Source organism: Phoca vitulina, unplaced genomic scaffold (genome assembly GCF_004348235.1).
Source record: "Phoca vitulina isolate PV1807 unplaced genomic scaffold, GSC_HSeal_1.0 scaffold7, whole genome shotgun sequence".
Lineage (NCBI taxonomy): Eukaryota > Metazoa > Chordata > Mammalia > Carnivora > Phocidae > Phoca > Phoca vitulina.
Window position 1 is genome coordinate 13,699,092 of NW_022589710.1, and position 72,089 is coordinate 13,771,180.

At 37.5% G+C, this 72,089-nt stretch overlaps 1 protein-coding gene across 1 annotated transcript; it reads left to right on the forward strand.

The window, feature by feature from the left end:
• Positions 1-3,286: 3,286 nt before the first annotated feature.
• On the forward strand, positions 3,287-43,308 carry LOC116632626 (tetratricopeptide repeat protein 6-like). Its single transcript, XM_032404573.1, has 11 exons — positions 3,287-3,347; positions 3,785-3,945; positions 7,631-7,765; positions 11,468-11,581; positions 14,416-14,535; positions 19,825-19,898; positions 30,188-30,398; positions 33,193-33,345; positions 34,400-34,570; positions 42,502-42,727; positions 43,172-43,308. The coding sequence occupies exons 1-11, from the start codon at positions 3,287-3,289 to the stop codon at positions 43,306-43,308; spliced, it is 1,563 nt and encodes a 520-aa protein (XP_032260464.1).
• Positions 43,309-72,089: the final 28,781 nt, after the last annotated feature.

Genomic DNA, 72,089 nt, shown 5'->3' on the forward strand with positions numbered 1-72,089 from the left:
GTTTATCACTCAACAGTTGCATAAACTGAAAAAGGCAGTAAGAGAGTTATCTTGTGCTATCCACCTTCAGCCAGATGGAATCCAATTATATATAATAAGGTATGAACATAGAAATGGAGTTCTTCTTGGGATAACTTGGCACATGAGCTAGCTATTGGGATCTTTACTTCCCTCTTGATCCTTCTAGTCTCCTCTTTTTACATTTAATCTCCCAGCAATGGCTGTCTTCCAACTAGCAAGTCAGATAGAGCTATTGTATTTGTTAAATTTTAAGATAATTTATATTATAAAATATCTAAGTCTTTCTCTTTGCTCTATCCTTGCATCAAAACACAACTGTTTAAGCTATGCTATGATCCAGTAATCCCACTACTGGATATTTACCCGAAGAATACAAAAACACTAATTCAAAGATATGTATGCATCTCTGTGTTTATTGCAGCATTATTTATAATAGTCAAACTATGGAAGCAGCCCAATGTTCATTAATAGATGAATGGATAAAGAAGATGTGTGTATATGTAAATATATATATTTACATATACACATTTACATATACACACAGTAGAATGCTACTCAGCGACAAAAAAGAATGAAATCTTGCCATTTGCAACAACATGGATGGATCTAGAGGTTATAATGCTAAGCAAAATAAACTAGCCAGTCAGAGAAAGACAAATACCATATGATTTCACTCATATGTGGAATTTAAGAAACAAAACAAAAGGGGGAAAAAGAGACAAACCAAAAGCCAACTCTTAACTATAGAGAACAAAGAGAGGGTTACCAGAGGGGAGGTGGGTGGAGGGGACGGGTGAAATTTTTATGGCTGAGTAATATTCTGTTGCACATATATACCACATCTTCTTAAAAATTGAAGTGTTGTTGACACACAATGTTACATTAGTTCCAGGTGTGCAACATAGTGATTCAATAACTCTATACCTTGTTCTATGCTTACCACAAGTGTAGCTACCAACCAAATAATACTATTACAATACCATTGACTATATTTCCTATGCTGTACCTTCCATCCCATGATTTATTCATTTCGTAACTGGAAGCCTGTACCTCCCATTCCCCTGCACCTATTTTGCCTACCCCCCCACCCCCTCCCCTCTGGCAACTGTTCTTTGTATTTATGGGTCTGTTTCTGCTTTTGTTGTTTGTTCATTTGGTTTTTGGATCCCACATATAAGTGAAATCATACGGTATTTGTCTTTTCCAGTCTGACTTATTTCACTTAGCATAATGCATCTTCTTTATCTATTCATCTACTGATAGACACTTAGATTGCTTCCATATCTTAGGTATGGTAAATAATGCTGCAATGACATAAAGGTGCATATATTGTTTTGAATTAGTGTTTCATTTTCCTTGGATAAATATTCAAAAGTAGAATTCCTAGATCATATGGTATTTCTATTTTTAATTTTCTGAGGAACTTCCATACTGTTTTCCATAGTGGCTGTACCAATTTGCATTCCTATCAACAGTGCACAAGTGTTCCCTTTTCTCCACGTCAGTACTTGTTATTTCTTGTCTTTTTGATAATAGCTGTTCTGACAGGTATAAGGTAATATCTCATTGTGGTTTTGATGTACATTTCCCTGATGATTAATGATGTTGAGCATCCTTTGGCCATCCACATGTCTTCTTTGGAAAAATATCTATTCAGGTCCTTTGCCCATTTTTAATCAGATTATTTGTTTTTTTCTGGTAATGAGTTGTATGAGTTCTTTATATATTTTGGATATAAGCCCCTTATCAGATATAACATTTACAAATATCTTCTCCCATTCAGTAGGTTGATTTTTCATTTTGTTAATGGTTTCCTTTGCTGTGCAAAACTTTTTATTTTTTAGTTAAATGTAGTTAGTCCTATTTGTTTATTATTGCTATTGTTTCCTTTGAGGAGACAGAGCCAAAAAAATATTGCTAAGACCAATAATAGAGTTTTTGGTCTACGTTTTCTTTTAGGAGTTCTATAGTTTCAGGTTTTACATTAGATAAAGTCTTTTATCCATTTTGAGTTTATTTTTTTGTATGGTGTAAGAAAGTGGTCCAGTTTCATTCTTTTGCATATAGCTGCCTAGTTTTCCCAGCATCACTTATTAAAGAGACTGTCTTTTCTCTATAGTAGAATCTTGCCTCCTTTTTCATAGATTGACTGACCATACAAATGTGTGTTTATTTCTGGGCTCTCTATTCTCTTCTGTTGTCTGTTGTCTGTTTTTGTGCCAGTACCATACTGCTTTGATTACTATAGCTTTATAGTATAATTTGAAATCAGGGAGTATGATACTTCCAGCTTTGTTCTTCTTTCTCAAGATTGCTTAGGCTATTTAGGGTCTTTTGTGGTTTCATACAAATTTTAGGATTATTTATTCTAGTTTTATGAAAAAGCCATTGGTATTTTGATATGGATTGCACTGAATCTCTAGATTGCTTTGGGTAGCATGGACATTTTAATAATATTAATTTTCCATCTATAGGCACTGAATATCTTTCCATTTATTTGTGTTATCTTCAGTTTCTTCCATCAATGCCTTATAATTTTCAGAGTACAGATCTTTCACCTCCTTGGTTAAATTTATTCCTAGGAATTTGATTCTTTTTAAAGCAATTGTAAATGGGATTTTTAAAAAATTTCTCTTTCTGATCTTTCCTTACTTAGTGTATGGAAACAACAGATTTTTGTATATTCATTTTGTATCCTGCAACTTTACTGAATTCATTTATTAGTTCTAATAGTTTGTTTTTTTTTTTTGGAGTACTTAGGGTTTTCTATATATAGTATCATATCATCTGCAAATAGAGTTTTACCTCTTCCTTTCTAATTTGGATGCCTTTTATTTCTTTTTCTTGTCTGATTGCTGTGGCTAGGACTTACGTGTTAAATAAAAGTGGCAGGAATGGGCATTCTTGTCTTATTTCTGATCTTAGTGGAAAACTTAGTTTTTCACTGCTAGGTATTATGTTAGCTGTGGGCTTAGAGTATAAAATTTAAAATACAGGTCATTGGGAAAAAAAATTGAGTATTTTTCTTTCAGCTTCGCTTTTCCTAAATTTTCATCACATCTGCATGCTAATTGGTCTATTTAGACTACATAAAATGTTTATATTTTTTGCATTGTTTTTATCATACATATGTAAGTATGAATAAAAGTATTGTAATTGTAAAAATGTAAGTGACATGTTATAAGACATTTTATTTTAGAAAAAATTATTTTTAACTGCTTAGAATTAAAAAGTTATTATTTCTTCCAGAGGACAATATCTTCTTATGATGAAATGTTATGATCTTGCAAAGTTTACTATTTATCAAGTAGCAGAAATGAACAAAGGTGAATATAATTAATGCAAAATTATAATTGTCTTAATTAAAAAATAAATACCTCCTAAAAATGTTTATACTGTTTGCAATAGCTATGTATGGATAACATGAAAGGTTTACTTCTAATCAAATATAGATTTTGAAACTTTATATCTTCAGTTTCACATGTACATAGTCAACTATTAAATGCTTCATAATGAAGTAAGTTTTGTGAGAGATTATTATAGGAGATGCCAGGGTTATACTTCCATTTTTAAAAAATTTTTGTTGTTGTTTGTAATTGGAATGTCTTATTGTGTGTTGGTGGTAAACAGATGTTAGTATTGTATTGATTTATTAATCCGTATTTCAAAGGTAAATTATTGAATTGCTTGACTTCTTTAAAATAATTATATCTAAATCCTAGATACTTGGCAAAGGTATTGATAAACTTTCTTTTCCTTTTAGGTCTCATTGAGTTGAGTCCTATACAGCAAGCACTCATTTATTCATTTTGTGAAAACCATGACAAGGCCATCCAGGTCTTGGATGGGATCACTTTGAATAGGCCTGAGCTCACCATGTATACTCTATTAGCAAAAGCCCAAATGAAGGCCAAGAGAAACAAGGTGAAAAGTCTTGTGTAACATTTACTAAACCTATCAATTGAGTTTTTATATTGTGTTTAGAATGATGGCTTACATACTTTTTTTTTATAAAACTAAATTGTAACATTTATTATTGGTTCTTGTGTTAACATTTGGGTTATTTCTTTTCCTCTTAAGGGTAGGACTGTTGTAAATATTCTTTTTCATGTATTCTGTTAACATGTGGAGTAGTTTTCTAGGATATATTCCTAGAAGTGGAATTGCTGGTATGTAGAGAATGTGAATATCTAACTTTCAAGAAAGTGACACATTATTACATAGGGTTGTACCAATTTATTCTCCTACCTGTCATGTATGTGTATGCCTCTTGATCTCTATCCTCTACTATAATTGGTTATCAGACTTTATTTTTGTCAATTTGGTAGATAAAGACTGATGTCTCATTGTGGTCTTAATTCACATTTCTCTGTTTGAGCACAGATTGAATATCTTCTTATATGTTTGTTAACCACTCATATTTCCTGTCCTGTCAATATCTTAAGCATATTTTTTGTTTACTTATCTTGTTCTTATTGATTTTAGGCATTAAAAAAATAAATTCTGTATATTAATCCTTGGTTGGTTGTTATGTGTGCCGTGTATCTTCTTGCAATTTGTGGCTGGTTTTATAGAGGTTCTTAATTTTAATGTAATAGAATAAATACATTTTTTGTTTTATTGTCATGGCTTTAAAAAAATTCTCATTTAAGAAGTTTTTCCCTATCCCAAGGTCCATATTTTCTTCTAAAAGCTTAAAAGTTTTGCTTTTTCCATTTAAGACTTTACTCTAACTTAAATTGATTTCTTTGAGTGTGAGATAAGTGATAAAATATCTATTTTCCCCATATGGATATTCAAGTGTTCTAGTATCATTTATTGAGAGGTTCTCTCAACCCAAAGATCTGAAGCGGTACATCTCTCATAACTATTCATGTATATGCAGATCTGATTTTGGGCTCTCTATTCTGTTCTTTTGGTCAGTTTTTCTATCTCTGGCTCAATAGTGCAATGTCTTTTTTAAGATTTATTTATTTATTTTTAGAGGGAGAGAGAGAGAGAGCAGGGGGAGGAGGAGCAGAGGGAGAGAGAGAGAGAATCTCAAGCAGACTCCCTGCTGAGCATGGAGCCCATTGCAGGCTCATGATCCCGAGATAATGACCTGAGCTGAAATCAAGAGTAGGATACTCAACTGACTGAACCATCCAGGTGCCCCTACAATGTCTTAATTATTATGATAGTTAATTATTATAGTTTAATTGTAATTCTTGATATCTGGTAGAGCTAGTCCCTACACTATATTCTTCTCTAGAAAATTCCTGCTTATTCTTGGGCCTTTATTCTTCTATATACATTTTAAATTCAGCTTGTCAAGATCTGTTAAAAACTCTGTCAGAATTTTGATTGAATTATATTCAATCTCTAGGTTATTTTAGGGAAAACTGACACCTTTATGATGTTGAATTTCTTTTTTGGAATACTCATATACTTACTTTAACCTCCTCTGCCCCTACCCATTGCCTGTAGAAACAAACCTGGGGTTATCTTTGATTGCCCTCTTCTATCCAATCAATAGTGATGTTCTCTTGGTTCTTTCTAAATATCTCTCAATCCTACTTCCTTTCTCTATTTCTATGGTCATTATCCCAGTCCAAAGCATATTTTTATTTTGCTAGAATGATAGCAACCATGTTGCTCTCTTCCAAGCTTTTATCCACACAACAGTGGCAGTACTCTATTTAGAATGTAAATATGCTTTATCTTAAGCCCCTCCAGAGCTTCCCCAGGGGTCTTTTTTAGAGTCATTAAGAAGCAACAGGTAGAACATCAGCTACGAGAGGAAGCAGGAGGAAGTGAAGATGTGTTCACTTTAATTTAAATGGGATGGAAGACTCTATGGACTCAAAGAGATAGTGAAGGGGCAGTAATCCAGAAGAGGAAGGAAATAACTTGTGTTCATGCAGGGCAGAAGGAGTTGGGGTCAAGGACACAGCTTGAGGAATTAGCTCTGAAAAGGAGAAGAAAGGAAACCATTCAAAGACAGGAGAGAAAAAAAGATGGAAATGAAGAGATATAGATATATTGAAAAATAAAAAGGAGGGAAATGGAGAAAGAAGGTGATGTCTTTTTTCTATGGCAAGGTCGTGTGCTGAGAGTGAGGATGGAATGGTGGACATTGAGGTGGGCTGTAAATAGAAGAAGTAAAAGCTAAGTGGAGGGCACAGAGGACACTTAGCATATCCATGCTAAATCTCATGGCGTCTTTAGTAATTTAATATGATTAAGGAAATGGGCTAAAGAGTCACAAATATTTATGTAACCATATAGATAAATACATCTATTAGTTTACTATAAAAAGTCATTTCTATTGGGAAAATTGAATATTTTTTTCATTAATGAATTTCAACTATTTTGACTAAATAGTTTAAATGGGTGATTTTTAAAAAAAATTTTTATTGTTATGTTAATCACCATATATTACATCATTAGTTTTAGATGTAGTGCTCCATGATTCATTGTTTGTGCATAACAACCCAGTGCTCCATGCAGAATGTGCCCTCTTTAATACCCATCACCAGACTAACCCATCCTCCCACCCCCCTCCCCTCTAGAACCCTCAGTTTGTTTTTCAGAGTCCATCGTCTCTCATGGTTCATCTCCCCCTCCGAGTTCCCCCCCTTCATTCTTCCCCTCCTGCTATCTTCTTCTTCTTTTTTTCCTTAACATATATTGCATTATTTGTTTCAGAGGTACAGATCTGAGATTCAACAGTCTTGCACAATTCACAGCACTTACTAGAGCACATCCCCTCCCCAGTGTCTATCATCCATTCACCCCATTCCTCCCACCCCACCCCCCACTCCAGCAACCCTCAGTTTGTTTCCTGAGATTAAGAATTTCTCATATCAGTGAAGTCATATGATACATGTCTTTCTCTGTTTGACTTATTTCGCTCAGCATAATACCCTCCAGTTCCATCCACGTCATTGCAAATGGCAACGAATCTCATTCCTTTTGATGGCTGCATAATATTCCATTGTATATATATATACGAAATCTTCTTTATCCATTCATCTGTCGATGGACATCTTGGCTCTTTCCACAGTTTGGCTATTGTGGACATTGCTGCTATAAACATCGGGGTGCACGTAAATGGGTGATTTTTGATATTAGTTTATTTCCTGGTGCCAGTGGAATCCCATTAAGAGCACAGTAGGACAAAATAAAGGTTGATTAAAACCACATCAGATATTATCATTGGAAATCCCTTACCATCTAATAGCTGTCCAGTATTTCTTCCAGGAAAATTGCTAAAAAATTGATCATAAACTAGTCTATAAATTTAAGTTGATTTTAGACCACAAGGAAATAACCTTTAGAATTTAGAAATTATAGTTTCAAAAGTGCACGTGTATAAACCTGCTTAAGTAGCGGATTGTAGGAGAGGCACCTTGGTGGGATTCCCTGCCGGCAGATTCTCCTCCTGGGTCCTCTTCTGGCAGTGCAGTGACAAGGCCTGTGTCTTTACCAGGCCTGTGTACCTAGGGTGAAATGAGAGTCAGGCTGTGTGCTCAGGATTCTCTTTAACGTTTAAGGTGTCATGTTCATCATGTTAAATAAATACTAGAAAGAAACATTCTCTTCTGTCTTTTTTTAAAAACCATTCTAGGAAGCTGTGAAAATGTTTAAAAAGGCGTTGGATATCTTTTCTCATTCTGATAAAGGACCAAATGCTATAGCAGCTTCGGCAGACTGTCTGTATAACTTGGGTCTTTGTTACATGGAGGAAGGCAACGTACAAATGGTACTTTGTGCATTTAGGAGCATAGATTATTTGTGATTTTAGAAATTGATTGCTTGCATTCAATTCTGTTTCTGACCTATATAGTGAGTGACTAGACCAAATTTCTTATAGAGGTTGGCGTATTACAATCAGTGTGCACTCTGTGATGCCTACTCTATTGTTTTATTTATTCAACACATTTTATCTGAGGCTTGTTTGTCAACAGTATTCCAAAGACTAATGTCTGTTTCCTACCACAACAATAAATCTAACTGTAAGAAATTATTATAGCAGAATATTTTAATCACATTAGCATGACCCTACTTATTAAATTATAGGCACTTTATTTTTTATTTTTTTTAAAGATTTTATTTATTTATTTAGAGAGAGAGTGAGCAGGGGAGGGGCAGAGGGACAGGGAGAGAGAGAATCTCAAGAAGACTCCATTTTAAAATTGTCAATGATGTGATAAATAAAATAATTACTATTTTATAATGGTTAATACTGGATATTTCATAATTTAATCTCTCTACACACAGACATATAGACACAGACACACGCCAGCATGAACACGCACACCATTCCAGGCTTTGTATTCGTAGGGTCTTGCATCTCCACAAACTTGAAAAAGAGTTGCACTTGATTAGTTGTTCCATTAGGAAATCCCGATAAATGTAAGGTTAATTATAAATCTTTTCTGTGTTTTTAGCCCTTTTGGACACCAGAGCAAGCCAACCTTTGCTTTACAATGTTGGGAAAAATTTGAGTTCCATTGTTAAGAAATTTCATAACTATGTATCTTGGGCCCTCATGAAAAATAAATGTACAGGTTGTACTTTCTTTGAATAAAAACAGTATGAAGAATAACAGTTAAAATTATACCTCTAAAAGTACTGTTATCTAACAACATGGATTATGTTGACATTAGTCTGGGATTAAATGGACCTATAAATTATAGTAGTAAACCTGACTTGCTTATATTACTTTTATTTTCTTCACAAAGTTCACTAGGAAAAATGTATTTAAAATGACCAAAAATAAGTGAAAACTTTTCAACAATCATTACACACTATAATTTATTAACATTTTAAATTAATATACTCTACTCACTAATATATTCTACTTACTATATTCTACTCATTACTTAACAAAATACTCTTCTAGGCTTTTGATTGTTTTACAAAAGCTGTGAAAGCAAATCCTGATTTTGCAGAAGGCTTTTATCAACGTGGGCTTTGTAAAGTAAAACTCCACAAGGATAGTTCGGTCCTGGATTTTAATCGTGCCATTACCCTCAATCCAAAACATTACCAGGTATTTAAATGAACAATTTCAGTGATTTGGAGAGTGTGTCAAATTTGTTAAAACTATTAAATCTTTATATGTCATTGTTATTAGTTAGCAAGAATCGGTTACTTATACCTACTTTTCAGCTGTGTTTTGATAATTTGTATATCTGTATTTCCCCTTGAACTAAAAATTTTGTTTCCAACAGTGATACTTTATGTAAAAGTGCTTCGTGAATTGTGATGTTTATAAATATTGTTAATATTTTATTGTACCTATTAACAATTATAATTTTATATAACTTATTAATTTTATTTACTTCGATTTTAGCTATCACATTTATTCCTGCCTCTTAAGAGACTGTAGAGATAATACAAAATTCAATAGGTGAAGCTTGATTGGATCCTGATTTTAAAAGCCTATGAAATTTAAATATACTAAATATTAGATGATTTTAGAGAATACTATTAATTTTCTTAGATATATAATGGTAGTGTGCTTATGTAGGAGAATGTTTGCATAATGGAAAACCTGGGAGCAAAGTATTATGATGTCTACAACTTAATTTTCCAATGGTTCAGAAAAAATAGATACAACAAATATTGTAAAATAATAATTGTTGAATCCAGATGGTAGTCGTATGGATGTTCATTATACTATTTTTTCAATTATTCTATATATTCAAAATATTTTCTTTTTTTAAAAAAAGATTTATTTTTTTATTTGAGAGAGAGAGTGTGTGCATGAGTAGGAGGAGGGGCAGAGGGAAAGGGAGAGAGAGAGAGAATCTCAAGCAGACTCCCCACTGAGCATGGAACCTACATGGGGTTTGGTCCCACTACCCTGCCTGAGATCATGACCTGAGCTGAAACCGAGTCAGATGCTCAACTGACTGAGACATCCAGGCACCTGTTTGAAATATTTTCTAATACAAGAGAGTGGGAAAAAAGACTATATTTTATACCATCTTTGGATGGCATGGATTTGTTCAAACTACAATATATTTTGGGAGAATTGATGCTTTTACTAAAATATCCATTCCTACTTTCCTCTGCTCTTTTTCTGAAAAGGCATACTTAAGCCGAGTAGCCTTCTATGGTTTGAAAGGCAGATACTCCAAAGCAATCTTGAATTGTAATGAGGCCATCAAAATTTATCCTCAGAGTGTGCGTGCCTATATCTACAGAGGAGTTCTGAAATACTACAACAAGGTAGGGCTGTTTCTTGCCTTGTTAACTGAGATTTTAGAGTGGGCAGATGCTCAGATGCCAAGTTGTGACTTGTTTCCTTTTTTTCTCCATGAGAGGAGAATCACCGTGGTACAAAGGGCAGAATTGCATAGAACACTTTATATTTTCACAGTACTTCAAAGGGATTTCAATTCATAATTTTGCACAAAATAGTGCTATTTATTTTTGATATTTATATTTTAAATAGCACTTACTATTTATCTTATTAAGAAAGTAGTGTATATTCATTGCAAAGGATTTGGAAAATACATAGGGGAATAAAGGAGAAGATTAAAATCACCTATTATCCCCACCATCAAATGACAATTCCTGAGAGCATTTTGGTTTATTTACATTTAGTCTTTTCTTTCCCTGAAAATATGATATATATTTTCCAAAATTGGGATTATGCTACTTATAAATTTGTTGTGCCTTTCTTCTCACAATCTTTGAAGATACTATTTTTAATGACCAAATAATATTCTACCATAGTATATTTTTATTGTTGGACATTTGGGTTGTGTTAAATGTTTTACTCTTTTACTATCTTAAATAATACAGTTACACACACTGAGAATAAAGTCATTGCTTGAGTTTATGATTGATTCCTAAACAGAAATTACTGGCTCAAATGGTGTGAGCAGCACCATTGATATCTGATACTTCATGGAATACTTTGTTTCTCCCTACTTTTCTTTTCTGACCTTTCTTTGTAACTATTTCATGTGAAATATATGGCAAATAATGCCTTAAAACAAAGGTTAGACCTTGTATTACATGCCAATTCCATGTACTGAATGATCTAGGTATCAGAGAAGCATCAAAGAAGAAGTGAAAGAGAACATGGGTAGAAAACATGACCATTATGTTACACAACAGTATGAGTGACAGAAGCAAGCAAGTTTTGGCCAATGTGGCTTATTTCTTAATTAGCAATATTGGCAATAAGATAATCATCTAAATTATATATATAATTATATATTGAATTTTATTTGCAGGTAGGAGAAACATTATTATAATAATTCCTACCAAGAGATCTTAATTAACTCTGTGAAAGATTAACTTAATTGTCTTAATTTCCCAGATGATGCACAGAATAGGTAAATGAGTGTTCCAAAAATTCTGATAGAATCAAGAATATATTTTGCAATTAAATTTCAGTCCATTATGATTAACCCTTCTTATCTAATTATTTTTTTCTTTGTAGACTTATAAGCTAGCGATTACAGATTTAACTACATCTATCAATATGGACAAAAACAGTTATGTAGCATTTTATAACAGAGCATTATGTTACACCAAGATAAATGAACTTCGAATGGTAAGATGACCATTTTACTAAACTACACGTTAGTGTATGCATTTATAAACACATTTAAAGCATGTGTAAAGCATTTTCTTATTTCTGTTATATAATTTTGAAAAGTAATTCCTGTGGAAATACACACACACACACACACACACACAAACACACACAACAAACTTGAGAAACCAAAGAACCATTTCAAAGAATATTTAATGTTTTATTGGTCCTCAGCAAATATTTTTATACAATCTTTGCAATGTCACATGAAAATTAATTTTACAATGCTCTTATAAGCATTTAAGGGCATTTATAAATTAAAATATATTACACAATTCTCATTTGAGTGAATGTTTCTACTGATATACTGCTTGGAGAATTTTTAAGCAGTGATCACTAGCAATATCGTTGCTTCAAAATCTCAACATTAGCTAGAACAGTTTGTCCAGGGACTTTTTTGTAGAGCGCTCAGACCACAGACACAGCAGGGAGTTTTCCATGATGGTTTCCAGCTCCCAGACCAGCGACGAGTGTTGCCTGTGTCTTTTGAAGCCCCAACTGATGGCTGCAGTAAATCTTTTTCTCTACTTGTCCTGATCCACCTTCTACCTGTGCAAACCCTCTTTTCTGTTTTCTAATCTTACCCTTCTCTTCCCTACCCTTGTAGATTTGGTCCCTTTCCAGTCAAGATTCCTCGCTGGTCAGCTGGTCTCGGTCTCTCAGTGTTCTGTCCCATCCTCTTGCTTCTCTTCCTCTGTCGTCTGCTTGTCTTCCCTTCTTATTTCTCTCTACTTCCATAGTCAATGAAGCTTTCTCCTAAGATACTACATTGCATTCCTGCTGTTCTCTGTGGACACACTCCTCCAATCTCCTTGAAATTTGGACAGTGAAGTCTGTTTAAAACAGTTGGAGATTTAGAAACATATTTGCTGTGGAAGGGAAGAAGTTGAGAACCATTGTTTCTACCTAAGAGACTGTAGAATTCCTGGTAGCCAGTCTATCAAGTTTCCTCCAGAAATGTTGACAAATGAATAACTAATTTTTAACAAAGGAGTTGTTAAGATTCTAAGAGCTAATTAAAGGATCATTTATCAAGTAACCTGCACAGCAGGTGTCTTTGATGGCTCCCTACCCACCCCATTCCTGCCTTTTCCGGGTAACTCTGAAGCCACAAACAATGGACTGGGTGGGGGCAGGGAACTCCCATTTTTGTTATCTCTGATGTATAGCAGAATCAGTGTTCTATGAATAGAGAAAATGAAAAACTACCTAGAGATCTAACTAGAATAATAACATATTGATTATTTTAGAGCTGCCAGGTACTCAACACATTTCCTCCAACTGAGTAACTTTACAGAGGAGGAAATGGAAGCAGGGAGAAGTTAGAAACACATCCAAGTCACAGAAAGTAGAAACCTGTATTGGTGTTCACAGGTTTGTTTGCTTCTGGTTAACAGTCTTTATGTGGCTTTGTAAAACCAGTTGACCTCCAGCATGTGGACCGGATGTCATTTAACAGTGTCACCTCCTCCCTTTTTGTCTCCCTCCACCTGTTTCTCAGCATTCCTGCCATCACTGGAGTGAGAAAACCCAAGTCCCTTTGTGCAGAAAATGCACTTAGGCATTCTTCCAAGATATGCTTTCATAAAAAATTAAGAAAAGGTGAATTCTGCTTCCTACCACCTCATTTTAATATAAATAACAGTTACCACTTACTTAGGGCTTATTGGGTGACAAGCACTGAGCTAAATGCTTTACCAACATACAATCAAAATATTTTTAAGTGGACTTTTACAACAATATGATAAGTTATTAATATTCCAATTTTATAGATGAGGAAACTGAGGCTTAGTGTTAAGTAATTTCCCCAAGATTGAAGAGGTAGTAATAATAACAGAGACATGATCCAAATCCGGCTCATTGACCTTCACGACATCTCATTTCCCACCTTTTGTTTCCTCTTGAGTCACATATTCAGCTGCTTAGTAGATCTCTAAGGCATCTTACAGTTTTACATTCTGGGATTCTGTGACAGGAAAATTGCAAACATTCTAGTTTTTTTTTTTTTTTTAAGATTTTATCCATTTGACAGAGACACAGCGAGAGAGGGAACACAAGCAGGGGGAGTGGGAGAGGGAGAAGCAGGCTTCCCGTTGAGCAGGGAGCCCGATGTGGGGCTGGATCCCAGGACCCTGGGATCATGACCTGAGCCGAAGGCAGACGCTCAACGACTGAGCCACCCAGGCGCCCCTCAAAATATTTTGAAGTAATTTTCCAACGAGTGCTTATTTGTTAGTGTATTAAAATTCATTTTAATTGACTCATGATTTATTCATTCAACAAAAATTTATCTACTGCCTATTATAGGCAGGCACTGAGCTAGTTATTTGCTTTACAATGGTGAACAAAATAGATAAGCTCTGCCTCCATAAAACTTAGGTTTCAGGGTTTCAGTGGTAAAAATAATAAAACACTAAAAAGAAATTAAATTTTAAAAGGTAGCAAGTGCTCTGCTTTAATGTCAACAGTCATTTGGTGAAACTACTGAGTGGGGGAAGGGTATTGCATCCCTCCCCTTCCAAACCATATACAATAAAAATGCTTAGGATGATCCAAAGATAACATGTGAAAGGTGAGCACAGTGTGGACCATTTATTAAAACATAATAGTGTTTGTAATATTTAGTTAATGGGACCCTTTAAATCTGAATGATTATGTTTGGTCATAAACGTAAGTCAAATTAAAGAATCCATGTGAGGTCCTAGTTTGGTCATAAACACATTTGTTCATAGTCAATGTGGTAAGGCTCTAAAGAGTTAAATCTAGGTTGTAAGTGATTATTTTGTTTTCAGGCATTAATAGATTATGGAATTGTGCTTCTTCTTGATGCTGGAGAAACTGTGACCTTAAACACTTTCATTAATCGTGGACTCATCTATGTAGAGCTAGACCAGTATAGTTTCGCATTGGAGGTAAACCTTCCTGTTTACTTGTAAAAATGAACCCACTTGATTTTGCACATTCTTTTCAGAAAACTAGTGAACCATTTTTTCTTGGTATCAAATGGCCGTATTAATGAGCAGTAACAACCTTAGCAAGAATTGTATTGAAGTACTTTGAATGGATAATAGAATCTTTGCCAAAAAATGTGTATTTTTACTTTGTTTTGATTACAGCTAATGTATAAAAAAGTGTTTCTGATTTGATGAAATGTCAATACACCCACCTTCTCCCAGGGAGTATCTTAGCTACACATAAAACTCAATTATTTGGTAAATAAATGATTTGTGTAATGATTTATTTTGCTGCTCAGTGCTAATTTTTCCTCATTCAAAATTTTCCTCATTCCCCATTGAAAATATATCAAAATAAATCTGTTTGTTTTGCATAGGGCAGAAAATGGCTGCTCAAAATAGGCTACTGGGAATAGACTTTTAAGTTAGTGGAAACAGACACTCAGAATTGCAATAAAATAGCATCTTCAGTGTATCAAAAGAAAAACAGGTTGTTTAAAATGTATTTTAGTAATTAATTGTTATTAATTAAAATTAAACAAAATTCACCATTCTCATTTTTATCTTATTTGTATCATCTATTTTAAGTTAATTTTGGAATTAAGATTAAGAAATATGAAGCAAAAATCAAATAGCAATTTCAAGTATGCAGTTAAATAATGGTAGTTTTGCTTTTGTGTTTCTGAGGAATGATGACAGAATATTATGTAGTGAGTGTTCCCTCATTTTTTTCACCTTTAGAGATGGCTTTTATTATTTTTCTGTGCCCTGGAGTTATCTTTTGAGATTCTGCCCCCACAGAAATACTTATTATTAAGGAAGTGTCTGACAAATCTTATTCTAGGCAACTTACACTGTGATGAAATGTGATTTCAAGAGTTGAACTCCTTTAGCTTTTGGTGTTGTTATACCATTCAGAATTCCCTCAGGTAGGAGAAGCTAAAGAACTTTGTTTGGAGTAGGCAAGTAAGCTATGGAACTCTGGGCCACAGTGTTGGGGTGGAACAAGTGAGGAAAATGGGGGTTGGGAGCAAAAGACCTCAGCTGTTGGAGAATTAAATACAGGGCCTGTGTTATCTAACAAGTAAATACCATTTAGTACTTAACAAAATCTTTCAGCTAGGAAGTAGTGGGGCAAGATTTGAACTCAGATCTTTCTTGATTCCAAATCCTATGTTCTTTCTCACAGGCAAGTACCTGGCATTGGCCATAAAGTCATGGAGATCACTAAGACAGAGGAGCTCATGGTCTAGTGGGAATCATTATTAACCCTTCCCTTTCTTTACCCCACATCTAAATCACGAGCAAGTCCAGTCAGCTCTACCATCAAAGCATATTTTGAATTCATCACTTCTCATTTTTGCCACTGCTATCCTCCTAATTCAAGCCTCAACCACCTCTCGCTGGGACTACTGTAGTACCTTCTTAACTGGCCTCTCTGCATTTGCTCTTGTTCCTCTGCATGCTGTTCTTTACACAGCAGCCAGGGAGACCTCTTAAAAACATAAAGAGGATCGAGTTATTCCTTTGCTTAAAACCTTCCATTGGCTTCCCGTAACATCTAGAATAAAATCTGAATTCTTGACTATGCCAGCCAAGACCCTACATGATCTGACTGTTGTCCACTGATCTGCCTTCATTGTCAAATGTTCTTCTTTTCTTCACTCAGGTCACCCCACTCTGGCCTTTTGCTATTCCTTGGAAATGCCAGGCTCTCTTCCTGCCTCAGAGTCCTCATTCAAGCTATTCCCTAAGCATAGAACACTCTTCCCACTGATCTGTGTGTGGTCCATACCCTCCTTTCCTTTCAGATTTCTGCCCAAATGTGGCCTCCTTAGTCAAAAAGACCATAGATTGATTAAAATGGAATTTTTTAAAAAAATAAAAATAACTCAAAATAAGTCTGGAAAGGGAAAACAGAGGAAACCAGCAGAAAACAAAAAATAAAATTTAGACCTAAATCTAACCCTATTAGTATTTACATTAAATAGAAATGGTCAAAATATACCAATTAAAATAATGAGGAGGTCAGATTGGAATTTTTAAAAAGCCCTAACTATAGGGGCGCCTGAGTAGCACAGTTGTGTTTGACTTGGTTTCAGCTCAGGTCTTGATCTCAGGGTTGTGAAATTGAGCCCCGAGTCAGGTTCCACGCTTAGCGTGGAGTCTGCTTAAGACTCTCTCTCCCTCTCCCTCTACCCCTCCCCACATCCCTCTCTCTCAAATAAATAAATAAATCTTAAAAAAAAAAAAAAGCCCTAGCTATATTCTGGCTGTAGGAAATATACTTTAAATATAATGATATAGATAGATAAAAGTAAAAGGCTAAGAAAAAAAGCATGCCCTACAAACACTAATTAAAAATTAAAAAAAGATTTTTTTCTCAATGTAAAGTAAAAAATACTAATTTGAAGCATTAAATTAAAAAAAAAAGATGCAGGTTGAGGAAGAACCAGTGAAAGAATGTAAGACTTAATAATAAGAGGGCTAGGATAAACAACCAAGGAAAGCAGAGTCTTAAAACCTATCTAGGGAAATTTTTTTAGTGGGAGTGATTGATAAATAGTGTGGTTAAGTAGGAGAAATACTGAAAACCCATTAGTTAATTGAAAGTTGTATGTCCTACCTTCATAGGAACACGTTGACCAGGAACTAGAATGCAACATTTAGACTGACATTGTTTAGGAAGTTAATGGTTAAGCTGGTTGGATTGAGAACATTTATTTATCTCTTTGTCCTCTTGAAAACCTACCAGGAAAACAGTAAAGGAATAAAAAGGTATTAATTCCACAAAGTTAAAGATAGTGGAGAAGAGCTGTTGAGGGCACCAAAAACTACCACTCAAGATTTTAATACCTCAAACTTAAAAATGAATGGGCAGCCAAGGATCCTACACTTGAGGGAAGTGAAACAGAGACTAAAACAAACAAATGCATTGCCATAGGTGTATGGGATGGTGGCAAAAGAGGAAGTACATGGAGTGATGGTGTAAGATAGCTAAATATTAGCCTATGTCAGAAGTCAAACATGATACAATACTCATGTTATTTAGAAATTTGAAGGTAAATAGCAGAACAAAACCCAGCAAGCTGTAAAAACAATTATCCTTGGGGAGTGGACTTGGGTAAGGAGAGGGGGAGCAAGAAGGGAGGTGGGGGGTCACTATAAGCTTTGCACATTTTCTAGTTTTATTAGATCCTATGCATTGTATATAAGGGTTACTTTGGATAAGAATAAAAATAGACAACAAATGCCTTCAGAGGCAGTTTACAAATTATAAAATAAAATTGGCCTTATTAAACAAGAATAATGAGTTGAGGGGTTATGGGGACATGGCCGCTGTGAGTGTTGACCATACTTTCAAGGAGATTGGTAATGACAAGAACTAGAATGACAAGGCCATGTGTAGTTTTTGGGGAGGGAGGATTGAGGGAAGGCACATTAGGGCAGAGCAGTAAGCCAACGATTAAAGATACAGAAAGCAGCAGGACTATGATGGAGCAAGTTTCCAGAGGAGACAGGAAGGAATAAAGTCAAGAGCCCACTCTCTGACACAGAAAGTGAGACAGTGTGGGTGAAGTTCTGTACAAATAAATCCATCAGTGGAGGGAATGGGAGTTGGGATTTTGCTTTGTATATGAGTGACTGCGTGTGGTTTGTTATTTAGGATCTCTATATCAGAAAAGATTCATGCAGATAAGAAAAATCATAAAAATTCTGTTAGCTTTATTCTAAGTAATGCTAAGTCATCATTTATATCTATTGCTGATAATTAAGGCCTAATTACCATATAGGATAATAATGGTTGTGTATATAAAGTCAAGTTGACATTTGTAAATTGTATCTGATTACAAAATTAAACTTGGTATTCTCAATCTTTTAAGTTTGTGGTCACTTCCCACAACTCTTCAAATTAATAAGAATGTTTGTAACAAATCTCACACTTGTAAATTTGCTTCTATTTTAGCTAAACAATCCTTTTAGGGGAGTTAGCTGGCAGCATATCTGATTAGATTGTATTTGAGTAGACAATAACTTTCTTATTTTCTCCCAAATATTTCCATTTAATATCAAAATATATTCTAGGAATCTAAATGGGGAGTCTGCATTCACAGATTGGTCTATGTGACTAATACCTTTCTCCCCCAGTAGGATCCCAGGGTGCTCATTTGACCCTACTGCTCCCTCTTCCAGCCAGTATTTGCAGAAAACTCATTCTACCCCCACAAGAGAGCCAGCTTCCTCCCTGTGGCACAGCCTGGGAAGGTTTGTGGAAGAAAGAGGGGAGAAGAGAAGGAAAGGGGAAGGGAGAAGGAGAAGGAGAGGGAGACCATCTATGAAGGTTGGCTCCTCTCCAGTGCCTAAGGGAGGACAGTGAGTCTTAGGGCCACAAAGTCAGGACATTTTGCAGGCTTAGCACTTGTAATTCTCTTAACAACCTCTTCCCCTGGGCCATTCCGGTCTATCTTAGTTGACTTCTCTAACTCAAAATCTTGGGGTTAGAGTCTACATTGTTCTCTCTCAGGAGCTTCTAGGATCCCTGGACAAAACAACACACTTCCCAGAAGTGTGGACTCCAAAGGTAGGAGCAGCCTTAGCTAATCCACACTGAAAGGCCCAGTTATACACTTTCCCTGGGCCTAGGTACCTATGTGTCCTATGACATGTAATGTCAAAGCTTCTCTCCAAGTGAATTTCCATTTCTTTCTTTTTTTTTTTTTTTTTAAAGGTTTTGTTTATTTGACAGAGAGAGACACAGTGAGAGAGGGAACACAAGCAGGGAGAGTGGGAGGGGGAGAAGCAGGCTTCCCGCGGACCGGGGAGCCCGATATGGGCCTCGATCCCAGGACTCCGGGATCATGACCTGAGCTGAAGGCAGACACTTAACATCTGAGCCACCCAGGTGCCCCTGAATTTCCATTTCTATCTAGATGCGGAAGTCTCTGGTGGTGTGTGCTGGGGAAAAAACAATAAAATGAAAGCAAATGAAATATCTCATTACACAGAGCAAGGCAAAGCCACAAGAAGAGGGGAGACCAGTAGCATAAGATTCTGAGTGAGTTTTCAGCTATGCTCCATGCATTCTCACTAGCTGTGATACTAAAAGGAAAAATAAAGTCTTAGGAAGATGTATATTTTAATGCTTGTGTTAAATATATTCATGATAGAATCAAAGTTAGAAGGAAGTTTAAGAAAGCACAAAAGATGATGTTGCAAAATTAACAAAAACTTATAAAACTCTTTCAGGATTTTAAACAAGCTGCACTGATAAGCAAGACTAATGTGAGCCTTTGTCAAGCCACTGCCATGTGCCATCACAGGTATGGAGTGCAATTTATGTTGATGTGAGAGCGGGTAGAACCATCACATTTATAATGATAGAAGAATAGAAGAAACAGAGGAAAATGTTGTGGAACTAACAGAGTACAAAAATGGGGAGAGACACAAAGATTCCCTGTAAAGAAGTGGGGAGCACACCTGAATGTGTCATTAAATATTCAAGAAAATACCTGCATCATGGCATTGGGGTACCCATTTGATACAAGCCCATTTACTGGAAAGGTCCTTGGTAATATAGAGAATAAAATCATGCATAGCTTGAAACAGCTAAGAACAAAATCAAATTCATTAATTTTGTTCATAAAATGGAACTAACTTTTAAAAAGCCTGTTTCCTGGAAGAGAGAGTGATTTCAAAACATAATATATTTTCAAGAAAATTTTGCATTTAGAAAACATAGTTCTAAATCTAAAACTAATTACAACAGTACCAGTAAATATCCACAAAATACAATAAAATCTACAAAAAACATATTACTTAAAATATTATTACCTGTTTCTGGGGTTATTATAAAAATAAGTAATGGGGCATCTGGTGGCTCAGTCAATTAAGTATCCTGACCCTTGATCTCAGGGTTGTGAGTTTGAGCCCTGTGTTGGGCTCCACGCCCAGCTGGGTGTGAAGCCTACTTAAAAAAGAAAGAAAAGTAAGTTTTAGAAGCGGAGAAAAGAATAGGCTCAGGTACAGATGACGATCAGTTTAAAATTTACTCAGATAATATTAGAGTAGATAGATTTTGTTAACTATAGGGTTTACGTTTCTATATATACATTTGGCATCTAAAATTAATTTCTGGTTATTTTGCTTTTAAAAGCATAGAGATTCAGCACATGAAGATTTTAAGGTAGGATAAGATATGTTTGATTAAGTAATAGTTTACAGCATTATTTTTCATGAAACAACAGCAATTAATAGGAGGAGAAATTTGGATGTTCATAAATTATGTAGGCTAGGCTGTGTAAACATCAAATTTAGAGAATAGTACATAGTTTGAATTATTTAGGAAATAAGCATTCTTTTTTTCCCTTTTAGGACATAGCTACATTTTCCTATGAGAGTCAGACTTTTTATTTTATGAACATAGTAATATAATAACTGGTACTTGTGAAAGGTGTCATTGAGGTAAAAAACCTAAACTGGTCTCAGACATCTAATTTTATATAGAAAGCAAAACATAGTCACACTGTTGTCTATGTTAATCCAGGAACCTTTGTACAATTCATCTCTTTAGGTAATTGTCATTCTTAAAAAGAGATGGAATAATGATGACTGACATGTTTGTTTTGGTGGGAGAGTGCAGACCAAAAATGTCTGAGGTCATTGTATTCTCTTAAAATTAAAAAAAAAAAAAAAGACGGCAAAATTTCCCTCAACCTCATTCCTATGTTTAGCAACTATTAGAGACAATAAAGTTCTCTCTGTGTCAGTTCCTGATCTCTTTTATGAAATGTAATCACTGGGTCTGTATGGCAGAGCCTCCTTAAGCTGATACTGCTTTGCAATTCCAAATAACCCAACTTCCATCAGCCGACTGGAATCTCTATTGTCCTTTAATAAAAGTAGAATTTAAATCAACAGTAAAGCCCTGATAACTCACAATCCCAATTCCATGTGTTTTGAGTTTTACTGAATTTAACAGTAAGGAATGTTTGGTGATTGGTTATATTTAGTTCAGGAAAAGTATTTTTGCTTTTCAAGGTAAGCTATAACATACTTATACCACAGCAGCTTGGTTTCTAAGTACTGAGATTCATTATTGATGTCTTATAGTGGGGAAAGTAAAAATTCTCCCATTTAGAAAATTCAAAAAAAGGAATAAATCTTTAAATTTTAGGACTTTGATCTTTGAACTCATGGGGTTGCAGACTTTTGAAGTATGCCTTTGTATATCTCTGGCTCTCGCTCTTGTGGTTGCTAGGAAACAACATTCCTTAGGCTGAATATCCTACTCCTTGTCCAGTTTGGTCACTAAGAGTGTTATGGTAGAGTTAATTTTTAGATCTCTTTGAGAAAGCCACCTTTAGATGAAAAAAAAAAAAAATGCCACAGACGGAGAGCCTGATTTACTCAGAGTTATGTGTCCTATCCACTTTTTACCCCCGAATATCTATTTTACTATTCTTATATTTGCACAAAATATTTTTGAATCTTTGACTCTGCAAGCCACATTCTTTAGTTTTGGGAGGTATTTATGATTTGTTTGTACAACTCAGTAGGGCACATCTGGTCACGTATGTGATTAATTTGGAAAATGCAGTGGGCCTTTGTGTCTGTAGTCTCGCTGCCACACTTAGCACATGGTCCATAGTTATGGACCCTGCGATGAAAATCATGCACCTTCCTCAGTGATCATATTATTTTAGATTTATAGAAACATTTTATTTTAGAAAAACTAATTTGATATACTTGTATATTTGTAATTGATGCTTAACAATTTATGTCTTGCTGAATATGTGTCCTGATACAACATAGATACTTTACCACATTCTTCTGTTGTTTAACTGCCATGTGATTATTAAACAAGAGCTTCAATCTAGGATATTGTGTGATATATACATATTCAAAAAAATGAGATTGCTATTTCTATAGTGGTATCTGTTTCTTTCTTTTCTTTTTCTTCTTCTATTTGTACAGGGGGCTGGGAAGTCTCTGGTTTTGACAATATCACCTCCTCTGGGCTTGATTTTTAGTCATTGTCAGCTTTGAAGAGCTTGCTAGGTGTCTTTCAAAGTCTCTTTCTAACTTTAAGGTTTAATAATTATTTAATTAGTCTGAATGGATTAGGTGCTCATTAAACTTTAGTGCTGATAAAAGAGTTAAGATGGCAGAGGAGTAGGGGGATCCTAAGCTTGTCTCTTCCCTTGAACACAGCTCGATAGTTATCAAGTCATTCTAAACACCCAAGAAATCAATCAGCGGTCTACAAAAACAAAAACTGCAAGTCTACAAGTATAAAAGTGACCACCTTTGGAAGGTAGGAGACATGGAGTTGACTTGGGGGAGATATAGCTCTGGATACATTGGTGGGGAGGGAGCCTGCTTACGGAGGCTACCACAAAGTATTAGAAGCCATGGAGTGTAAAATCTGAACTTTTAGTAGTCCACTGCCATGGAGGATGTGCCTGGCTTAAAGGTGTTCAGGTGGCAAAGTGGGGCAGAATCCCAGGACCGAAAGCATGGTCTGAAAGAATTCTTTGGAAGAATTAATAAGATCGATAAACTCCTAGCCAGACTTATCAAAAAGAAATGAGAAAGGACCCAAATTAATAAAGTCATGAATGAAAGAGGAGAGATCATGACCAACACCAAGGAAATACAAACAATTTTAAGGACATATTATGAACAACTATATGCCAACAAATTAGGCAATCTGGAAGAAATGGATGCATTCTTGGAAACTTATAAACTACCAAACTGTTTGAAAATCTGAACAGACCCATAACGAGCAAGGAAATTGAAGCAGTAATCAAAAACCTCCCAAAAAACAAGAGTCCAGGGCCAGATGGCTTCCCAGGGGGATTCTACCAAACATTTAAAGAAGAGTTAATACCTATTCTTCTGAAGCTGTTTCAAAAAATAGAAATGGAAGGAAAACGTCCAAACTCATTCTATGAGGCCAGCATTACCTTGATCCCAAAACCAGACAAAGACCACATCAAAAAGGAGAATTACAGACCAATATCCCTGATGAAGATGGATGCCAAAATTTACTCACCAGGATACTAGCCAATAGGATCCAATAGTACATGAAAAGGATTATTCACCATGACCAAGTGGAACTTATTCCTGGGCTGCAAGGGTGGTTCAACATTTGTAAATCAATCAATGTGATATATCACATTAATAAAAGAAAGGACAAAAGACATATGATCTTCTCACTTGATGCAGAAAAAGCATTTGACAAAATACAGCATCCTCTCTTGATTAAAACTCTCCACAGTGTAGGGATAGAGGGAATATACCTCAATATCATAAAAGCCATCTATAAAAAGCCCACAGTGAATATCATTCTCAATGGGGAAAAACTGAGAGCTTTCCTCCTAAGATCAGGAACATGACAGCATGCCCACTCTCACCGCTGCTGTTCAACATAGTACTAGAAGTCCTAGCCTTAGCAATCAGACAACAAAAAGAAATACAAGGCATTCAAATTGGCAAAGAAGAAGTCAAACTCTCACGATCTGCAGATGACATGACACTTTATGTGGAAAACCCAAAAGAATCCACCCCAAAATTGCTAGAACTCATACATGAATTCAGCAAAGTTGCAGGATATAAAATCAATGCACAGAAATCAGTTGCATTTCTATGCACCAATAATAAAGCAGCAGAAAAAGGAATCAAGGAATTGATCCCATTTGCAATTGCACCAAAACCAATAAGATACCTAGGAATAAACCTAACTAAAGAGGTAAAAGATCTGTACTCTGAAAGCTACAAAGCACTTATGAAGAAATTGAAGAGGACACAAAGAAATGGAAAAGCATTCTGTGCTCATGGATTGGAAGAACAAACATTGCTAAAATGCCTATACTACCCAAAGCAATCTACACATTTAATGCAATCCCTATCAAAATACCACCAACATTTTTCAAAGAGCTAGAACAAACAATCCTAAAATTTGTTTGGAACCACAAAAGATTCCAAATAGCCAAAGGAATTTTGAAAAAGAAAAAACTGGAATCATCACAATTCCTGATTTCAAGCTATAGTACAAAGCTGTAGTCATCAAGACAGTATGGTACAGGCACAAAAACAGACACATATATCAATGGAACAGAACAGATAACCCAGAAATGGTCCCACAACTCTATGGTCAACTAATCTGGACAAAGCAGGTAAGAATATCCAGTGGAAAGAGGACAGTCTGTTCAACAAATGGTATTAGGAAAACTGGACAGCAACATGCAGAAGAATAAAACTGGGCCACTTTCTTATACCATACACAAAAATAAATTCAAAATGGAGGAAAGACCTACATGTGAGACAAGAATCCATCAAAATCCTAGAGAAGAACACAGGCAGAAACCTTTCTGACCTTGGCCATAGCAACTTCTTACTAGACATGTCGCTGGAGGCAAGGGAAACAAAAAAGCAAAAATGAACTATTGGGACGTCATCAAGATAAAAAGCTTCTGCACAGCAAAGGAAACAATCAACAAAACTAAGAGGCAGCCTATGGAATGGGAGAAGATGTTTGCAAATGACATATCTGATAAAGGGTTACTATCCAAAATCTATAAAGAACTTATCGAACTCAACACCCAAAGAAAAAATAATCCAGTCAAGAAATGGGCAGAAGACATGAATAGACGCTTTTCCAAAAAAGACATCCAGATGGTTAACAGACACATGAGAAGATGTTCAACATCACTCATCATCAGGGAAATACAAATCAAAACCACAATAAGACACCACCTCACACAGGTCAGAATGGCTAAAATTAACAACACAAGAAACAACAGATTTTGCAGGGATGTAGAGAAAGGGGAACCCTCTTGAACTGTTGGTGGGAATGCAAACTGGTGTAGCCACTCTGGAGAACAGTATGGAAGTTCCTCAAAAAGTTAAAATAGAACTACCCTGTGATCCAGCAATTGCACAACTAGGTATTTACCCTAAGGGTACAAAAATACAGATTCGAAGGGGTACATGCACCCCAATGTTTATAGCAGCATTATCAAAAATAGCTAAACTATGGAGAGAGTCCATTTGTCTATCAACTGATGAATGGATAAAGAAGAGGGGGTATATATAAATATACAATGGACACAATTATACAATATACAATTACTCAGCCATCAAAAAGATGAAATCTTGCCATTTGCATGACATGTATGGAGCTAGAGTGTATTATGCTAAGCAAAATAAGTCAGTCAGAGAAAGACAAATACCATATGCTCTCACTCATATGTGGAATTTAAGAAACAAACCAGATGAACATATGGGAAGGGGGAAAAAAAGGAGAGAGAGAAACAAACCATAAGAGACTCTTATGATAGAGAACAAAGTGAGGCTTGATGGAGGGAGGTGGGTGGGGGATGGGCTAGATGGGTGATGGGTATTAAGGAGGGCACTTGTTGTGATGAGCGGTGGGTGTTGTATGGAAGTGAGGAACCACTGAATTCTACTCCAGAAACCAATATTGCACTGTATGTTAACTAAAATTAAAAAACAACAACAACAACAACAAAAAAACTTTAGTGATGGTAACTAGATAGGTATAGAAAAATAGCTTCAATTTATTGCTTCGTTTTTTCTTTTAAAATTGGTTAGTTTATACAAAAGGTGAGATTGTATTTTATAAACCGTATATTGGTGTATGTTCTTACAAAGGATTTTTAATTTCTTTCTGGGTATGAGTGGGGCAATGTGTATGATGCAAATGGATGTTAATATACTAGAAGTATTTCAATGATTTATGAGAAAACTATGAGAGAACTGAGATTGCTGTGGAAAGTTCAGTTTACATAATCACCATAGGTATGCATCATAAGTAAATAGTTTGCTGTTACCCATAGATAGAAATACTGAGCACAACAACCTATCAGCTAAATGCATTTTATACAGAATTACTACTGTGTAATTATTCTTGATAAAGAATTTGTTATGCAAAGCAACCTTGAGAAAGATGAACAAAGCTGGAGGTATCACAGCCCCAGATTTCAAACTATACTACAAAGCTGTAGTGATCAAAACAGTATGGTACTAGCACAGAAATAGACACATAGATCAATGAAACAGGATAGAGAACCCAGAAAGAAACTCATGTTTGTATGATCAATTGATCTACTACAAAAGAGGCAAGAATATACAATGGGGGGAAAGACAGTCTCTTTTTGAGACAGATTCTCATAAATGCTGTTGGAAAAACCAGACAGCTACATGCAGAAGAATGAAACTGGACCGCTTTCTTACACATACACAGAAAGGAACTCCAAATGGATTAAAAGCTAAATGTGAGACCTGAAACCATGAAAGTCCCAAAAGAAAACATAGGCAGTAATCTCCTGGACACCAGCCTTAGTGACATTTTTTTTTTTGGATATGTCTCCTCAGACAAGGGAAACAAAGGCAAAAACAAACTATTGGGACTACACCAAAATAAAAAGTTTTGCACAGCAAAAGAAACCATGAACAAAAAGAAAAGCAACCTATTGAATGGGATAAGATATTTGCAAATGATATATCTGATAAGGGGTTAATATCTAAAATATATAAAGAATTTATACAACTCAACACCAACCCCCCCCCCCCCAAATAATTAGATTAAAATGGGCAGAGAACCTGTATAGGCATTTTTCCAAAGAAAACATACAGATGGCAACAGGTACATGAAAAGATGCTCAACATCACCGATCATCAGGGAAATGCAAATTAAAACCACAAGGAGAAATCACCTCACACCAGTCAGAATAGCTAGTACCAAAAAGACAAGAAATAACAAGTGTTGGTGAGGATGTGGAGAAAAGGGAACCTTTGTGGTACACTGTTGAGAATATAAATTGGTGCAACCAGTGTGGAAAACATTAAGGAGTGTCCTTAAAAAATTAAAAATAGAAATACCGTATGATCCAGTAATTCTATTAATTTACCCAAAGAAAACAAAAACACTAATTGGAAAAGATCTATGCAACTGTGTGTTTATTGTGGCATTATTTATAATAGCCAAGATATGGAAATAACACAAGTGCCCTTGGATAGATGAATGGATAAAGATAGGGCACACACACACACACACACACACACACACACACACAAGCATGCGCGCGTGTGCCCGTGCATGCACACAATGGAATTACTCAGCCATAAAAAAGAATGAGATCTTGCCATTTGCAACAACATAATGGACCTAGAGGGTATTATGCTAAGTGCAATAGATCAGAGAAAGGCAAATACTGTATGATTTCACTTAAATGTGGAAATTGAAAAAACAAGACAAATGAGCAAACAAAAACAGAAACAGGCTCATCAATACAGAGAACAGGTTGGTGGTTGCCAGCGAGGACAGGGGTGGGGAAAGGGGAAAATAGGTGAAAGGGATTGAGAGGTACAGAGGAAAAGATCTCTGTAAATAGAACACAACCTCAGGCCTTATTACCCTTATTTAGCAAACTCTCACCTCTCCAATAGTGCCAGTTATCAGGAGAGAAGCACAATTTCACTGTAAGCTACTGAGGGAAGTAAACCTGCATTTTCTTAGTAACAATCCACAGAGAACTTAGTAGATAAACTGCCTCGTATATGTGAATGTTCACTTTCCACCTGTTTGAATTATCAGAAGCCAAGCGTTCCTGGTATTCACTGCGGATTCTTGCACAATCTTCAGGCTGAACACTTGATGCCCCACTTTTGGGTAGTGTTTGCCAAAACATGGAGTAAATATCATAATCACCTCAATTATTCTTCATGGCTTAGGCATTAAAAAATATTCAATCACATTGCGAGAAATTGAAGTCCAGTCCTCAGGTTCAGTTTTCTGCAGACTACTGTAGTCTCCAACTCCAATAGTTGTTTATTGTTATGGTTGCTTTCTGTTTATGGTATGAAATATTAATTTTCTATTTATGGGATTGAAATTAAGTTGTCTTTTGAAATAAATTGAGTTAAGTAAAACAGTGATTTGACTTAGAGAAAAATATTCAGTAAATGATAGCGTAGGTAGAACATAGGGCAATTGTCACCAAGGAGGGGCTGAAGTTTGGGAAACACTACTTTAAGAGATATTCCTGCATAATATCTAGGAGATGACAGTCTCTAGAACAGTTTCCCTTGTTTCCATGTATTTTATAAAGGAAAAATTAGCAAAGTAGTGATGCATCTTATTAAATTTTGAAACCTTTTTGAGAAGTAATGGCGAGGATGGGAAGAAGATGATAATCTTTATTGAGAGTTTCTTTGCTAAATGGTTTTCACGTGTGCTCATTTGTTTCTCATAACAACTTTGAAAAATTAGTATTAATCTGCACATTCAGGTTTAGGTCTGAGCTTCACTCCTTCCTTCTGACTACCCTGTTGAGATATCAAATCTTGTGTGCCGACTGCAGCAGGTATGGTAAAGGTGAAGACTGGGAGGTACAGATGACTGTGGAAAAGCGAGAAGTTTGGAGTTATGGTTTACCTGAGTCTGAATCCTAGATATGGACACTGCTGAGCCTCATTACGCCGTTTACTGTGTTATTTACTGTGTGCAAACTTTTTCTGAGCCATTTTCTTTTAACCTATAAAATGTAGAAAATTATAACTAGCTTAGGAATTGTTGGAAGGACTGAGTGAAATAGCAGAGGTAAAGCATTTAGCACAGTACCTGGTAAGTAAGCAGTTACTCAATGTTAGCTCCCTTGTTCTGGTTTTTAGAAAAGATCCTAGATGTTCTCCATGTCTGTTGAGACTGAATATAGTTATCAGATACACATATAAAATGGAAAAGTGATCCTCTCTGCCCATGAACAAATATCTGATTCGTTCTCTAGCCCTCACCCCACCACAAGAGAATAATTAAGGATGAGAGACAGAGTTACCATTCGGTCACATCTATTCACAAGTTAATAAATCAAATGCATTTTACCTTTTCTCTTTTCTCCTTTCCTGGTGTCCACAAAAAGCGTTTGCCTTTATAAAGGATCTGAAGTAAGGCCTCCCGTGTGATAAAAATTTGGTTCCTTTCATTGTATAAGGAAATATTAAATACATAAATATATTTATTTTAATCTGTTTTAATAGCGTATTTCATCAATAATAGCATATGTTTTTCTGTATTGGCCACTGATAGCTGTTAAAAACAAGTTCAGGAATGCCATTCAGACATTTATAGTTCTGAAAAAAGAACTCTAAAATATCATCCCAACATATTCTGTTATAAAAATGGCTCTTACCTCCCTTTTTCCTTTCACCAAAATCTTCAAAGATCCTGTCAGACTTTCTTAGGTTATATGAACTTACTTCCTATGATGGATAATAAAAATGAAAAGTTTTTTTTTTTGTAAGGGTCAATGCAAATCTTCATGAATAAATTATCTGAAAAACAAACTGAGGGTTCGAGAGGGCAGGGGGTGGGAGGATGGGTTAGCCTGGTGATGGGTATTAAAGAGGGCATGTTCTGCATGGAGCATTGGGTGTTATGCACAAACAATGAATCATGGAACACTACATCAAAAACTAATGATGTAATGTATGGTGATTAACATAACAATAAAAAAGAAAAAAATTATATATAGAAAAGCACTTAGAAAATTCACCAGAAAGGATCAATATTTTCATTTATTTTCAGAAATAAAGAGTTTGAAGAAGCTGTTGATTTCTTCACCTGGGCTCTTAAAATTAATCCCTGTTTTCTGGATGCTTACGTTGGACGGGGAAATTCTTACATGGAATATGGTCATGAGAAAGCCACCAAACAAGCACAGAAGGACTTTCTGAAAGCGTTGCACATTAATCCAACATATATAAAAGCCAGAATTAGCCTTGGCTATAATTTGCAGGTAACATTATATAACAACATGTTAACCCATAAAAGCACCTTTTGGACAAGGGGAAGAATATATTTAGCCCTTTACTGGTGATTGGGATATATGTTATTTCTTTGGTCATGTACATTTTACCTTTCCCTTACTATCAGTATCCAGAGCAGAGCTTCTGCAGGGGTTTATTAGTTCCAGGGAGCTTACCTGTGGACCACACCCAGGGACCTGGCATACTAGTGAGATGTGGACCCTTTGAACCTGAGTTTCCTTAATGCGTGTACCCCACCTTACCTTACCCCCACTCTTACATACAACTTTTGAAATTTGCCTGATGAGTTTCACATATAAGAACGTGGCTAACGTTTGTTTCACTAACTTATACTTGGGCCCCATAGGTATTGTCCTGTTGAATTAATGACAAGCTAGAGAGAATAAACAGTGTACGAAAGTTTTGAAGTGGACTTTAGTCATGCGGTGGATCAGACAGCCACTGTATAGGGATTTAAGTCATCTTCCAAATGGCAATGAGCCTTGGGAAGGCAAGAGACCAGGTGTTTGTCTTTTCAGCAAGATGGGAGAGTGTTACTCTGTCTGTTACCAAGCAGGTCTCTGAGTGATTTCTGGAACACTCTGACCTGACCTATGCACTCACCAACTTATTTGCACTAATACATATGTAGTGACATTCTTGGAATACAGTGCTAAGTGCGCTATATTTTCCATGAAGAGGAACGGAGCGATTTTAAATTTTCTTCTTTTTTTTAATATTCAAAATTTTAGAGAATGGGCAAAAAATGTGTTCAAATTACCATAATCTGCAGAAATTCTTATTAATAATCTGCAATTAAAGTTGATTTTTTAAAATTTGGAAAATGAGTTTGGCTGATCTAATAATATTAATAATATTGGAGGTGATTGTTAGGATTGGTGGTTATAGTGGGATATGCCCAAGAACTCATTAATAAGGGAAATAAGATTTCCCTTTGAGACTAAATTAGCCATCATTGGATCACAGTAGAAATTTACAAAGTCAACTTGAAGAGACAGGATGACTCCCAAAGCTGCAAGAGCTGACTGCAATACAATGAAATGTGTTAGCATCATCATTCATTGCATTCAGTAGGCATTTTACTGAGCCCCTAATATAGGAGAAGAAATGCTCTAGGCCTAGGGATACAGCAGTGAACCAAATATACTTGATTCTTCTGTAGAGTTTACTACCTAATAAAGAGATGAGTATCAAGCAACCATAGGAATAGTTATTTAATTATACTCGTGATACAAAGGAAAAGGATGGGTTTTAGGACAATTTATAACAAGGAAACCTAGATTTGTTTAAGGGGTAAGAAAGGAATTTTTGAGAAATTAACATTTAAATTGAGTGTGAAAGACTAGTAATCAGTCAGTTAAGAGTTGAAGCTAGGACATAGTGAACAACCCTTTAGAAAGTCTTGTGAAAGAGAGAGAGGGCCCAAGTGGATGGAGTGTTATGATAAGAAGTGAGTGTTGTAGGACAGGCTAGAGAATTGGAAAATGACTGGAGGTGAAGGCCTTGCAGGCCAGTTACAAATGTTAGTATAATTAACCGAAGCAACAACATCAGATTTTTGTTTTATGAAGATCTTACTTGGTATGTATCAACCTGAAAGAAGATTGAGAAACACATCAGTAGGAAGAAGGATTGAATCAGGAAAGAAAGGACTGAGAAAAGAGAGGGAGGTTCATCCAAGTTCTGCCCAAGGGAAAGAGTAACCATTTGTTCAACAAATACTTAACAGATTTTCCTACTATGTGCCTCGCACTAGTGATACCGAGGTTAGCTAAAACAGATTTCAGCAACAGATGACAGATATCCCATTGTGAGGCTGTTTGCAGCTTAATATTCTTATATTCCTTGTTTCTCCAATGAATTTGTTATGACAGTGTTGATTTTCACATCATTTGCCCAGAGGGAGAAGATTTGCCAGTTAAAGAACAGTGTGTAGTTATCTTATTAGTTTTATGCAAGAGTCACTGGGCTCAGTTTGGTTAATGTGAGTCAGCTTCTCACCTTCTGAGATTCTGGCAAGTTGGATTTTTAGCCTATGCAAATAAAGGACAGACTCTGGACTCAGTGGATTTATCAACTCACTACCTTACACTGATGATGTATTTAGTTGCTAGCTGGTCTTCTCTACGAAATATTCAGACACCTTTCAATTAACAGTGCCCCTCTCCTAACTTTTTTCTTGTTTTCCAGTTGGTGCTAAGGTTTGTATAAACAAAAACTTGGTAGATTTGAATGCATTTTCCGTGGAATATGTATAATGACCCTAAAATGCCAGATGCTGGTACAATTTATCAAAATAGGTCTCGCACTATTAGTTTGTGCTCTTATTTATTCAACACATTTATTTTATTATGTTCATTATATATATATATATTATGTATAACTGAAGATTCAATGCCAGGCAATAAATACAATCTCTGCCTGTGTGTGTGGAGTTCAGTATAAACTTTGTGGTGATGATTGTCAGAAGCATTGGTGTTTCATATGGTGGCCATGATTGTATGTTGTCCAAGACTGGCGTAAGAGATGACTCTGACAATTAGATTTATTTTAATTAATTAAAATGTTAGCATAAATACTCAGAGGTAATTTAGTCAATTGAATGTACTCAGAGTACAGTCTACTTCCTTGTTTAAAATAGCTTAGATTTAGCACAATATAAATTTACCCTTACTAAAGGCTTTATTTGATTAAGTTAGAACCATAAACATTTGTCATGTTATGGACAATTTCCTACTTCAAGTAAATGAAAAATTTTTTTAGGCCCAAGGAAAATTCCAGAAAGCTTGGAATCACTTTACCATTGCCACAGAAGTTGATCCAAAATGCTCCTTAGCCTATGAAGGAAGAGCTGTGGTCTGTCTTCAGATGGGTGATAATTTTGCTGCAATTCAAGATATTAATGCTGCCATAAAGGTAAAAATCCACTTAGATGATATTATCATTAGCATCAATTAACACCATTAATGAATAGGGTCATGTATCTTCTCTGTGACTTTTTTTTTTTTAAGATTTTAGTTATTCATTTGACAGAGAGAGACACAGTGAGAGAGGGAACACAAGCAGGGGGAGTGGGAGAGGGAGAAGCACGTTTCCCGCAGAGCAGGGAGCCCAATGCGGGGCTGGACCCAGGACCCTGGGATCATGACCTGAGCCGAAGGCAGACGCTTAACGACTGAGCCACCCAGGTGCCCCTCTCTGTAACTTTTTAAAGTAACTTGTAGGGAAAATAATATATATATATTTTTTTCCCCAAAAGATTCCTAAAGAGTTTTTATGTCTTGCCAATTTTATAACTGAAGTACATTTAAAATCCAAAATATAAACTCATGATAAATGTTGATTCCTTTCAGTAAATGCAATTTATAGTTTCATGGGACATCAATATTATTTTGTCATAAAAAATGAATGCAAAACATAAAAAAATGTTCTGGGTTCAAAGGAACTAAAGAAAGAACAATACAAATCCCTAAATTCTTCTGTAGTTAAATGGCAAATAAAACCCTCAGGTTTTGTATACAGTGACAGAAAATTTTCTTTTCTTATAGCTTTTGGATTCTGTTTCTGTAGAAATGGGCAGATTTTGTAAACTTTGAGATGCGAAAAAAGGAAAGAACTGAAAGATAATTGCTACTACTTGGACAAATAAGCATGTTAACTATTTAATTTATTCTCCAGTGTAATGGAGTCAAACAAATAAGCTTCCTGCCAACCATGTCTATCCTTTGGAAAGGAACTGAGTAAAGCACTAAGATTATTTGTTTTATTGCAACCAAATCAACAAAGGGTTGACACTGAATCAACTTCATACCGAGTCCTTTCTCAAAATATTTGCTCTAATGGGGTTTCACCTGCACTATAAAATTACTCATTTCCCACAAGTAGATTTCATAACATTCATTTTTACAGACATGAAATTGGAGATACATACTGTTCCCAGATGCTAAATACTCATACTATTATATTGCAGATCAATACTACAGCAGAATTCTTGACAAATCGTGGTGTGATTAACGAGTTTATGGGTCAACAACAGAATGCAATGAAAGACTATCAAGCAGCAATTTCTCTAAACCCCACGTATTCACTGGCTTACTTTAATGCAGGAAATATCTATTTTCACCATAGGCAGTTTTCTCAGGTAATGAGTTTTCCTTAACATTTTATTTTTGACACTAAATGCTTTCTTTGTTATATAGAATTTCAGAAAGCAATCCTTACATCACAGGCTAATCATTCATTAGCTCTTTTTAAAAAAGTTCTCTTTCATAAGAGTGTTTGTGATTATTTATTACATGTTCACATCTCTGTGGATTTATTCTCCTCATTATCATCAACCATTCAACACTTGTCCAGTAAACATTGTTCTGGACTTTCCCCAAATGTGGGCCATTGCCTTGCTGTCCATTATTGCCAGCTTCTGGCCTAGAATCCTCTCTCTGCCCCCACTTAGACAAATCTCAGACTTCCTTCAAGACTGTTTTACACTGATGTGATTATCTAACTCATCTTAATTGCTACCTTTCCTAAATTTTAGTCACATGAGCATTTGACTGGGAGTGAGGCGATAAGGATGTCAGTTCTGGTTTTATAACATCTTAATCATTTTAGAATGTCTGAAATGAAAGTATTGGGTTATTAGATGATATTTTTTATATTTTGAATTTATTTTATTTGCACTGTAAAGCACTTACATAATTCAAACTCAATTTTAACTTTTTATTTATATTCACTCTTTTGTTCTTTATCTTCAACTTATCTTGTTCTTTACCTGTCTCTGAGTCAGAAGTTTCACTTATTGTCACCCTTTAATTTATACTGTGATGAGTTGTCAAGGTTAGGCCATTTCCCTAAGTACTGCTTCTAGCAGTATCCTATGTATTTCGGTCTGTAATGTTTGTTTGTTTTTTTCCTAAAACGTTACACCTGAAATGTTATTTCCCCTTGGACTAAAGAATAAATTAATAGGACACTTAAAATGTCCAGGTGGAAGGGCTTTTATATTTTCTAATTTTGGAGTTTATTGAGTTTTAATGTGGTCTTGTATATGCCAACTTAAAAAAAAAGTGCTCTAGGAGCCTTTTCAAAAAAGAATTTCTACTATAAGGATATAGAGTTAAAAATATCCATATAAGATCTATCTTATAAGTTATGTTTTTAATTTAGCTTATATCCGTACTTGTTTTTCATTTGGTTTATTTTGGAGTGAGAAAGGTGTAAGTACCTTAAAATTAGTGTTTTCTTTACATCTCTTGTAATTTCTACTTTATGAAAATTGCTGCCACATTATTATTTTATACAGATATTCATACGCATTACATATGAATTGTGAATGCATTTCAAATGCCATCTGTTTCTTTAAAATGGTCTTAGGAATAAATTCTGATATGAAGATCATAACCTCTGATTTCATTTGGTTTGCTTTTGCCTGGTATTCCTTTGCCCTTCCCTTTATTTTCAGTTCAGAGTCCTTTATTTCAGGTTTGTATCTCTTTTATACAGCATAGAGTTAGATTTTGCTTTAGATGGCAATTTGAAAATACTCAGCTTTTAATAATAATAATAATAATAATAATAAAATTTTGGCATGGTTGATCTTAGTTCTGTTATTTAATGTCATATTTCCTTTGCACACATATTTGATATATTTTATTCTGTGGTCTACTTTAATTATTTTCAAAGTTAAGTAGGTTTACAGTTTTGCTTTCGTGATTACCTTTATAAAAATACCTTTATACTCTTAGTTCCTTATTTCTTTAGTTTCTCTATTACGAACAACAATAAAATTGCCATTTAATCTCTTCTTCCCTTACTCTTCCCTCTCATCCATTTGTTGATTTTAGTTAATAGTATTCTTTTTCTTTAAAAAAATTATATTTTTATTCTTAAATGTGTATAAGCTTACAGTGTCAGCTGGCGCCAGCTTTCTACTCTGTCTCTATTCTCCCATTTTGTTGTGAGTTTCATTATTCCTCTACTGCCAAAGGGCTTAATATTTGCAAACTATTTTGTTACCCTTATTTCACATTTTAGTCTTAGTTCTCCAGTTAAGTATATTCAGTTCTCATCACCAGGCTTTTTGCCAAAGTTTCCCTCCCAACCACTCATTTCTTAGTTGCCTGAAATTGGTCTTCTAGCAGAGTCCTGAGAAAGGGCTCATGAGAACAATATTCCTTGAATCTTTTTTATGTTCATAGCTGTTTGCCTGCAGTGTTTACAACTTAAGGCAGCTTGTCTGGGTTTAAAATTCTGAGTCACTTTTTCTTTCCTTGAGTGTCTGAAGTGTTGTTTCCCTATTTTCTGGTTTTGTATGTTGGTGTCAAAAAATGATCTTTTTGATGGAAACCTGATTTTCATTATTTTATCAGTGACTTCTTTTTGTCAAGATAACCAAAGATTTCTTTTTTTAAGTAAAAACTTTTGCCAAGATATGTCTCAGAGTTGACCATTTGGAGTCAGTTTTAAAGTACACAGTGTGCATTTTCAATATGTAGATTTCAGAAAAGTTTTGTTGAATTTAGTATAAAAATTTTTTGTTTCATTATTCTATTCATTGGGAATAAATGCCAATTATTATATATAAGATGCCCTTTGATTTCTATATACCAATTATTTTTTCTCATGTTTTATATCTCTTAGTTTTTATTTCATTTTCTTTGCCTTTTTCACATCTCTCCTCTAAATCTTTCCTTTGTTCTCTGAAATCTCTATTATCCCCTGTGGACCTTATAGATCAGGTTTTTAAAAAATAAATTTTTTTTTCTTGTTTCATCTCATTTCCATGTCTTACCTTCCTGGCTGCCTCATTTCTGAGATCCTTCATTTCTGATTTATTTTTTCTTAAATGCAATTGCTCCCTTAACATTTGATCATTTTGAAACGTTATGTTATAATTTTTGTCTACATTGTAGCAATACTTTTTTATCTGGTGAGTTTCTATTCTCTTTCCAAAAATTAAGCTATCATTTTTCATCCTTGTTTTTACAACGAAGGCAGGCAAATTACTTTTCCGTTACTCACATTTGGAGGAGATAAATTTTGTTCCTTGCCTAATAGCAGAGATTCTTATGGGAATCAGGGTGATGAGCCATGGTAACTGTCCAAGTTGCTCTCCCTTTGATGCTATGACAAAGGACTTTACAAAATGTCCTCTCTAGCCTAGCTGGTCTGGGAAGGCTTCTACCACAAGCTCTGTGTTTCTCACAACTTTTCACAACCCTTGCCTTCTAAGGTGACATACTCATTGTATTTTTTTTTTTAAGATTTTATTTATTTATTTGGCAGAGAGAGAGAGCACAAGCAGGGAGAGCAGCAGAGGGAGAGGGAGAAGAAGGCTCCCTGCTGAGCCCTGATGTGGGGCTCCATCCCAGGACCCTGGGATCATGACCTGAGCCGCAGGCAGATGCTTAACCAACTGAGCCACCCAGGAGCCCCTGACATACTCATTTTAAAAAGCTGTTTTTATTGCTTGCATTCTCCGAGACCTGTAACCTCTGTGTTCTCTCGTGCCACCTAATACTGCCACCATGTCCCTTAATAAAATGATCATTGGGTCATCTTTATGTACCAAGAGGCTATGGTTCTTGTCTCTATTTTGCTGGAAAAGTTCAGCAAATACTTCCTTATACCACTTAGCTCTCCATTCCTTCAATCTCCATATATTTATGATGTACCTGCCACGTATGAGGCATTAATAATACCCTGAGGGTGCAGAGCTAAACAAGATAAGAAAGGCTTTTTTTTCCTGATGGAACTTACTTTTTATTGGAGGAAGAAATAGAAAATAAACAAGAAAATATTAGTAGTGATGAACATTGCATACAGTCTTACATAAGCATTATTCTATCAGTCTGAGCACATGTGTGGGCCTCCAGGAGATTGAGAGTGCCTGCGTGGAGAGAAGGGGTTCAAGGGGCAAGCTCTGGGGGAAGACCAATGTTTAAGAGTGAAACAGAGAGGAGATGCCAGAGAGTAGGCCGAGAAGAGAGCATCCAGCCAGGATGATGGGAAGAAAAGCAGCAGAGTCTGATAACACCTTGAGAATCATGTGCTTTAAGAAGGGAAAAGTGTCCTGAGTCAAACGCCGTTGGGAGAGGTCAAGGAAGAGGAGCTTGGAGGAAGTCCCTGATGATTTTGGCAAGAACATTGTTGCGGCAGCCGTGAGACAGAGCCTTGAGTAGGTAAGGGTTGTGGAGGAAATGTGAGGTGGAGAATTAGAGCAGTTCAACTGGTTCAGGAAGTTCTGTGACAAGAAGTAGTGAAATGAGAAGTAGTGAAATGAGGTAGAGTGCGGTAAGAAGTTCTCTTTATTTTGTAAATATGAAGGGTAGTGATTCATGCTCCTATGTTAATAAAAAATGTAGTAGAAAAGAAGAAATTGTTGGGGCAGGAGAAAGTGGCAGGGATAATTAGGATCGAAATCTTTGAGAACTGAGGTTAAAGTTTGGAAGTTGCTGGGTGACCTTTGAAGGGAGCAGGACACACTACGGATTATGTTGTGAGGGAAGGCAGAGAGTTGGGGCACAGTTGAATGCAGACAGGCAGATTTTGACAAGTAGGCATTTCTACTTATTGACTATATTTTCTCTATGGGATATGAGTATCAGTTATCAGTAAGAGTGGCGTGGATGCTTAAAAAGGAGGGTGGGGTGGCTAGGAGTTCTGAGGAGAAAAGAGAAAATGTGAAATAACTGTTACAGAAAGTAGCACGGTGAGCATACTAGGGAAGTGTAGTAACCAGGCAACATTAAGCTCTGTGTTCTGTCCTCTCTGTCTTGATATATACTGGATGCTTGGGCTTCACAGTGTACATGCCCTCCAGAGTTAAGCAGACTTTGCAAGTAGTTATGCAGCTATGCTATATTTTAGTATGCTAGAGGCCTCTTTGGGGAGGAAATGGCTTCTGTTCCCTGCTCCCCACCTCCTCAACCTTTGTTTCTAACTGTCCTGGAAGGAAGATTTAGGGGCAGGAAGAAGGGTCCCTCAATAGATCAAATAATCCCTAGAAGCTTCAAATCTAGATATGTTCTGGCTTCTTTTATCATTAATTAGTGACTTAATAATTTTAAATCACTTTTGGATGAGCTACGTGCATGCATCATGAACTATGGTGACTTTAAAAAAATAACTGGATCTGTTTTTTAATTAATTACAGATATTAAGGCATTAGACCAATTGTTAAAAAATCAAGGCCATCACTGTGGTAGGTGTCTTTGGCCTTTAATTGTTTCATAGCCATTACTCCTATACTTCAAGTTACTTCATTAATGGATAGGATTTTATTTTCTAAGCAATATATTTTAGAAGCCATAATAGAAAGTTATATTATTCACAGTTAGGCATATTATTGTGTGTTACTGAATTCTTTTATCTTAGCTGAGGTAGGCATTGGCTCCTACCTGATTGAAGTAATTCTTTTGTGATGTAGAATAGTGTGGCCTTTATTGATCATTTACTGGTTAATTAAAATGAGACCTAAATTACTTATTGAAGAAAGTCTTGGCCCTACTTGGAGTCATTTCCTTGCCTCATTTCTGATGATCTGATGATTCTGATCATCCAGCCTTCTGTTCGGGAGTGAATTCTCTTTAAGCTCCTCACAGAAGGATGTCAATTCTGCCACCCTCTTAACAGATTCTTCTAATTGCACTTAGCTGCCGTATAGAATAGTTTCATCCAAAAATGAGATGGGTTATACAATCTTGATCTAATGCCTCTCGAAAGTCAGAGGCAGCAAAATTCATGGAGAATTGCCTTAGGGCTATGTTGTCTCTCTGTTTGTAGACACTAGGAAGAAATGATATATCAATAATAATTGAGTTGAAAATAATTGATATTTTGAATATATATGGATATTTTGTATATACTTTACATATTAACCTCACTTAATCCTAAAAGCTGCACTGGAAGTAGAGTTCTGTTTGTTACTTCCATTTTACAGACAGGAAAACTGGGTACAAAAGTTACTCACCCAAAGATATAGAGATAACAAGTGGTGGAGCCAGGATCTGAACCTAGAAATCTGGCTCTGTGGTTTGAGCTCTTGGCCACCATGCTACCAGTGTTCCATTTCACTCATGATGGAAGTGAATTGAAATCAAATCCCTGGGAAACATAGAGAAAAATAGTTCAGTGATGGAGACAGAGAGAATGATCCGAGAGGTAAGAGAAAAACCAGAGAGACACTCTTCCCAAGGACAGAGAATTTTACAAAGGAAGGAGAGATCAAAAGTGTCCATGCCACAGAAATGTGCCGAAAGTAAAGAACTAGAAAATGTCCATTGGTCTTGAGGACATCTACAGCCTTAGCAAGACTGGAATTCACAAAATAGGGGGAGATAGATAGAAGGAAGATTGTGGTGTGTTGGGAAAAACTGAATAGTAAAAAATCGGAGAACAACCCGTATTGTTAAAAATGACTTTTCCTTTAAGTGAAGTAAGTTTTAAAGTAGAAGCCAAATTTTTATCCATCATGGAATTAGAGAAGAGATTCCTATCTTGAGTAGTAGGATGTCTAATCAGCATCTGAAGCTATTTGTGGTGAAAGGCCATTTAAAAATTCTAACTTATTATTCATCAATATGTTACTAAAACACAATATAAACAGGTTACTGGAAATATATTCATGTGCTGGAATGTCATAGCCACGTCAAAGTGCTATAAATGGTACTAATGGTTTACTCTTCATTTCTGTACTTACACTCTTTACAGAGCTGTAGTAAATGATTTCTCAGACTGAGACCCCAAAACCAGTCTACAGACCACACTTTGAAGGGTCCTTTCAGCTCGATGATGAGTAGAGAATGATCTAGAGTCTGATTTTCTTGACAAGTAGATTATTTTCCTCTCTTCCTTCTTCATAACTTTCATAGTGTCACTAAGTTTTTATCCCTTTTTGTTATGGTTTAGAATCTTATTTAGAAAATTCATTTACCTTTTTAGCTCTTAGATACTCTGCTTTTATATGAAAAATATTAATTTTCTAACATTTTATCTTGTTATGACCTTCCTTTCTAATTTATATTTTACCTTTTCCTGGTGCTGTATGAGGATGTGGGATTTGAGGGGTAAGTAGTGGAGCATTTCGCCTCAGCAAGGAGTAGTATTTTATCACTGACATTATCGAGATTTGCCAACACGTGGTGATAATAAAAAGCAAACTGACTTTTGGCTGGTTTTATTATTGTTTTTTACATTGTCTACAGACAATGCGCCTCTTTTTTAAAAAAAATTATTTATTTATTCGACATAGAGAGAGAGAGAGAGATCACGAGTAGGCAGACAGGCAGGCACAGGCAGAGGGAGAAGCAGGCTCCCCGCTGAGCACGGAGCTGGATGCAGGGCTCGATTCCAGAACCCTGGGATCATGACCTGAGCCGAAGGCAGACGCTTAACCAACTGAGCTACCCAGGCGCCCCATGCACCTCTTTTTCAACTCTATCTGGGATGAAATGCTTCCACTTCCCCCTTGGCATGCCAATGTCCTTATTTTATTTTATTTTAGCATTTTTTATTATGTTATGTTAATCACCATACATTACATCATCAGTTTTTGATGTAGTGTTCCATGATTCATTGTTTGCGTATAACACCCAGTGCTCCATGCAGAACGTGCCCTCTTTAATACCCATCACCAGGCTAACCCATCGTCCCACCCCCCTCCCCTCTAGAACCCTCAGTTTGTTTCTCAGAGTCCAAATAGTCTCTCATGGTTCGTCTCCCCCCCCCCCGATTTCCCCCCCTTCATTCTTCCCCTCCTGCTATCTTCTTCTTCTTCTTCTTCTTTTTTTATTAACATATAATGTATTATTTGCTTCAGAGGTACAGGTCTTTGATTCATCAGTCTTACACAATTCACAGCACTCACCATAGCACATACCCTCCCCAATGTCTATCACCCAGCCACCCCATCCCTCTCACCCCCCACCACTCCAACAACCCTCAGTTTGTTTCCTGAGATTAAGAATTCCTCGCCAATGTCCTTATTTTAAATTAAGAGCAAAAGTGCTTCAGATTGCTATATAGCTGCCAATTAAAATATATTCAAATTATCATCATCTTCACATTTTATAGGCCAGTGACTACTTCTCAACGGCTTTAAAGTTTGATCCAGAAAATGAATGTGCTACCATGAATCGAGCTATTGCCAATACAATATTAGAGAAATACAAAGAAGCAAAAGAAGATTTTGCATATGTGGTTGAAAGCTGTCCCTTCTGGGCTGCAGTATATTTTAACAGAGCACACTTACACTGTTGTTTAAAGCAATATGAACTAGCTGAGGAAGACCTAAGTAAAGGTATTTTTGTTTTATAACTTTGGGGTAAAATCACAGTGGTTGATATGTTTGTTTTTAGACAATAAAAAGAAGAAAATCATCAGGTCTATCTGTCTAGGTAAGCTTACATAAGAATTAATGTTTTTATATAGCATATCTTTAATGCCATCAGTATAGATTCCTTCATGGAATAATTTAAAGCGTGGATAAGCTGAGATACAGAAAATCATTAGGGAAACCAGACATAGACAATGCCAGCCTTTCAAGGAGGGACATTGTACTGTGTTCCTCAAGTTAGTTTTCTTAGATTTAATCTTTTTAATTTTACCAAATAATACTTGCATTTGAAGAAAAATGCTTCCAAATAAGCAATGCTAAAGTTCTTATACAATTTTTATTTTTAAAACATGAGACCATTTTCCAGGGTTATCATAAAACGTATCTTGAAATGTTTTTCTTTTACAGCTCTGTCTTTGAAGCCTGATGATCCTCTAGTATATAAGCTTAGAGCAGAGGTTCGTGGTAAAATAGGTCTGACTGAGGAAGCTGTGGCTGACTATATTCAAGCGCTCAACCTTCAAGAATATGCCTCAGTGATATGATTGCAGAGACTATGGTTTCTGCAGCAATCTACACAGCTCTTCTTCCCGAAATTGAAACTTATTTGTTGTTTAAAAGGTTGCGCTATCTCCATTATTGCATGCATTATGTTTTGTTATCTATATAACCCTTCAATTCATTTTAACAATATATTTATATTATATATTAATTACAAAGCATCTAGATCATTTTCTGCATATCTGAGAAAGCTAATAATAACAATTTCTTCATAGGGTGCAGCATTTAAATGGGGATGTTTTAAAAGGAATATTAACATTTAAAATATTTTCTTTAAGGTAAATTAATTCCTTTTGAAATAATATAATCTTCATGATTATAGAAAAAGTGTCATTGACCTTTTCATCAATACGTACTCATAATGTATTCAACAGTATCCAGGTTTAAAAAAATAAATACAGAGCTGATGGCTATAAAGAAATTAAGTACATTTCTTCTCTCTTACTGTAAACAATGTCTACACAGACCCGTATTCTTCCTGGTACTTATACTATTCCACCAGATAAACACGTTTCTCTTTTACATGTTTCCTCCCTTCCAGCACAGTATCTATAAAAATTTTGACCTTCCCGTTTCCTTGATATAGTTCTTTTTGACTCTTTGATGAAAGTTTCATAAACATATATAATAACTTTGTATACACTTATAATTAGTGCTTCAAAGAAGTTAATGAGTAAAAATTAAAGACAGCTAAAAATTCTTTTTTTTTTCAAGATTTATTTATTTATTTATTTATTTATTTATTTATTTGACAGAGAGAGAGAGAGACAGCGAAAGAGGGAACACAAGCAGGGAGAGTGGGAGAGGGAGAAGCAGGCTTCCCGCTGAGCAGGGAACCTGATGCGGGGCTTGATCCCAGGAGTCTGGGATCATGATCTGAGCTAAAGGCAGATGCTTTAACGACTGAGCCTCCCAGGTGCCCCAAGACAGCTAAAAATTCTGTATAGAATGTCTGTAAAGGATCTTTGAGTGAACCAGAGAACCCCTTCTCTTTATCTTACTGATAAGAACAAGATTTCATTCACATTTGCTTCACTCACTTCTTTTCCTCTTCATTTCATTCTTCCGGTATATCTCTAGCTCCTCAGAGACTTGTTTTCACAGAGATCAGACATTTCGGAAAGAATATCTCTATCTACTCAGTTTCCTTTTTTTAAGTTTGATGTACCAAATTTTCACAATAGAAGGTTGATTTTCATTTGTAAGCCACTGTGGAGATGCGTCACACTATTTCAGGATAGTCTTCTAGGCATATGTGGGGTCCACAATGAGGATTGGGTCACCCATAGTGAGTTGTTTTGGTTGGTGAGTCAGACACATTTAATAAGCCACTTTGGATCACTTGCCTTCACTTGTCTCCAGACAGTTTTGTCCCAGCCCAGGCCACAGGTGAGATGCAGACCGAGCTCATGCACCCACAGACAACCCCTTGCCTCAGGCTTCGCGTGGCCCCTGCCCCAGGGCATGTGTTGGTGCTGAGGTGTTGGATTGCTGCGGGATTCTGCCAGTGCTCGCCCAACTGTACCGTGGATGTGCAGGGGCCTAAATCCTCTGATGATGGGAAGAAAGATTCTTCTCCCTCCCTTCTCTTGGTGGGGTGTCCTGAGACACTGTATACAGCCTCCTGGAGGACGCTCCCCACAGCCAACTTCAAAACCTTGTGTCCCCGCTTCTGCCTTCCCTGCCTCATTCCCTCTTGTCACCGCTCCGATGTTCCCCGGTTTGCACGTCTTGATAAAGTCATAGCACAGAAGCATTTGCCTCTGGCTCTGCTTTCTGGGCTAACCCAGGCTAAGACAATGAGTAATCTAATATTTTTTTTCTGATCACACGCAAATACTTCTAAGATGAGGCAGGACTGATACAAACCAAAGGCCATAATAGTATAATGGTGCAAATCATGTCTAACTTGTCAAAATGCTACATGTCCCCCCTGTCCAGATCCCCTTGGCACCCAGCTTCTGTGCACACTGGCAGTGTCCTCCTGCACACACCTGCACTTTCCACCTGAGGCATTTCTCTCAGTCCGCACATAAGCCGGGTCAGAACGACAGGGGAGTTCACGTCACTAGGAGCCACCTTCAGCAACCATGGATGGAAGGTGGGGGATAAACACTTTAGCTTTCTTGACTTAGGGGGTACTGCTCCCTGACTTCTCCAATCAGCATGAGCCTCCCCACCCCACCCCATTCCGTTGCCCACCATACAACCTCCTCAGTACATACCCTTTGTTGGCTTTCCTCTTTCTTGCCTCACTCTCTCCTTCCCAACACCAGCTTGCTGGAACCTCCTCCCAAATAAACCTCTGGTCCTCAAATCCTGGTGTCGGGGTCAGCTTCTGCAAGAATGAATCTAAGGCAGCATCACCGAGGAAGAGGCACTGAAGCTGGATCCTGAGCAGGGGTCAGTGCCCATGGGCAGAGGCGTTGGATTGAAAGGCCCTCCATACAGACCGGATGTCAGGACAGAGATAGAAATGGGAAAATAAAGCATATTTGGAGAGTGGCTGGAGCAGAGTCTTTGTGAGGAAATGGCGCCAGGAAACCATGCTTACGTAATCAGAGTCAGACATGAAAAATCCTTAGTGCTAGACAAAGGAGCCAGAATGAGGAGTTAAGACTTAACTGTGAGTGGGGTATACGGTGGGGGTGGGGTGGGGAGAGTGACAGAAAGCTTTCTATCCCCTTCATCTCCCTCCATCCTCACAATAATGGACTGGGGACATGTTATCGTCACCAGATGAAAACTGGACCTATGAAAATTGATCAGGGCTCTGCAGAGAGGTTTGCCCTGTGCTGTATGTGCTCCACTCTGACTCCAGGTGAATCTGTCTTTCCTGAGAAGATCCAAGGCGAGTAAAGGAGACAGCAGGATAGAGGCAGGATGGAGAGAGGATGAAGACCAAGGGAGAAAGTGATTTCCAGAAAGCTATGGGAGCTAAATCAGGCACAGAGGACCTCAAGGGAAGAGGAAGGAGATATCTGGATTCTGTCTTTTTCTTATTAGCTTGAGTAATGTTGACCTCTTCAGCAGATGAACTGAGGCATATCCTTCCCACCATCATGGGACTTAGTAATCACATTTAACTTATTTATAATACATGTGTAAGCATACACACACAACTTTTACTGATGATAATCCTTGGGAAGTAAAATTGGAGGGAAAAAAGAATAAGGAGATTTTTTTTTTTTACCTTTTTTGTTACATCAAGCTAGAAGAAGAGTAGTAGGATTACAAGTGGCTTTTACTCTCAATTTTATTTTCTGTAATTTAGTGTGTTTTTTTTTTTTTCTCCACTAGAATCTAAGCTCTATGAGGACAGGGACTTTATTTATTTATTTATTTATTTATTGTTTAGTGCTGTATCCCTAATAGTTATACTGACTAAAAAAGAAGAGATGTTCAAGATATATCTGTAAAAATAAAAGAAATTACAAATGCAATGAATCAATATTACCGTGTAGCTATTGTGGTGAATTGTTTGCTTGTCATATGTTCCTTTGCGTTTCTCGCACGCCTGCCATAATACAGAGACTGAAAAGCTAAGAGTTACGTCTCCCAAATTTCCTTGCAGCCAGAGTTGCTGATGTGATTTAGTTTCTGCCAATCTGACACAATCTCATGAGACTGAGTTGAAGCAGCATCATGCAAGACACCCTTCTGCTGATATTAAAACAGTAGGCTATGGGTGGCTCTAGAGCAGAACTCGAGATTTAGCAAATAAACAGATAAGACACCTGGTTGAATTTTAATTTCAAATAAAGAAGGGGTAATTCAGGACTCCTACTTAAACACATGAAACCCAGTTAAACTTGAATTTCAGATCAACAACAAATTTTTTAGTCTAAGTATGTTCCGATCATTGTATGGGACACACACTAAAATTTTTTGTTTTTGATCTGAAATTCAAATTTAAATGGACACCCTGTGTCTTATCTAGCAACGTTATTCTGCAGCCAACCCTGATGGCTCTGGTTTTCTGATCCTGGGTGAATTGTACATTTTCCTGGAGCCAATAGCTGCTGGGCCCATTTCTTGATTTTCTACCTTTCTCTTTATGGCAGAGCAGACTCCCCAGGTTTGGCCAATTTTGTTTTGCTCTTTTGATGGCTCAGTCTAGAACCTGCTTCATTAGGCCTTCTAACAATGACGTGAGCACCGCTTTCTTTGTATGAAATCTCTTTCAGCTTAAAATTACGAGAATGGCTTCTGTTATGTATAGCCGAACTCTGATAACAGTTTCGAAGATTTAAAAGAAATGAATGTAGAACTTTTCTTTTCTCATGAATGGAGTCAGAGTAATAGCATCTTTTCTGCAATGAGGTATTTATATAGTTTGGCTGTGGGTCAAAGTTGAAAATAATAACTGTAATAATCATGATTTTTAGCATTTACTTTAAGCAAAGTGTATACCTCGTCTCTATCATCTCAACAGTCTTGCAAGGTAGTAGGTTTCATTAGATGAGGAAACTGAGGCTCCAAAAGATCAGATTTTATGATCAAGATCACATAGCTGTAAATGATGGAGCTGAGAGTCAATCTCTATTCTACTTTAAAAGCCATGGCTCCTTGGGGTGCCTGGGTGGCTCAGTTGGTTAAGTGTCTGACTCCTGATTTTGGCTAAGGTAATGATCTCAGGATCTTGAGATCAAGCCCCGTGTCAGGCTTCATGCTGGGCCTGGAGCCTGCTTGAGATTGTCTCTCTCTGCCTCCCTCTATCCCCTCTCAAAAAAAAAAAAAAAAAAAAAAAAAAAATGCAAAAAGCCACTGCTCCTCCTGGTTCTTTTCACTAGAGAGAAGTAAAACAAGATTAACTCACAGTCTATTAATCTTTATCGTACCGACATCAAAGCCTTCTGCCTAATGATCATTAGTGCAGAGAAAGGATTTTCAGTCTTTAACATTTCTTTTGTACTGGCATATGTATGGATGTATTTATATCTATGTCAACGTGTCTATGTATCTGTGTATCTAAATTAGCCTTAGATAAATGCATGATAGTAGTAAGGCTATCTTGAGCTTTTAATTTGGAATATAGTCAAGGGACAATATCTTACATTTTATCTTTAATATTAAAAGCCAGGTAGGAATGACAGTAGAAAGTTCAATATGTAGGCAGTAAGAAAGGTAAGAAAAAGGCAATCATCATTTGTTAAAAACCTATTATGTACCAGAAACTCAGGTATGGCTTAAGGACATTTTTATTTCACCATTGTCACTGAGACAGGTCTTGTTATTCCCATTTATAGAAGAAAAATATGAGGTACAGAAAGGTTAAAGAATAATTTAGAGTACCTCTAGTATAATGATGTTACCCAAACTTTGTTTCATTTTTATTTACTCTATATATTTCTTTAAATAGACTTGCTAGTATTAATCGAATTTACTTAACAAGAAGGAATTTGTAGAAATAAATGTGTAACTAATGAAAAGTTTGTCCTCGTTCTACCTAAAAGAATCTCCCTTTATGCCAGTGTTACTTGTATTACAATTTGGGACACACTGTAATCCACAGTACTGGTGGTTGATGAGTGCATCTGGAAGAGTGATCAGAGTGAGGGAGGGTAAACAAATAGTGCCTGTTGAGATAGTGGAGAGAAAGAGAAAGAACCGGGAGCAGAAGTTGATTGGTGCCTGGACAGGCAGAGCAGAACCAGAAGCAATAATCATGTGCTTTGAGAGTCTCAGTCTATATTCTGAGCATTTTGTAATAACAAGGTCTTACTCCAAGAGATTCTCTAATGGCATAAAATATGTTAGTCAATGTCTTAGAATCATTGGTCTCCAAAAATAACAGGCATTTTATGACCATCCATGCCGAGCTCCCAATGTCCAACATCTCTTCATCTCCTCACCCACTTTTGCCTCGCTAATTTATTCTCAGGAAGAGACTTTTTTTCGCCTCCCCGGGGGGTGGCTTAGACCTCTTTGCTCTACCCTTCCACAGCACTGCTACCTACTCTTTGGAACATGCTTCATATCTGTCCATCTTTTTTTAATGGCTGTCTTCCCCACTAGTAAGAAACTCTACATGGGCAAGGATTAGGTCTCCCTTGTTCACTGCTCTATCACCAATGCTTACCACAGTTCCTGCCACACAGCAGGTGCTTCATAAATATTTGATGAGCTCACTTAAATAAAATCCAGGCCTGAACATTGTGTCCTGTGGACATTATGACCCAACATGCTATGGCTACATTTGATTATTCATTTCTATGATAAAGCAAGAGCATCCTGTGAGATTCTAGGCAAGCCCAGGCTCGTCAAAGGTCAAAGCAATGACATCAATGCTCTTCTCACTTAACACTTCCTGTGAGCAGAAAGGTCTTCAGCCTCCACAGCTTTTACAGTGCCTAACTCACACATACATGCACAGCACCCTCAAAATCACAAGATAAGATGAGTCACTTTAGAAGATGACGTTAGAAAACCTCCAGATGTAATGATTGAGATCAACCTTCTGTAAAAATAACAGGTGAAAAACAACTCTGTCAAGGTGATGAGGGCGAAATGTCTGAAATCATCATGTGTCAACATCCCAGGCTGATCATTGTAATTTTTATAATTGGGTGATGCTATGACATAATCAAGTTATAACCCAATCAAGGATAATGAATAAGAGATTATAACAAATTTTTAATTATGATTCTTCTGTGAGAAAGTTCGTGCTAATCAAGGGGGCATGGTGTGCACTGAACCTAGCATAGGGGGAGGGAATGGTCCCACCACAAACATTTACATGTGTGCTCTTGGCTCTGTCTGCCAAACGGGTGCTCTAGAGAGTGGATGGGAATGTTCTGATCTTTTGACCTTTTTTTTTTTCTGAAGATTTTATTTATTTATTTGAGAGAGAGTGTGTGAGCACGAGCAGGGGGAGAGGCAGAGGGAGAAAGAAAGGGAGAAGCAGACTCTCCACTGAGCAGGGAGCCCAACCCTGGGATCATGACCTGAGCCAAAGGCAGACCCTTAACCGACTGAGCCACCCAGGCATCCCTTGACCTTCTTATTAGTTGGTAAAGTCCCATAAAGTAAATGAAGCATACCACTGTTATAGCTTTAATCCACTAAACCACTGAGGCAATTTAACTGCTTCTTTTCTTTCAGATTCTATTCTAGCAAAGAAACCTTCTAGTGATAATTTGGCTTCCTATGTGGACATATAGAACATTTATAGTATAATTCCATTTTATTGTAAAATTGTACATATACAAAATATACCTATTGCATTTTCATAAAAGTTGTAAATGATTTTTTACACCAGCCTTTAGCAGTGAGTACCTGTGGAGAGTAGATTGCTGGTGTAGGGTTTGTTGGTAGAGGATACGTGGGAGGTTTAAGAGAACCTTGATTTTTCACTTTCCAGGCTCCCGCATTCTTGGATTTATTTTTTAATTGTTGAGCATGTCTAGATTTTATAGTAGGAAAAATATAAAGTTATGTCCCCTGCCCCCTAGGTTAAATAGCTTATTTGAGGCAACAGTTAAGACTATGAAAGATGCACATTGCTCTTTTTCCCTGAGTGCCCACAGGGGGCTCTGAGTTAGATCTGGCGGTGGCAGGCGCGTCCCTTTAGAGGTCCACGTGCGTCAGGCAGGCCCCGCCCACAAAGCGTCTCAGTCCATGTTTGAACCATGACCATCTCTTCGAAAAAACTTAGCCTTAAAAAAAAAATCTTTTTCTAAAATATATAGTGTAGTGATCATAGTCACTTAAATTTCCAAGAAAAATATAAAATTTGCTTTTTAAACCTATGATTCAGTTGAAGTCTTTTATCTTCCCAGCCCTACAATTTTAATTTATTTGCAAAAGGAGAAGGCATTAGTTTGAAAGTACTCGTATGGTGATTTTGCTTTACTTGAGATGCTTCTCTGCAAGTAGAAAGATCTACAAAGCCTCTGATGAAAAGAAAAAAAAAAAACTTAATCCCTGAAATCTTTGCCTCAACATATTTGTGTCAACTTCATGACACAAATTTTAATAGAGAAAGGAATCTAAACTGACTAGTGGTTTATGCTGATGATACTCGTAATTTTATAACCATCACTTAGAAGGAATAAATCACTAACTGGAAAAAGCATCATTTACATTCCAGATAGGAAAATTTTCCTTAATCTTACTTCAATTGGCTACTAGGTTAGACAATTCCATTTAATGCCACTATATACATATATATATATATATACACACACATATATTTATATTATATATATAATTTGACACTTTAAAGTATGATTTTTATTTATGTGGCTCTAAGGCCTAAGAAATAAATCCCTAGTTATATTGCATGAAACATTTCTTTTTTTCTATAACCTTCCCAAAGGAGACCTTCATAAGTCTATGAATCAACTTAGCTTGACTTCTGTTTAAAGAAAGAAAAGGTAATTGGGAATTTAACTTCAGAATTTATGGCATTATGACCATTACACAGTAGTAAGTTTTTTTAAAACTTGTAAATTACAATAAATATAAATTATAATATTGTTATAAATCACAATATTCTGAATTTATTAGACTGGGAGACTGCCGTGTAGGTATGTTTGCTTTATAAGCTAGGAACAAATTTCTCTTTTGAATTTGAAGACCAAGGTAAGAATTTTTGTGTCTAAGTTAAGGTGATTTATTACACAAAATCTAGAGATGAGGTCTAGAACAATGATTTTATTCAGGTCTTGGAGCCCTATTCAGAAAATTTGCAAATTCTGTGGTACAACTCTGTGCCTTTGAAATGTGGGAGACATCTCAACACAATTTTTCTGGATGCAATTGACCCTGAATAATGTATGAGCTGTGTAATAGCTCTGCGGCACATTCTCATCTCTGAGGGACGCTGGCTTCTCTTGTATTGCATCTCCTGCTTTCAATTCCTATGCTGTACGTTTACTATATTGGATCTTTGATGGTGAGTCGTCAAGGTGGAGGAAGAATGTTTGAGAACCAAAAATCCTTGGCAATCCAGAAAATAGCTTAATAGACTAGGCTTCTCGTTGCAGCTTGATTGTGAATATGTGAATTTTGAATAGAACTTTCTCCTAGGGTTCCGAACCTGGGATGTTTTTACCACAGGGGAAATAATTGGGCAGCCAAAGAATATCAGTTTTACTTGGGGAGTGCTAGAGGGAGAGAGGGAGAAATTAAAGTAATTTAACAGGAAAGCAATTTAAGCGTCTGCACATGAAAAGATACAGCTACGTCATGGAAATAGAACCTTAAAAATTCACATGAATCTTAACAGTGAAACACAAGACTTGAATGACACTTGAAGACATTTCTCCCCTTTGAATGGCTGATTGGGGATGTGCCACCGACCCATAGAGGTCAGCATTCACTCTATGTTCTTGGGGACCACGAGACAACAGCAACCACCGCCACCACCATAACACAGCAACCTTGTTCCTGAGAATCCCTCCACAGCAGGTGCCCATTAGCCCACTTTACAGATGGAGAAATTTGGGTCCAGAGATATTAGGTGATTCATCAAGGTCTCATATTTAAGGAAGGAGCCATAATACAAACCCAGGCAACCTGAGAAATTTGAGAAATGCTGTTTCAGGAATATTTCGGAATGAAAATACCAAGAAAACCAGATAAAAAAGGCTGAGCTACTCTTTTTGAGGTTTTCTTATTTTGTTTTGTTTTTGATTCTGATTAAAAGGATTTTTTACTAGAATAATTCACTTCTCAAAGAAATTTCAGTGATACCTGTATTTTAATATTTTAAGTGCTATCTTCATGTCTCCTTAGATCTGTTATATGCTATATAAAATATGTGTAATAATAACATTTAGGTGTTTACAAACTGTCAAGACCTTTTCTAAATGCTATATATGTATTATCTCTTTTTAATTATTACAAGCACTCCATGAAGTTATTGTGATTAACATGCCCATTCTGTAGAGGAGAAAACTGAAGTGGAAAAAGATTAAGTAATTTGCTTAAAGTCACACATCAATTAAGGGGTCGAACAATCTGACTCCAGGGCCTTGGCTCTTCACCCGAGTCTAAGCTGCTTACGGGAGGACAGACACTGAGGCCCCGACTAATACAGAGAAGTTACCTGGCAGGGGTCTGCAGGTCTCGGGGAGATCTGTGCCCTGGAAACACTGTCTCTTGACACCTGTGAGGACTTCAGGAATTCCATGTCTTATCTTCTGTTTGGAATAACCTAGACCCAGAGTGGCAATACAATTTTGCTTTATTTATTTATTTATTTATTTATTGGCTTTCCCCTCCTTTTATTTTTTATTTTTTTATTTTTTTAAAAAGATTTCATTTATTTATTTAAGGGAGAGCACGGGAGTGAGTGGGGTGAAGGGCAGAGGGAGAAGCAGACTCCCTGCTGAGCAGGGAGCCCGATGTGGGGCTTGATCCCGGGACTGCAGAATCATGACCTGAGCTGAAGGCAGATGCTTAACCGCTTAACTGACTGGGCCACCCAGGAGCCCCTCCCCCCTTAAAAAAATTTAAATTAAATTAATTAACATATAATATATTATTAGTTTCAGATGTAGTGTTCAATGATTCATCAGTCTTATATAACACCCAGTGCTCATGACATCACGTGCCCATCACCCAGTTACCCGATCTCCCTACTCCCTGCACCCCCCTCCCCAGCAACCCTCAGTTTGTTTCCTGTGATTAAGAGTGTCTTATGGTTTGTCTCCCTCTCTGATTTCGTCTTGTTTTATTTTGTTTTAAAATGAGGAAGATTAGAGAGGACAGTTCAACCTTAACACCTAGTATCTAACCTCACTATGCTATAAGGCTGCAGCTTCTACTGCACTAGAACTTTATTTTCTAGATACTAAGTCTCTCTGAGATTTATCCCTGAAAGTTTATGAGAAAAAGAAAGGACGCTCTAAGAAGAAATGGCTAGTGCTGACCCAGCTTTCTAAATAGGACAAGGCTTTAAGAATAATTTCTGCCATTCAGCTCTCCTGTGACCCACAAGCAATAAATGACAGTCTTTTAAAAACAGCAGTGGCTTATCTCGGGCATCAAGCAGGGAAGAACTGAAGTGATTTCTCTACACTTGTAATGTCAAGAGGAGTCCTACTCAGAGACCTCTGTTATAAAAGAGGAATTGTTTATAGCTATTGAAAAAATCCTCGCAGAACTGTCCATCAAACTTTATGAAATGTGTGAGCTACTTAGGTATCAGCTTTCTGGATCTAATTTTTTTTCCAGAGCATTCAGTATCAAACCCTTTCCTTACTGGCTGGTTTCATACTGATAAACACAGAGCTGTTTTATTTTCTTTTTCTTCTTTTCTCCCTGGGTGTTGACTCTTCACACCTTTTTTCTTTCCTTTATACCCTGTTCTGAGACTATAACTCTGTGTTTCTCAAAGTGGAGCCTGTGGTCCACGTGGGTCCGAATAGGCTAGAATGCTTATTAAAAATGCATATTAGAGGCCTTACCTCAATTATACTAAGTCCGAATCTCTGGAGTGGAGCCGAGGACTCTGCATTTCAATAAGCTCCCGAGAGATTCCTATCTATACTGAAGCCCAGTGGTTTTCCAACTTTATTGTAGAAGGCTTGTTTCATCAGAATTCCAGGCCCCGATCCAGAGTTTCTGATTCAGTAGGTCCCACGTGGGGACCGAAAACTTGCATTTCTATGGAGTTCTTGGATATTGCTAAGGCTGCTGGTTCAGAAACCCCACTTGGTGAACTCTAGAGCTTCAAGAAGTTCTAGTCTAATCTTTGAAGTCCTGAAAAAACATTTTTAATAAAACATGCTCTAAAATGTCAAATATTTTGGTTGTAGAAATAAAAATGTTAACAAAAACACCCAAATTTCTCTCTGTGCCTTTGTGTGGGACCATTCCTCACTCTCCCACTCTCTGCATGTTCAGCTCAGCTCATCTTTCGGAGGGTGACTCCCACCCCCTTCCGGTAGTCTTGATTCACACAACTGTGAGCTCTCTCTCCTCAGCCCCTCCTCAACCCCCCTCAGCTTTCCACTTGTTGGGGGACATTGATTCCTGTCTATGTGGGGGTATAGTTAACTGTTTTGGGGAAGATGTTAAGATGTTTCAACTTTCCTACCATACTGCAAACTCCTTAAATACAAGGTTTGTGCCCTTTTTTATTCTGCCTTGCCTGACAGTGGCACTTCATTGATGTTTGATTAATGGATGAATATTTCAGTGTGAGAAGGGTATGTTTAATTCCTTTAAATGAGGGCTAGACTGTTAGTACTTTATATTTTCTTTTTCTTTTTTTTAAGATTTTATTTATGTGTCAGAGAAAGAGAGAGAGAGCACAAACAGGGGGAGCGGCAGGCAGAGGGAGAAGCAGGCTCCCGGCTGAGCAGGGAGCCCGATGTGGGGCTTGATCCCAGGACCCCGGGATCATTACTTGAGCCAAAAACAGACGCTTAACCGACTGAGCCACCCAGGCATCCCAATGCTTTATATTTTCCACTTGAAGGATCTGTTGTCACAGCAGACAAAGTTGTTCTTTAACTTAGCTTAGCAGGTAGGTAGTGTTTGGGATGAGCATCTTTATAGGAAAATCCAAGGCATGTTCCAGTAGGGTACGGAGGCTTTTTACTGGTTTCCTAGAAATAATTCTCTGTTCTGGCTACACGCAGTGTGGTTCCTGGACCAGCAGCACTGGCCTCACCTGGGAGCGGTTAAAAACTCAGAATCTTGGGCCTCACCCCAGAATCAGAATCAGAATCAGAATCAGAATCTGTAGGTGGGGGCACCTGGGTGGCTCAGTCGGTTAAGTGTCTGCCTTCGGCCCAGGTCATGATCCCAGGATCCTGGGATTGAGTCCCGCATCGGGCTCTCTGCTTGGTGGGGAGCCTGCTTCTCCCTCTCCCTCTGTCTACCGTTCCCCCTGCTTGTGCTCTCTCTCTCTCTCTCTCTGTCAAATAAATAAATAAAATCTTAAAGAAAAAGAATCTGTAGGTGCTCTGTCTGTGCCTTCAAGTTAGAGAAATACTGCATTACTCAGAAGAGTTTCCTTCTGACTGAAAGAATACCTAAGAATAGTGACAAGTCAGTGTGAGAATCTGTTGTTATTGGTGATTATAAGTTTGTTAAAAAATGCTTTTTTTTTTTTTTTTGGAAGATACTCTTGTAGTAATTGGGAGTTCTGCTGGGAGTTTGTAACCATCATCAAAGGTTCTTATTATATGGGCATCATATTGTGCTAGATGCTGTTAAAGAAATGTAATGAATCTGAACTTTACCATAGAGCCAGACATGATTGATGTGGGTAAGCAGATACTAAGACATAATTAAACATATGCAGCATATAGATCCAGCATCAATACAACAGGAGTGGATTTATTTTTTAAAGTTTTGTTTTATTCATCCCCTATAATCCACATTTCTTTGATTTGAGAATTTTCAAAACAAGATATTTTTAGCTATTTATTTGCATAGAGAAATTTGGTATTCAACAGTAACCCGGGCAGGTTACATAAAGATTGATATTCCTGAGCACCTCGCCCATCAATCTCAATTTGTCACAAAGAAGCATAAATATCCTTTGATATGGAAAATTAGTTATGCTGTGTGGAACCCAAATAAAGGTGTCTCTTTGACTTTCATTTATAGTATAACTTGTGTATAAATGGGTCAGGCTCAAGGGCATAATTAACAGTTAAATAAATTGTCAAAAATAAGGAAAGTGTTTATGTGCTTTGTATTAAAATGTTTACTCATAGTTTAGGGTTCGAAGTGTTTCATTATTATTCAAATATAAAAAACAACATTCATTTAAGCTTATCTAAGATCATCGTACTTAGAATATTGATCTTTACTGCTCCCTAGTGAATGGATTATGCAATATTTAATGTGTGAGGCTTATGTGGAACATGAACTTTCTTGGTTAATAAGATCTCTTTTCTTTTATGACAGTTGTGATTCTCAAAAGATACTCATGAGAAAGGTCAGAGTGGCTGCTTTGAAAGCATGCTCGGTAATGGGCAAGGTAACAGCAAGGCTATGGAAGGAATTTGGAAACTTTATATGTCTTGTTCATTGCTGTGGTTTTCTTTCTTTCTTTTTTTTTTTTTTTCCATTTCTCTTGGAGGTTTTATGTGACATAATTTAACCAAAGAAGAACAATTAAAAAGCTATTTAGGATATGGATGCTAATACGGGCTATGAACATTCTGCTCTCCTAGGCCCAGGAGTACTGGAACAGGGGAATACAGCAGTTAATTATAAGAATATGTTTTCCATTTTCCATAGTATTATAGTACTTTGATGATTATTTCTTTATCATTGAAGATTTTAAGGGTCTACTTACTAGTTAATATCATTGCTGTTAAACTTCTAGCACATAATAATTAATATATTATTCATGACAATTTTGTTTCTCTGAGGTTGTCTTTGAGACTGTGGGATTGAAAACAACCAATGCATGCTACCATTTCAAAATACAAGAAGATGACAATATTCATTATGAGCAGAAACAGAACTATACCCATTTCATCTTAATGGGAGTATTAAAACCTTTCCAAATTCAACATGCACTTTTTCTAAGTTACGTGAAAATTAGCATTGTGAACAGTCAGGTCTCAAAGCTATTTCCCCATGGGGAACTTCATTTTCTGTCTCTTCTTCCTTGCCACGGCATAAAAACTGAGGAGTCTTGAATTCAGTAATGAATTACACAGCGAAGAGTGGGTATTTGATGTGTGTTTGTTGAAATAAGTAAACAACATGGGGGGGGGGAATTTAACCTCTCAAAAAAGAAACGTTTTAAAATGTGAACATGGATTTTAGTAATTTACAACAAAAAGTCAGTGCTAACTACCAGGATATAGAAGGTATTCACGCATGTTTTGTATTAGTCATAATCAACTGACATGCATTTCAGTCTGGTATTAATGTGCTTTAATGCTCCGAATAATAAGCCTCTTCATAAATGCATATAAGTTCCTTGATCTCTCTCTATGTCAATTTTCTGAATCAAAGGAAATTTAAAGTAAAATAAAGTTGTTCCCAGAGATGTAATAGTTTAAAAGACTAGGGCATTTTTTTTTCTAAAGTGCATATCTGGACTTAAGGTTTAGAATTGCACGTCTGGAAAAAGTTTTCATAATCTGCTTTTCTCCCCTTTTCTTTTCTTTTTGCACATATTTATTTTGGCCAGCTGGCGAGACAGATCTTTTTCAGGGGCTCAGCCTTCCAGTCTGAGTGTGGTTGTCCAAAACCAATCTTTGGATCAAATTCCTGTCTTACTTGCTCCAGTGTCTGAACAGTGTTGATGTCACAGGGGCATGGTGACCCAGTTGTCTGTTCCAAATGCCTGGTGGCTTGCCAAGTAAAGAGCTTAGCTAGGCGGCCACACATTACCCTGCCTCACAAGGGGCAAGGAGGTTGCGATACAATCCTTGGGCAACCTCTCTCACCTTGCGTCTCCCATGTCAGCTGTTTAATATGAAGGTAGACACAGGGGTCTCCTTATAAAATAAATGGTTCCTCTCCCCCTTCCCAGTTGGGTTGTCACCTTGTCCAGTCTTGCCTATACATCTATGGGCTAACCCAAGGGTTGGTCTGAGGAGGCAGGGGCTGGAAATTTGTCCTTGCTTTGGAACTATCCAGTGGCTTGGATTCTGGGGGGAAACTGTACAATTTGGTTTCCTTCTAGGTGGAATTTGTTCTAATGGGATTTCAAGATTTTGGACTAAAGTTGGAGCCCTATGTAGCACAGTCAGTTTTAGAGATGACCTTCCTTCTCAAAGATTCTGAAATTCCAGACCTAGGCATCCCCTGAGAAAGCCAGGTGGGATGCATTGACTGGAAACCAATGTTCCCTTGGAGTTGGAGAGTCTGACTGTGGGGTTTTTTGCCGCTGCTTCCTCTAGCACACTGGCACATGGTCTAAGGGGTTCTATACCTCACACGTCCATAACCTTGAATGTGAGAGTCTCAGTTGATGTGCTCCATTCTACTATTTGAAACCCTTGAACACTTTGTTCTTCCTTCCCTTGTGATCATCTGCAGACTAAATGATCCCTTTCAGTTTTCCCTACTTGAAATAGATGTGGGATCATGATGTAACAGAAAAGCAATGGGTCTTGTGGTCAGAATGAGATTTTCTAGTCCCATCTCTACCAGTTGTGTCAACCTGGCTGCTCTGAACATGTTTTCTTATCTGCAGGATAGATCTTCAAGTCCTTTCTAGCCTTAAGATCCATGGATTTAATGGGAATAATATTACCTGTTCAACCTACCCGACTGGGTTGTTGTGGGAATTAAAAGAGATCATATTTATGAAACTACTTTGTAAATCCTCTACAAAAGATTAAGGAATGTGATACTATTAATTCACTCTGAAGAACCAAAATAGCTTGCAATTTCCTTTTAATCTTCAAGACTGTGTATATATCTTTTGTATTTAGGTCTTTAATGATGTACACCATAACGCAAGGCAATTGAATAGACTAATCTCTCTCTCACTAGATGTTACTCCAAGTGTCATTCTAAGGCAATGGGCTGGAGGGAGGAACTTTTTTTTTTTTTCCAAACAGAGGTAAAATTAATCCCAAGTACACAAAGTTCTGGACTTTTTTCTACTCCTTTCAAAGTTCTGAGAAGCAGGTTAGTTTACTGTTTCATACCAGAGATTGCTTAAACAGAGCTAGGGACTCAACATCTTTGGGGAGGAATCCAGAGCAACCCACAGCTGGAGGGCCAGTGAGTGGTGATAGCAGGTGGGACACACTTAGAGCCCACAGGGAAATAATGGCATCCTTTGTACCTGGCTGTCACGCAGGAGATACAACAGCATTAAAGTAGGTCCTCTATCCAGTTGTGGTGTTTTCCATTGTTCCAATTCACAGAGTAACACAGAAACTAAAATACCCCAGATATTTTATATTATCTATTTATCTATCTATCCATCTATCTCTATCATTGAATACTGCTGAGAGTAGTAGTGAAAAATGAGAGACTCTTTAGAGGTACTGAACTGTTCTCTAATTCTCTTTGCACATGAATTCTCTTTCCAGCTGAACTGTAAGCTCCTTGAGGACAGGAACTATGCCTTAGGCTCTTTTCATACTGTCTCCCTTACCCTAGCAGCACTGTGCCCAGCCCTTGGTCCAGAGCAGGAGCTTGATAACTCCTGTTGATGAAGAGGTGGATTCTCACAGAGGTATGGAGGAGCACTGAGGTAGGACAACCCCATCTGTACTCCTACCTTCCCCTGTGTCCTTGAGTTTTGAACATATAGCTAAGGGTTAAACACTGTCCTTACAACTGCTAGTGAAACTTGGTAAGATGTTGCAAGATGGTGCAAAGTGCCCTAGGGAGGAGGGTCCCATGGGAATTGCCTACTCTCTGCTCACTCCCTCATGTAATGAATTCTAGATCATTTCGAGGTTACTAGCCTGCTAGGAGGAGGAACCATTGAACGTGACTTTTTTTTTTTTTTAAGTAGGGCTCCTGGAGAGTGGGGCAGATCAGATGAAGGGGACCAGCAGTGTTTATAATAGTACTGAAATTTAATTTCAGTGCTGACCTTTTATTTGACATTTTAGATAATGCTATGGATGTGCTCAGCTATTTGTTCTTAACATATTTTCCATCTTTTTGGGGCACTAATCTACTTAAATTCAAAGTCAATAAAAGAATAAAATAAATTTTGACTTTAAAAAAACAACTTTTGAAAAAAGTTCATTCACAATAGCAATAAAATATGCAATGCATATGAATTAACTTAAGCAATGTTCATGACTATGAAAAAGTGCAAAACTTTAGAAAGAGGCAAAAGAAAATACTGGAAAGAAAAGTCATATTCTGAGATGCGAAGAGTTTCCACCACATATAGAGGTACTACTTTTTCCAAATAAATACAGGAATTATAAATTCTATTAAAAATCATATTGAGCTAGGTATTTTAGAACTCGACAACACAATTCTAAAGTTCATGTGGAAGAAGAAATTGATCAGATTGATGAAAATTTAAAAACTTGAAAACACTAAACTCTGGCAAGGCTGTGGAGCAATGGAAACTCTTGCACACTAATTGTAGCAAAGTAACTATACAGCCACTCTGGAGAGTACCAGGACAATACCCAGTACAAAGTTGAAGAGGTATACATCCCATAACTCAGTGAGTCTACTCATAAGTATGTATCCCTCCTAGACAAATTCCTACATATCTATACAGAGACATGGACAAAAATGTTCATAGCAAAAGAAAGCACATGAAACCTCATTTACAAGGCAATGGATAGATAATTTAAATGATACATTCCATTCATACATTGGAATATTATGAAGCAATGAAAATGAAAGAGCTAGATATATATATATCTAGCTGGTTATATATATATATCAGTTGCATAAACTTCACAAACATAATATTGAACATCAACAAAAAATGTAAACATAATATTCAAAGCATGATTTTAAACATTTTATAAAAAGATTTTATTTATTTATTTGAGAGAGAAGAGCAAGAGCAAGAGAGAGAGGGAGAGAGAGTGCACAAGCAAGGGGGAGGGGCAGAGGGAGAGAGGGAGAAGCAGACTTCCTGCTGAGCAGGGAGCCTGACATGGGGCTTGATCCCAGGACCCTAGGATCATGACCTGAGCTGAAAGCAGATGCTTAACTGACTGAGCCACCCAGGATCCCTCAAAGAATGATTTTAATTAAAAGTTAGAAACAAGTGTATATATTTGCACATAGTCAGGATATAAATAAATTCAGAAGAACCTTTAGATGCATGGTGGGCATGTGGGTATTCATTTTATTATTCTATGTGCCTCTTTAAATGGTTGAAAAATTTCATAACATATTGAAAAATGTTAAATGATAAATGGGTCAGACTAGCTCAATTTCTGTTTGAACAAAACAAAACAAACCAGTCATGAGGACCTCACCACACCATACTAGATATTACAAGGTATTATAAAGCTAAATCATTAAAGTGCATAGTATTGGCTGGGGAATGATTTAAAAAAATAGAAAATCCTTAAACTGTCTCATTCATCTATGAAAATTTTGTATGTAAATAAAGGGGGGACACAGTGAAAAGGAATGGAAGTTTTACCAACTTGTGTTGGGATAGCTACTTGCAAAACACATGCGAACAAACCACTACTTTGCCACCACATACCAAAATAAATTCCAAATGGATTAAAGAAATTTAAATGTCAAAAATTCATAAGAATAGTATGAAAAGTTTTGATGACTAGATATAGAATCTTGAGTGTGCTAGATTTTTTAAACCCAGAAGCCATAGAAGGGAAAGGTGGATAGATTTGACCATGTACAGAGTTTAAACTATATCAAAAACAGTACAAAAATGGTCAACTAAAACATATTCAAGATATTTGCAACATAAATATGAAGAGTTGTTAAACATAAGAATTAAGAATTCCAAATAGACAAATTCTAAAATGGGCAAATAACATAACTCAAAAAGAAAGAAATCACATGAATAATATACATTATAAAATATTCAAATCAATGATAAAATATAATTATATTATCCAGTTTTCAAGAAAATAACCACTTTCATTCATTGCAGGAAGAAAATTAAATTGGCCTAAGATTTCTGGAAGATTTGCAATAGTCATCAAAACTTTTAAAAATATGCCTATCTTTTGACCAAGAAATTAGACTTATACAAATTTGTTCTAAGGAAATGATAACAAATGTAAGCAAATATTTAGAAAGCATGCTCATAAAAGTTCTGCCTTTAAAGTGGAAAAACTGGAAACAATCAAAACATACAAAAACATATAGGTTAAATAAATTATGGTATATTTATACAATAAAATGTTATTTCTCTATTAACAAGTACTGTATATCACAACTAAATATTTTTCCCTAGAAAGATATTCACAATATATTTTTCAGTATATAACTACAAAGTAATGTGCACCTAGGCTCCTGCTTACATATGTATGTAGAAGAATATATGCAATATTAATAGTCATTGTTTTTGAATGGTGGGATTAAAGGATTAAAGATTTTTCTTTATTTTGCTCATGTATATTTTTTCTAATTTTGCTAAATTAATGATGTATTTTCTACATTTTTTAAAAGAAAAAACTTTGTTTAATTTTTAAGTTCCTATTTTTATTTTTAAACTATAAAACAATTCTGGAATTAAAAGCAAATATTTATGAACTGCTGTAGGAATTAAATAAAGATGGCCACATTTGCATATAACTAATAGGTGTCGGCTAGATTTTACAGAGTGATGACCATTGTTCCCATTTCATATTCTTTTCTTTTTTAAGATTGATTTATTTATTTGCAAGAGGGAGAGAGTGTGGTGAGGGGAAGGGTCAGAGGGAGAGGGAGAGAGAGTCTCAAGCAGACTCCACACTGAGTGCAGAGCCCCATGTGGAGCTGTATCTCATGACCCTGAGATTACAACCTGAGCCGAAACCAAGAGTCGGATTCTTAACCAACTGCACCACCCAGGTGCCTCCCCCATTTCTTATTCTTAAAGTGTGTGAAATAACATGTATTGAGTTTATCATATATTTAATGCCTAAAAATAAGACTCACAATGTCTGTGTGCTATTACCATTACTTATATGTAATTAACAAGGAAAATACCCCTGTAGAGAAAGATATTTTCACCAATTTTCAGGAACGAGGTGGTGCATTAATAACTTTATATTATCCGAGTAAATTCAGAATATGTACCTGGAAGTTTCGGGCTATGAAAGAAGTCTCGTCAATCCATTTGAAGTGAGGAGACATTGTAGGGCATTCAGAAAGGCTTCCCAGAGCTTGGGCCCCTTGTTGGTAATGGTGGGTAAGAATCATTTTAAGTATCATCATTAACTCTTCACTGTGTTCTGCCCTGCCCCTCCCTCCAGCAGGCAGACCTTCCTAATTATAATTGGCATAGACTTGTTTTCCATGAGTTTTTACTCCCTAAGCACACAGAAAATTTGGTAGCCTGAGAGAGTATTCTGGGCAGTAGGAAGACAGAGTTTGGGATTAAAAACTGATGATCTCCTTGCTTGTTGATACTACTGAGTATTACTGTAATAGCAGCTACTACAAAGTTTGATCATAAACCTGGTCCGGTGTACAGGAGTTTTCTTGGCTATTAAAACTGCATCTTCTTGAAGTAACCATCTTACCAAGTCACTCTTTTGCTAAGGAATCTTTAGTGACTTCCCATGACTTTATCCTGAAAATCAGACTCCCCGCGAGCGGGCACACTCCCCCCTCCATTTCCTAAGGATCCCACTTTCCTGATCACCTGTCCAGCTATTTCCTTTCCTATTCACTATTGCCCAGTCAAATGGACCCACTCGCTTTTATTTTTAAGCCAGTCCACGCTTTCCCTTAATGCCGTCGCTCGCACTGCTTTTCCTTGAGAATACATTCTGCATCACCTTTGCATGCGCTAATTTTACCTCAACCCTTAGCTCCCACGCAGAATCTTTCCTAATTCCCCCAATACAGAGATCATCTCTCTTCACCACCTGAGACAATGCACACTTCATCTGTGACTACATAATGACCCATTCTAACCTGTACTGTAGCTATTTGTGTACTTAGCGTAGGGATTAGTGTAAGCTTTTAGATGCAAGACCTATGTGTAGTTTATTTTTGGTTTCACAAGGCACTTACCCCAGTGCCTTGAAATATAAACATTTGTTGAATGAATGAATGAATGAAGGAAGGAAGGAACGAATGAACGAGCGAAGGAAATGCCAGGCCACGACCTCCGCCACTAAACCTCTGAGTTCATATGCTTCTAACTTGCATTTCCTGGGCTATAGGGGCTGGAGGTAAGAGTTGGGGGTCCTATTACCAGTATAGCGCATACTTCGTGCTCTTGCCTTTATCACTGCTGCGAGGCCTCTGCTAGGGCCCTTCAGGGTCTCACAGTAAGTTCTGCGGGGCTGCGGGCACCACGTCGCAGGGCTTTACCACAAAACCTCGGTGGCTCTTAAGTCAGCAGCCACCACCTGTTTCTCTAAAGCTCTGCCTTTGGTCATTTCTCAGATGGAGGCCTCTGTTGCTGACTGAAACCACCTGGGGCACCTCGCCAATGCTGTGAGTTTCCTTTAACGACTTGCGCCTGACTCCACAGGGAAGGCGTCACCACGGATAACGCCCGGAGAAGTCCGGATGGAGATAAGCCAGGGGCTAGACCCCTGCTCTTTCCCTTCCATCAACGTGGCATCCCGCCTGCCGGCTTCCTTCGGGTATCTTTTTGGTCTCCCATCTATCTTTGTTGTGAGGTCTTCGTGCTTACGGTGAGAAGTCTTAAAAATTAAAATAATAATAATAATAATAACGTCGCTCATCCATGTAATTAATCCCTACAGCATTTAGGAAGCAACTAAAGAATTCTGGGATGAGCAGTTCCCACGGAAGGAGGCCTATTAAAAACTAAGCGAAGCGTTGCAGCCTTCTGACCAACTAAAACCCCGAGCCTCGAGCCTCCAGCCTCCTCACCACCTCCTTTGTAGTTTCCCTAGCATTTTGTGACCTTCCCGCGCTGCCTGCGGCCACCCCTGGGCACATAGGCAAAGCGGCTTCAGCGCAGCCGCACGACTTCAGCGAGGTGAGCACACCGAGGTGTCCCTCCGCCCTCGGGTCTGAGAAGGCGAACTCGCCCTCAGGGGCAGAGCAGCGCCCCTCGGCGGTGGGTGGGCGCCGGGGAAGGGAGCCCTCCGCCGCCGGCCGGGCCGCCGGGCCCCGTGCTCCTCCGCGCCGGGAAGAGCGGCTGCCCTGCCGTTTCGTACTTCCTTTGCTCTGAGCCGCGGCCCTCTCTCCGGCTCTGGCAAGCGCGGGAGTTTGGCGGCGAGGTTGGCAAGCATTTCACAAGACGGTAAAGGTTAAGGTACGGTGGAGGTTGTTTAGTGCAGGATTGTAAATATTTGTTAAAAGGTTTGTGGAGCTGCTTCTTTTGATACCTCTAATCCACCGAGACAGAAATAACTTCAAAGCCGTGCCTGGTCTGACTTGGTCCTCAACCAAAGGGAAAGATCAGCTCCTGCTAAAATATGTTTTCGCTCACGGCCAGGCAGCCTGCCTTAGCAGGCGTCCTGGAGTATGAATCATAATTTAATTGTCTTTGGGCACTTGCACATCTGCTCAGGGAACGTCAACAGGACGGGAGCGGAGCTGCATGAATAAATGTGAAGGAGCCTTTAGTTTACACCGTTCCATGCTGTCACCAGCGGAACGAGAAGTGAGGCTTGTGTCTCTTCAAAAGGATGGGCCGAGCCCGCTCCTCTTCCCGGAGAACCCGGAGGCTTCACCGCGGTGCCGCTGCGAGCGGTGGGGGAGCAATGACCTCCACCCTCGGGGGCTGCTCTAGAGATTTCACAGTAGGGATTTCCAAATTGTCCTGCGAGTTCTGGGCATCTGAGTGCCGGGCCTGGGTGAAGGAGAGGAGAGGGAATTGGAGGCTATTTTACAATTACAGGTGGGTTTTTGGAATTCTGGTATTTTTTTTTTTCGTATTTCAGAGTTCTGTAAGCAATTACTGATGAATCCAACTTCTTAATTTTCTCCGATCTCCAAATCATACTCTTATTTTCATCTCATAGAGTCTCATTTGTTCTCCCAAAGCAATGAAGAACAGACAAAGGTGAATAGTACACGTGTTGCCATCGATGGGGAGAAAACATTATATAAACTTTACTGTCTGACTAATGAACACTACAGAAAGTGGACAAACATATTTCACATCTTCTATTCTTCCCCACCTTACTTCCTTAAATGTCTAATTACTACTGTTTCTATAGTCTTACCATGGATCATTGGCTACCAACAGCTATAAACTTTATTATGTTCTATGTCTAAATTATTAACATCATGCAACTCAACTTAACAGCTGAAGAGGCTTTAGACACTTTGGAAGACCTCTGAGTGGGGGTTGGCTTCTTTCCCAAAGGAAGCTTCCTGGCTTTGACGTTGAGGTTTGAGGCCTGACCGCAACCACAACCTCCCAGCCACTTTCGCCAGACAAATGCTGCTTTGGGAGACTCTCACAGTTATGCAGCGGAAAAAAGAACTGAGCTGGCAATAGAGCTCACTGGGGGCAGGAGAAGGTCCAAAATCATGGACATCAATGTAGAGAGGTGTCTCATCAAGATTCATTGATTCTGATAGATTCATTAAATCTGTCAGATTTAAATGTTCCAGAGAGTTTGAGAAGAAAGAGATCTGATAAACATCTTTGTGATTTAACAAAAAGGAGGCTAATGAGTCAAAGGATAGTATAATCAGTATGTGTCAGGAGTTCAAGTTTGGAGAGTAAGATCATCTGCTAGATTGCTCTAAAAGGATTTCATGAATGAAGTGAGGTCTAAACTGGTCTTTGAAGGATATGCCTGGGGAATACATTCTGGGCAATATTCTCTAGTTGTGTATCTGAGGTGGTCACACAGAGTAGCCGGCTGTCTACCAAATCTGTGTCCTCTTCTTCTCGGATACTCCACTCCACCACATTTGGTGCTGTTCTGTGACCCAGCTCTGATCGGAGCGCCTTCCAGGCCTGAGCCATAAGAACCTCCCATGTGCGATTCTCCATGTTTTCTTTCCTTTTAGAGTGACCCCAGAAGCCACATGTTAAAGATGGTGGGACCATAGGAGAAGGATCCTGAATCCCTGAATCATCACTTGGAGTGATGATTCTCCAAGTGAGAATACCTGTGCTGGATTTTAAATGAGCAAGCAATAAACTGCTCTCGTATTAAGGCAATGACATTTTGGTTCATCTGTTATAGCAACTAGCATTATCTGGAAGTGAAAGACACATTTGAAGGACAAGAAACAGTGAGATGAGTCTGGCAGGAGGGCTGGAAGTGGGAGTAATTGGAGAAAAGGTTGGAAGAGTGGGTGGTGGCCAGCTTATGGAGGACTTTAGTTCTAAGGGAAGCACTTGAATTTATAACATTCTTCTTCACATTTGTAGTTCACAGTAAAAAAAAAAAAACTTCATGTTCATGATTTAATTTTTTTTTACAATAGACCTATGAAACACATATTAATACCACATTTTACAGGTGATGACATTTAGGCTTTAAGCAATTAAAGTTATGGATATTATTCAAGCACAGAGAGAAGATTTGAATTTGAACCCAGGGTGATTGATTCCAAGGCTAGCATTCTCTCCACTGTAACATACTTGATTTGTATGGCCAATTGAAAGTCAGAAACTACAGCAAAAAGTTTATGTGTTTAAGACGGATTATTGTTTTAGGAGCAGCTTTTAGGCTGAATTAGCAGAGCAGTGATTCCAATTAGCGAACTTCTGAGGTAAGCCCGGAGTAAAGAGATAAGAGCTTGAATGAAGATGGTGGCAGAGGAGAAGGAAAGGAAGGGTCAGGGTGAAGATTGGTAAAGGAAAAATTTACAGGACCTGGTGCCTGGGTGTGAGAGACAGAGTAAGGCGGGATGTTAAGGTTCAAATATGTCTTGGCAAGTTTGTAAAATGGGAGGGAAGGCCTCAGGGAATTAATTTGCATGCGTACTTCAGTATTTCTGGGAAGGAAGACATCTGGGCCCCTTTGGGTGATGGAAGAATGGTGTTTATCCATTCCCAGACTTGGTCTCAATCTGAGACAGGTAGAGAAGCAGAAGGCAGAAGATGTCTTCATGAAAGATTTTTCTGAGATGTGGGGCCTCCGTCAGGCTGTTTCAAGGCCCAAGAAACAAAGTGGGACATGGCACTGGAATGAGAGCCCCTCTCACTCTTTTGTTGTAGAACCAGCATGGCACTGACCTGTGAGGCCTGAAACTGATGAGCATCTTTAGGCAGCTGGTGTGCTTTGCAGATTTGGGAGCCTGGGGACACCAACGGGACAAGAACGGCATCCCCACAGAAGGTGCCTGCAGTAGGGCGGTGGCTGTGCTCAGGTGTGGGGAGCAGGTGCGGGCTTCTCATCTGCACGTGACACGGGGCCTGGGCATCTCAGCAACACCTGGTTGGGGTGAGGGGAGGGTCCTGCAGGAGGGGACAATGGGCCAGCAAACTGAATTGTAACCATTGATGGAGGTATTTGTCTCCAAAGGTTGGTGAGCCCTGGGGACATTTTGGGTCCCAGTGGGACCCACACTGAGGATATAAATGTATAATTAAATGAGGAGGCACCTTCCTTGAACGAGATAGGATCATTTAAGGATTGAGACCTGAACAACACAAAAAGAGCTTATTCATACAAATGTAACTTAATCCGTACCCCTTTTAAGCTTCTTATTGTGCCTTGTTACTTGATGGGACTTGGTCTGGCAGCGACCTTGGTGTTTTAAGAGGTTATATTTTCAGAAAATAAGGGAATTTTTTTTATTTGAATGTTTCAAAACGCTTTCATGGTACGTGAAGAAAGCGACTTGATTAAAGCATTTGTAGTTTACATTAAATCCTTTTCTTCTTTCCAAAGAATTCAAGGATCTGGCACAAACTAAAAGGGTTAACCTACACCTGGCCCTTTCACTGTGTCATTTCACCAGTAGTGAATATTGTGGGTAAAGTCCAAAATATGAGTTTTCATGTAAGCATTTGGTAATTGCCCCCACGCCCCTCTGCACTCCACCCCCTGCCGCATATACCTCCCGATGTAAATATGTTACTCATGTGTCAAGTACTGTGTGGTGATGAAGCAAATTGGTGGTTTTGTCCCCCCCCATTAGTAAAGAGGGAGACAACCTGCAGAGACTAAGCTTCTTCTCATTATTCTGCTCATTGTGCCCCCCCCCCCCCCCCCCCCCCGCCGCTCTTGCAAAACCCACTAACTAGAAGCCACCTGGTGATGGTTCTGCATTTGTCTGCTCCTTTTCTGGAGCGTTTGAGATGCAAATGGAAAGGCTAGCTATTTAAACACACAAAACCCATGTATACATTGAGTTAGGAAGAGCCCATCCTAAGCCACACGCTATTATATTTCTTGCTTTGAGTGTCATTACTGCAGGCTTCTGCCTCACTCTCATTTGTCATCCTCTGCAAATAAATAACTCCCAGGGGAGAGAGAAGCGGTGCTGCACCTTCTTGTCCCCTCTAAGCAGCCCAGCTTATTTTGACAGATTGCTCCATTAGAGCAAGTCTATTTACTTAAAAACAGACTGCCAGACTTCTCTGAACAACAGCGGGAGAAGGACAGTGCTGTTCCTTGTTCTCTGCCCAGCTATTCTCCACATTGTTTCAAATTTTTTATATCTTGGACCAGAGGATGGAGGCATGAAGCCAGTGCTGCCACGTTTTCAGCAGTAGCTGTTTCTGGCACTCTGGGTGTTGTGGAGTCCCTACGCTACAGCACGGTGTGTGTGTGTGTCTGTGTGTGTGTGTGTGTGTGATTTTTAGGCAAGAATGCAAAGCAAACTAAAATGGTGAAGGAAATGGGTTGGCAGAGCATGTTACACAGTCCTAATTCAACAACAGCTGCAGAATAATGTAATTTTTGCCCATTTGTTTTATCTTTTGCATAATATGCTTTAAGGCAAAGTTAGCACGAATGATTAGTTCATTCATCAAGTATTTATTTATTTATTATTTCTTTTTTATTATGTTCAATTAGCCAGCATATAGCACATCATTAGTTTTTGATGTCATGTTCAATGATTCATTAGTTGCATATAACACCCAGTGCTCATCACCACATGAGCCCTCCTTAATACCCATTACCTGGTTACTCCATCTCCCCACCCCCTCCCTTCTGTAAGCCTCAGTTTGGTTCCCAAAGTCTAGAGTCTCTCATGGTTTGTCTCCCTCTCTGATTTCTTCCCATTCAGTTTTCCCTCCCTTCCCCTATAGTCCTCCACAGTATTCCTTATGTTCCACATATGAATGAAACCATATGACAAATTGTCTTTCTCTGCTTGACTTCTTTCACTTAGCATAATCCCCTCCAGTTCCATCCACATCGATGCAAATGGTGGGTATTCATCCTTTCTGATGGCTGAGTAATATTCCATAGTAAATATGAACCACATCTTCTTTATCCATTCGTCTGTTGAAGGGCATCTCAGCTCCTTCCACAGTTTGGCTATTGTGGACATTGCTGCTATGAACATTGGGGTGCATGTGGCCCTTCTTTTCACTACATCTGTATCTTTGGGATAAATACCTAGTAGTGCAATTGCTAGGTCGTAGGGTAGCTCTATTTTTAACGTCTTGAGGAAACTCCATACCATTTTCCAGAGTAGCTATACCAGCTTGCATTCCCACCAACAGTGTAAGAGGGTTCCCTGTTCTTCACATCCTCGCCAACACTCGTTTCCTGTTTTGTTAATTTTTGCCATTCTAACTGGTGTAAGGTGGTATCTCATTGTGGTTTTGATTTGTAGTTCCCTGATGGCTAGTGATGTTGAGCATTTTTTCATGTGTCTGTTAGTCATTTGTATGTCTTCTTTGGAGAAGTGTCTGTTCATGTCTTCTGCCCATTTATTGATTGGATTATTTGTTTTTTGGCTGTTGAGTTGGAGAAGTTCCTTATAGATCCTGGACACCAGCCCTTTAAGTATTTATTGAGTGCCTAAGGTGTGTCAGGCACTGTACTAGGTAGTGAACAAAATTCAATAAAAATCTTTGCTCTTATGAAGCTTTATTTTGGTGGGAAAAGACAGAAATACATAGTATATAAGGTGAAAACAATGCAGTTAAACAAAACCATAGGTTTTCACATATTTCATAAATCCATTTTGAAATAGCTAGCAATGCTGTATCATTTTACAGTTTATAAATAATTTTTTACATATCAGGTTAAATCACAGTTTCATCTGCTTCAACTTCCACATCACCTCATCTTATCATTTCAATAACTCTGTGGCTATTGTTCTTTATACTATTCACAAATGG

Bases quoted from the DNA above. Each gene is read 5' to 3' on its own strand.
- LOC116632626 (XM_032404573.1), top strand. From the start codon at position 3,287: ATGATGAAATGTTATGATCTTGCAAAGTTTACTATTTATCAAGTAGCA. The intron at 33,346-34,399 runs GTAAAAATCCAC...ATTATATTGCAG, and splicing joins ATATTAATGCTGCCATAAAG to ATCAATACTACAGCAGAATT. The intron at 34,571-42,501 runs GTAATGAGTTTT...CACATTTTATAG, and splicing joins ACCATAGGCAGTTTTCTCAG to GCCAGTGACTACTTCTCAAC.